Below are 72089 nucleotides of genomic sequence, written 5' to 3'. Positions count from 1 at the left end.
AAAAAAAAATATATATACTGTTTGGAAATAAACAAAGAAATAATGTAAATAAATAAATAGAAGGATATATATAAGGGTAGTTTTTCATCAGTTACACGATAAATTGCTTTTAATTTAGGAATAAACCCAAAATATCTACTTTTAAAATGTTAGATACCTACTACTTTCTCATTATATGGATACTGCAATTGATGTATTGTATAAACAAATAGAAAAGATTATAAAATAGGAAAAAGGTTTTATAGCTGACTATAAAACAAAACATGTAAGGTAAAGGCTTTTGTAACTTAATAATGGTAAACTGGAATGTTGTACTCGTATAAGGGAGAAACAGGAACATAAAGTAACGTGAAAGTGTGACTGGGACAAAATGAAAGTGAAGAGATGCTTATTGTATTCTGTAAGAAAATAATTTAATTTTTTCTACAAATATGTAATATAAAAACCACAAAAGAAGGCTTTACTCAAGGAATTTACTAGGATACGTAAAGATATTTCAAATTGACTGTATACGTAAATGTAGACATTCAGAAATGCGAAACATATTCAAATAGGTTACCAGGAGACGATATTGGCAGTTAATTGCGGTCGCAGAAATAAAATTATTTTTGAAAATAGTTAAAATGATGATGAATTAACTAACTGGATTCTGTAAAAAATAACTGTTGGAAATAGGTAATAAGAGAATAGTTACCAAAGATATTGAAGTGATGATTTGCACAAAGAAAGAGTAGATAAAAATTTTGGGCTGCTAAACGAAAGATGTCATAAAAACAGTTACAAAACGAACAACTGGCTACATCAAGGGAGAAAAAATTAACAATACAAGGGAACCGGAGAGATGATTTTAATATAGTACACAAAATAAAATAGAGGAAGAGAAAAAATAAAGAAAGAAGGAGGCTCTTCAAAAAAAGTTAATATTAGATTCTTTAACAATAATAGATTTGGGGAAGAAGGAATAAACTAACATTTGAAGAAAGAGTATAGGCACTAAAGAAATTATCAATGGAAATTGCAAAGTTTTATATAAAGAAGAAGATACATAAAGTCAGAGTACAGCGTGTGGGGTGCAAGCTGACGTTGTGTAGTCTTATATAGAGGGGATCTGCTAAAATAATGAAACCTTTGTTGAAGCGTGGTGACGTCTAGGGCTAGGGAGGTAGCCCCCATGCCTAGGGTGTTCTGGTTCACCCATATGCAAGAGTGGGGGGCCGGAGCTACCTGATAATGGTATGGGGAACCCTCAAGGTGAGAGGATAGGTCGCGTGGGATAGATATGTGAAATGCATACCTGGTGCTTCGTGGGTTAGGGACGGAAAGGACAGCTCTCCAGCTGAGAATGGGCTGGCTATTCAGAAGTTGAAGTCGGCGTGTCCTGATGACACTAGGGAGACCCCGGTGGGATGCCTTTACAGATGTCTAGACAGGCCCACCCTGTCTAGCCCCCTGTACCGACTGCCTTACGACCCGGACTGATTATTTCACGGGTGTGTAAATCAGAAAAAAAAAAATAAATAAAAAAAAAGAAGAATAAGAAATAAACGTGGGAAATGAAATAATGTGGGAAGAAGAAATAAACGTAATAAGTGGGAGAAAAAAACGGAATAATTACGGTGTTCTATCAAGGCCAGTTATTACTTAATTAAACTTGAGGAAACTTCTTGGGAAATATTACATTTCCGAGTGTAATTCTATACGTACGTGAAACTTGGACAAAAAGAAAAAAACGAGAAAGAGAGGCTAGAGGCACGTGAAATGTAGTATTGTAAAAGGATACAGAAGATTAAATTGATAGAGAGATTGGAATGAAGTAATAAGGAAAGTGAACGAGAATAGAAGCTTAAGCAGAACAATTTAGAATACGACCAGCTAATCGGCTGGTCATATCAAGGAGAAAGATTGATTAAAAAACAGAGGGATTAATGGAAGGTCCAAAAAATAGCCGAAAAAGAGTAAAAATTATAGAATTTCTTTGAAAAAGTTAAAAATTTAGTATATATATATATATATATATAAAAGCTGACAGCTGACAACACAGATGTAGGACTTTCCCATCACGCGAGTATTAAATAAAATATAATTAATATATTAATGACGTATTGAAAAAATCCCACGTTATAATTACAAGATAATAATGTTGGGTTGAGGTAAAAATCGTAAATTTCAAATATGGTATTAATAAAAAAAAGCTTCTATTCGAAAATTTTAAATACAAAAATCGTTTTTAGTACCCTTGAAACTGTATAAATAGTCATGTGATAGAGGTATCACATGACTATTTATACAGTTTCATGGTCGTGTGAGGACACGACCATGTTTTTGTTACTTTTGTGCCAACCCCAAAGTGGAAGTCAAAGTTCAGTTTTAATAAAAAAAAACATTTTTTAAAGTAGTCTTGATTACAATAAAAAAGGAAAAGAAGAAAAATGTTAAGAATTGTATGACTTTTGGTCGGATCCGGCCACTTGGAGAGTATGGTGCTCCCAATTTATTAAAAATTAATTTACATGCGTAAAATTATACGACAATATAAGAAACCAAAATTTGAAACAACTATCATAGCGATCACAACAGAGCTTCAAAGTTTAGAGAATTTTTTTGGGCGGGGTGTGATTTTGCAAATTTTTTTTTAATATAATTATTTTTAATTATTCAAATATATGTCTAAGAAAAATATAACTTTAATCAGGCGAAATCTCGAGATACTAAGGGTGACCTTGCTCTACAGTCTCAACTCTTTGAACGTTTAAGTTGAAAATTGAATGGCATCAATGCCCCACATATAGAAGTAATATGACCAAGTTTGATCAAAATCGGTTCAGTATATCTAGAGATATAAGGTGATTTAGAGGCCAACACACACACACACACACACGTACAATCGAACATTAATATCCGGAAAATTTTCACCAGGTTTTTTGGATTCCTTACGTTTCAAAACGTCCAATTTGGATTGATTACAATAATTTCCCTTCTACTCCTATAATATTAGACGGGAAAGTAATATTCCCCATGCCTTAGATATATATATATGAAACTGGAACGTTTCAGGAATTGTCAGCTAGGAATAGATCGTTCTGTTTTTAAAGTGTAGGTTTTCATAATTTTATGCATTCCGATATTCGAAATAGAATTTCAAAATAATTGCTTGAAATGGTTAAGGTAAAGAATTAATAATAAACATTCCCTTCCACTTCTAAGATATCCTTAGCTAATAGAAGATTATTTAAGGTCATTTTGCTATTTTTTTATTTTAAAAAAAATCTCGGACTCCTCAACTTTGCATTTCTTATGTTTGTTTTTTTTTTATATTATTTTCCTACTTACATTTAAATAGAAATAAAATGAGATTATATAATAAAATAAACATAAAAATAATAACAGCAAAGTTGACTTCAAAATATCCTTTACGTTGTGACTAATATACGTTTTTTGTTGTTATAATTTTTTTAAATTTGAAAATTTTCACTCCACATCGAAGTATGAATTACTATATTGGTATCTGTTAGTTTTTCTATTTATTTCTAATTTATCACTGCTGTGTAAATATCAAAATTTAAAGAATTGAAAAAATATTACCTTTTTTTTAATTGGGTGTATTTATATTATTTTGTTAAAATGAAATATTAAAATAAATGAATCTTTTATTGTTACAAATAGTAATGAGCAGTTATTTATGTTTTTAATGAAGAAAAATAAATGTCAGTGACTCTTCTAAAGTATTAATAATCTCTACCACTTATGGAGTTTGTTTAGATTGCTATACTCTTGTGGTGAGCTATTATTCCTTGTGATCAATACGCCCATAAAAATAACGTACACGATAGAATCTTATCCTAAGATTCAATTTATTCGTAACTATTAACACATTAAACTTAAATAAATAATAAGATACGATAAAAGGTTATTGAAAAATCACAATAAAAATAGATTAGTAAAATGATGCAAACCTGTGCGCATTTCAAATGCTAAACATCAACTTAAATTACAAAGAAAAGAAAAATAAGTATAAATACATAGTTATTTATTTTATTTATGTCTAAATAACCGACTTTATTGTAATTAAAATTCAGCGTCAATATTTAACTGTTCATTACAATTAATTTATAAAATTTAATCTTACCCTACATAAAAATACGAGATTAAAACTAGCTAAATACATATTAAAAATCGTTAAAATAAAACACCATTACTTATTTATATTGTATTCGCTGAATCATAAAACATAACAGAATGAAAAGTAAGCGACGATAAATGTAAAATGAAAAATAAATATATACGTTTATGAAATAATATTACAGTTTCGAAAAAAATAAATAAAGATTATTATAAAACTAAGCATGAGGTGTTATTATATATCGAAGCTATATGCGGTTCGCTCGCTATGAGTTTTCAAGATAGGAGGGGAACAAAATTACAAAATTTCCCAAAAAATCCGTTTATATGTATTTAAATTAACATATATTCTAATGTACAAGAACAAAATTTAGTATTATTATGTAGAGAAGGAATGTCAGCAATAATCTTGTAGGCTGGCTTCAAGCTTATCATTTATGCAAACATGTCTACCAGGTAGATATTATTAACAAAAACCAGTTATATTTAAAATGTAGCCCACATGCTTTCGTAGTACATGTAGTTATTTGTAATCATTACATCTCAAGGATTAGCCTGCTTTTGACTTATAATATAACAAAACAGGAAAAACGTTTCATATTGCTGGTCTTTTGTGGTCCATAACTAAACTTATTTTGATAAAAATTAAAATTTTCCAGAAATAAAGTTTAATATATATACTGTGTTAAATTTTCATAACTGGAAATAAAATAAATAACTGCTTATTTATTTAATACCATGATTTATATTTTATATGTATTTAAAGTGAGATTTATTTCAATAGTTCTTCTAAATGTTTACTTTTCAGGAAAAAAATGAAGTAAAACCGAATGAGAATTCACATACTGAATGAACGAATTTGAAAGTTTGTAAGTCAGGGAGTAAAACAGCCCCCAAGAATGTTGCATACAAATGTCACTTTTCTTATGAAAGCGTCACCTTAAGGAACTAGGAGAAAGAAACAATGTTTCACATTCCATTAAGCGCACAATTGGCCTGCCTTGTGAAATGTGTATGAGGCCAGGTGGGAATTATTCAGGACACCCCACTGCACTTCACGTCTTGTAACTACCTCCTCCATAGTTTTACGGAGCTACTCATGAATCAAAAACAAGTTAGCAAACGCTTGCCTTCCTTTCCTTATTCTTAGTTCCCCGAACCGACACAGTGTGGTGCTGCTATTTGAGACTCCATCGTTATGATGTAAATGGCTTCAATGCTGTTTCGTGGAGTCGTAGAATCATTTTACACGATGTACTGTATCTAAATGTTTTTTTCTCTTCTGCATTAGAAGTAAGGTAATTTGTTTCAAATGGAATATTGTAAGACCATCTTCACTGTTGCAAAAGAAAACAAAATATTCAAAACACCTCATTCCTAGTTTAATATTCGTGCTTAGCACGAACTGTTAAGCAAAATAATATGAATAGTAAAGATCTGAGTGTAGAATATATTTCATACTTATGTAAGAAATTTAAGTTTTTCATATATATATATATATATATATATATATATATATATATATATATTTATTTATTTATATAGATTATATTTGTAAATTAAAAAAAAATATTATTTAAGTTTTTTAGTACTACTTTTCTTTTTTTTTAAATATTAATTTATAAAGCTGGAGTTTGTGGTGGCTTCATCTATTTTCTTAGGAAGGAAATCCTTTATTTAGTGGTTGTGTTTAATGTTTTAGTTCATTTTATTTTATCTATCATAAACATTATTATTTTCTCAGACATAATTGATAAGCAGACAGAAAATTTAAGAAATTTTGTGATAAGACATTATTTTGTAATTTCGTAAAACAACCTCAAATTCGAATGAACAAATTTAAAGTAATTAAAAAATGTTTAAATTCAAGTTTTATAGTAAAATGTATTGGAAATATTTAATAGATAGATCCTATTTTAAATTAATTTGTAGTTGTATTTTCCATTCTGAGTAAATAAAAAAAGAAAGAGAGAGATACACTTCTATGTTTTTGTCGTTTCATACGTTGTTTAATACAGAGAAAAATGGGATAATCTTTGTTTTATTAAACGATTTAGCTAGAAACAGTACCGTTAATTTAATCTAAATGACTCCAGTGTGCTATTTATATGGAGGGTCAAATCCGTTTTAATGTTGCTTTCTTTAACTGAAATTAAACCTAAGTTTTGCAGCATAAAGAAGATTTGCAATAACGTGTCGTTGTAGGATTACGTAGTCATTCTAAATACCCTCATGCACGTAAAGTAGACATATTTCTTTAACATTTATACTGTATTTAGTATAGTAAGTACAGTAGGCTGATGGTAAAATTACTTTCATGATTTGGTGTCTTCAATATCAATCTAATTAATGCTAAGAAAATACCTTTAAAATCTGTTTATTTTTTTCAGCAACATTGTTTATCTTTTAAAACTATATTGAATCCACTTACACTTAGAAAAATTTCCAATTTATAGTAAAGATTAAAAACAAAATTAATTTTATTAAATTACTAACGTCTTCATATTATTTTGTTTTATTATTACATATAAAATCAACACATCTTTATTTTATTCCATATAAAAAAGCAAAAGCTTAAAAGAAAAAAATAACTTAAGAATGGAATGTTGTGAGTAGTTTCGCTTTGTATTAGATAGAGATTGGGAGTAGAGGTATAAGGTAGAAAGGGCTGTAAAGAATGAAGTAAACAGAGCGAAGTTTTATTGGTGAAATGGATAATATTGTTTATCGGAGGGCATAGTAGAAGCAAGCAGGTTAGGAGTAAACAGCAAAGCATTCCAAGTGGATACCAGCTACCTGAATACTTGGACCTTGTATCATCTACCATCCGCTTCTACCATCCAACCACATTCCAGAGATCCCTTCCCAAACCGAATAAACAACCTCACCTACCGATCTTCGAGCTGGACCACATTCTCTTCACTCTTCTGTTAACCAATCCGCTCGTTCTAATATATAATATACATGTACGAATATACATCCACACATGCAAAAAAAAATCGTGTAACTTATACAAGCGTTTCAACATATTGTCTGTTAAAATAGGTTTTCTTATTTGACCACATCTGTTCTCCAACATTTAACAATTAATTAACAACTATTTACAAAGGCAATTTCTCTCTTACAGGCCATCGTATTTTATTAACAAAAAAAAAAAATATATGTATATATATAAATTATACTTATAAAAATGACTAATTTATCTATAAGACAACTAAATGTAAAAGTAACCAGGGGTAAACAACAGGATGTTTAAGGAATCACAATTTAAAAAATGAAATAACGGCAAAACAGTAAATCAAGAAACAAGTCAAAAATTTTGAAATTAATTTGGCTGTGGGAGGATGGCAGAGATGGTTTCACTATTATTATTTAAGTCCCTTTTATTTTATACGCCATTAAGAAAAAAGTAAAATTGCTTGAGCGTATGTTTGTGCTCTTATAAATTTGTAATGACTGTACTCATTACGAATTATGTATCAAACAATTAAATTGAATCAAGCCAATGAAGATTTGAAGGAAATAAAATAGTATAATAATAAAACTATTGTTTTAAATTTTAATACTGGTTCACGGATTAGCGAGTAAATACAAATAAAATATAAATATTTTTATTATGTTTAAAATTAATATTTTATTAATCTCCTGTGAAAATAAAGCATTTTCTATATGCCATTAAATAAATAATCTTAATAAATAAACAGAATTTGCAAAAATTAATAAGTAGGAAAAAAATTAATATATATATATATTATAATAAAGATATTATATAATATCAAAAGGGATTTTTGTAAATTACAGTACTTAAAATACGATGTAGATTAATTTGCACTAGCATGTATATTAATAATAATTAAACACAGGGACGCTGGTAGAATTCAAAATTGTTCATTTACAGTGAATTTAAATGAAATAATAATTTCAACTTGTCGGAATATGTTATTTAAATTAATTTTGTGGATATTAAAAAGATACAAAGGACTATAAGATATAATAGCAAAAGATGTGGCCAAAAAATGAATCCTACACAAATATGATCATCAAACAATAAGCCACATAGATCAATCACATTAAGCAAATGAGTATGAACCAACCCTTATTTAAACAGATGGATGGAGAGATTTTATTGTATAAAAAATAGTCATAAGCAAGAATTGTTAAACTATGTTATAGAAATGTTATTTCTAGTTTTCTTAAATTTTCATTACATTTTCGAACTTTTTGCAAATAAATTTAACAATTTCATTTTTTGCATTACCCAAAAAGATTGGCTAAAACTGATTTCTTCCATCAGGCACGTAGCAAGGAGTTTTTTCGGAGAGGCTAAGGGGGCTGATGATAAAATAATAATAATAATAATGCTGAAAATCATTTTATATCTAAACGGTTTTTTATACTTTATTGCATTTGAAAAATACAAAATATATGCTTAAATTTAACACACCATTCACTATGCAAATAAGATCATAATGATAGTATATAATTTTTTTCATAATCACATTTATACTTCACACTCACACATTTACACTCTAATAAACGTTATGAATTACTTGAATGCTAGTCGTCGATCTTTGTTTCTCGTCGTAATATCTAAAACTTCATCAGGATTAACAGTAATATCTCTACGCACTGACAAACTTAATCCTTCCATCCCCCCGAACTTGTTACAAGCAATCGTTTTGACTCTCTTCATTGTGGAGAACGAGCGCTCGTTAGTACATGTTGTTACCGGGAGAGTCGCTAAAACTTGCAAGAGATAATGAATATTCGGCAAATTCTTCATTGCAGTGGTCCAATACCTATGTAATTTCTTGATCGCATTTTAAATTTAATGATTTTTATCTCCTCGCACCAAATAAGATACTCCGCTTGGATTACTGATTCTGAAAATTTATTATCATAATAAATCGCTAAGATTTTTAGTTCATCCACTTTTCCAGGATTAACTAAACCTTGAAAAAGAACTTGAAAACTTTTTCAAGATTATTAGAATGCCGTCTCGTGCCTACTCATGTGTTTGGATTGCGATAAGCAAATTTTGCATTTCTGGCTTGCGGAAATTCACCAGTAATCAATTATTGTTATAAGTATTGTGTCAAAGTGAGTGTGGCGCTCACATGTCGAGTAAAGGCGTTACTCTTGCATGGTCGAGTAATGGCTTGTTTAGGTATATAGGAGGGGATTAATGAATAGGTATGATCATGCACCGATTTATCTCAAATTTTGTGAAAATACTTTTGAGATTTTACATATTACGAAAATGTAAAATGACTAAAAATGGATTTTTGGACCCAAGTTACTGGCTTTAATCCCTGTATGATAAAGTTTAATTTTTGGGCGATGGGGGCTGCAGCCACCATCGCCCGACAATTTCGGTGGGGCCTATAGCTCCCTTAGCCGCCCGCTAGCTACGTGCGTGCTTCCATTCATACTTTATGTTTCTCAAAAAATGCTAAAATTATTTCGTGCCCTTAATCTAATTAGTAAAGAAAATGATATGAATAATACATATTCATCCTTTAAACAGACACGAATATACAACCATTTGAATAAATTATAACAGCCTTAAAAATGCAAGATTTTTAATATTAGAGAAATTGATAACATTAATTACCTTATTTCATTGCAGAACAACCAACTAATTTACTGTGTCCAAATGTTATGTTTATTTTTATAATTTTATAATCAGTTTTCAATTATGGAGTAGTTTTCCCAGAAATAAATCTGTTTACTTAGAATTAACCTGAAGATGTTTAATATGTTTTCCCAGTTAGAATATCATTCCAACAAAATCGAGTATAGATTAAATTGTAGCAGCTGTAATATTACGTAATATTATTTACTACTTACAAGATATATGTATATTTCATTGTGCGAATATGTATTCGCACAAGCAATAAGCTTGTGCATTGAATTTTTAAGCTCCTTCATTTACATATTTTTTATTCTCTAGCTCATAACACATTTTTTGCTTAAAAAAATCAATACATCTTTTTTATAATTTTCATAAATTGAAATTCTATCTGCAAATATCTTGTGGTAAATTATTGTCATTTAAATGATGAATTTGTATATCATCGTTATTCAGTCTCTGAAGTAATAACTTCCGTGGTTCCGGAGGTTAAACAGAAAAAAGAAAGAAGATGATGAGTTTGTAAAATATTTCCTACAGGTTTTTTTTTTATAGACTCTTTCTTTTTCTTCCTGTTTAGCCTCCGGTAACTACCGTTTAGATAATTCTTCAGAGGATGAATGAGGATGATATGTATGAGTGTAAATGAAGTTTAGTCTTGTACATTCTCAGTTCGACCATTCCTGAGATGTGTGGTTAATTGAAACCCAACCACCAAAGAACACCGGTATCCACGATCTAGTATTCAAATCCGTTTAAAAATAACTGGCTTTACTAGGACTTGAACGCTGTAACTCTCGACTTTCAAATCAGCTGATTTGGGAAGACGCGTTAACCACTAGACCAACCCGGGTTTGTTTATAGACTGGAATTATGAAACCTAATTATGGATCCATTTTTTTCATTAAGTATGGTTTAAAGGAAAATTGCAGACGTTTTCGCAAAAAAATTGAAGTTAGTTTGAGCTAAAATGTTGTTTTTCCCATTCAGTTATTCAAGGAATTAAAGAATCCATACTTCCTCTATTTCTTCAATTAAGATCTAATTAAAAGAGAAGTCCTAGTATTTTCTGATATTGTTGGATTTACTTCATATACAATTCTACCTTCAATAATAATTTGACTGTAAACTATCACGTAAAATGACTGAGAAATTCACTCTTTATTCAGTTTCATCTTTTAGAAAAGATTTAAATCGAAACACTGAAATGTGGTTTTATCGATTTTAGAGTTATAGTTTCTGAGATGAATCTCAAGTTATTATTGTAACAAGTTGAAAAGATAAACGGAGATTATCGTTTACAACATAAATTCCGTTTAACCTTATTAGGAATGTTTAATAAGAAATTCCTAAATTTGAAGTAAATATTGCTAAAATAAGGTTCGTGACAATTTTTTTAATTTCACATCAACTGGAGGGAGATTATGCTGGTTTTTAAAAATTAATTAGTTTGCATCCCTTTGCACTCTTAAAAGGGAGGTGAGTGAGAAAGAAATTTCTTCTTAGCAGTAGATTAATATCTTACAGAAATATGCCTTTCGTAGTCAAATTCTATTTCTTCCGGTCAACGGGTTATTTCCTTTTCAACGAATCTTAATTTATCTATATAGTTGTCTATTATTTTTTTTAATATTAGGGGGAAATTTTTCTAAAATCCTAAATTATTGAAATAAATGAATATATAAAAAAAAAATCATTCTAGGAAAGGTATTTAAGTGAAAAAAAGAGTTAACGTTTATTTACTTTCATTTGAGTGGGTATAGAGTAGCATAATTTGATGATAAATCAATTGCTGCAAACAAAGCAAGTTATTTTCATTCCATATTTATATGGGGATAATTGTCCAGAATTAAATAAAAATAACTTATGATATTTGATTTTAATAAATTAGATTATATTCTATTTTTAATATAAAAGAAATGGAAGCTAAAAGAAAGAGGAGTAAAAAGCAATATATACAAATCTATATATATATATATAAATGTTAAGTTCGTTTGTGTACGGCTTCAAAAACTCAAAATGTTCAGCACCGATTGAGCTCAAATTTTAGCACGATATATAACCCGCATCAAAGATTGTTTTCATCTATTTTTAATAAATCTATCTACCTATTTTTAATTTGTACAATTTTTTAATAAATGAGAGGCTAATAAATCAGATGGAAATGTAAACAAAGGAAAACCAATCAGATCAATGCAAGATGGCCGCTGTGAAACACAACGACCAATCACAAAGAGCCCGTATGGCTGTTGCCAATGTAAACAATATCACAACTGATTAAGTAACAAATTTCTTTGAATTATATTTAACAGCTAAAACATCTGTATTCTATTAAAAAAAAAAAAAAACCAAAACAAAAAGAAACGCCACCAAGAAGGATAACTTACAGTAAATAAATTAAAACACCCAACTTTCTTATAGCCCAGATAGACTTAAGACTATGCAAACAAAAAAGTCGAAATAACCAAACACACAGAAAATAATATCCCTACATAATGACCAAAAAATCCTTTGTTAGGTAATTTTTTTACATATATATTACCAAACAATCGTTTTTTGGTCATTTAGCGTTCTTTGCTATGTAAAAGCAAAGAACAAAATTTACAAATAGTAACACTGAAACCACACAACTAAGTATTGGTTTTTTGTTTTGTTTTTTCTAACCTCCGAAACCAGCGTTATGCATTGCTTCAGATGATATGAATGATTTATAGCGTATGAAAATGCCATGCCTGACCGGGATTCCAACTCGGAACCACCGGATTAAAGTCCGAGACGTTACCACTCGCGCCACGGAGGCCGGCAAACATATTCGTTAGGAGCCGAATAAAACACGACTTACCAATGTGGCGTTGTGTGTCAAACCAATTTTACACGGACTATAATTACTTTTAATACGCGAAACCCTTTGCAATTATTGAACATTAACTTAAACCTCTTCAAAAATTATTCCTTTTGAACTAAGCCACATTTTGATATCATTGTTTTTCTATAACACGGCTGGAATTCTTTTCGTTTAATGATAAGAAGCGTTGTAAAAGACAATAACCGAATTCTCTTCCAAACGACATAATACACCGCTAAACTGTTTATAAATAATTCAAATTCGTGTAATATTTTTACGAATCGCGTTTTTATCAAACTCTCACCTTTTTCTCAATTGACCTGCGGGTTTCGTTTTCTTTGGAGACCGTAATTCATTAGTAGATTCATACTCGAGAATCACGTTGTACACTGAAGCAGCACAACTTCTACATACGTTAGCAGTTTATTAACAACTGAAATCAACGCTGTTTGATTATTCTGTAATATGTAAGCATTACTCTGCTTTTGTAAGCATTTAAAATGACGTGTTTTTTCGCACGACCTAAGGGATTTTTTTGCAGCCCACAAATCTTTATATATAAAAATGTTAAGTTCGTTTGTGTACGCTTCAAAAACTCAAAATGTTCTGCACCGATTGAGCTCAAATTTTAGCACGATATATAACCCGCATCAAAGATTGTTTTATCTATTTTTCGCAACAGTCACATACCCGCGACCGCGAGAAAACAGTTTTTTAACGGTCAGCTGTGTACCAGTGACCGCGCCATCTGCCGGAAGCGAGGGGAACACTCGCCATACTAGCTAACGACAACCGCAGTCACATGTGAAACAATACCTGTTCCCAATTACATTGTTTATTAACAAAAAAAAAAAAAAAAAACGTATCCACTTGCACTTGATTCAGAGTATTATACAATCTGAATTAAATATTCACTTTAATCGAGGTACTTTTGTGTGATCGTGTCGTGATTGAGCTGCGCCTTTCACCAAGCTCCGAATTTATTAGAAAACGACCAACAGTGGGATATATGTATTAATGACGCGTGCAACACTGCACATCCAAACCAAATTCGCGCATTATTCGCAATTATATTGACCGCTTACTTCCCTTCATCTCCCACAGAGTTATGGGAAAGATATTGATCGCATATGGCTGAGGATATTTTGCATAGAGTACGCCTAGAAAATACCAATATGACCATGGAATTTAGAGAAGGCATTTACAACGAAGCATTGATAAATATTGAAGACAAGTGCTTAGCTATTGCAAATAAAGTTCTTAGTCAATTGGGAATGCCAGCACCCACCCGAGCTGCGATTGCTTCATTTGATGTGGATTTACGCCGTGAACAGAGTTACAACATTGGTGATCTTCAGTCATATGTCCAATCAAACATTCCCAAATTAACGCGTGAACAGAAAGGCATTTATGATCGCATAATGCAAATGATAAATGACGGAGTTGAGAGGACCTTCTTCTTGGATGCCCCAGGAGGAACTGGGAAAACATTCCTCATTAGATTGATTCTAGCAACGGTTCGAACAAAAAATGACAATTATCCTGTTGCGGAATATTAATCAGCCAAAACTCTGCAACGGCACGCGACTTGCAGTTAAGAAATTGATGAATAACGTAGTGGAAGCAACGATTTTAACGGGGCCTTTCAAAGGTGAAGATGTCCTCATTCCTCGAATACCCATAATCCCGACCGATATACCATTTTAATTTAAAAGATTGCAATTCCCAATTCGATTGGCATTTGCAATCACAAACAATAAAGCTCATGGTCAATCTTTAGAATTGTATGGTTTAGATTTAGATGCGGATTGCTTCTCACATGGGCAACTGTATGTTGCGTGTTCCCGAGTCGGCAAACCAGATAGCCTTTATATCTATGCAGACAGTGGAAAAACAAAAAAATATTGTATATCCACAAGTATTGCAAAATTAAACTTCTATGAAACGTATGCTTTGTTTTGTTTCTCATTTCTCATCCATGCAACCACAATGTGCCACAGCGAAGCGTGGCGGATAGAGCTAGTATATATATATATATACAGAATAATAATAAGTTACTGAAAAACAGGTTCTTATTTTTTTACAGATTATTTTTTAATTTTGTTATTTTCAAATCCATTAAAAAATATTTAATTCTTTAATTACGACAGGTGACTACAATTGTTGGGTACATCGAACTCAACAATAGTATTAAATATGTTATTTTTTTGTGATCCTCCTAATTCCATTGGTCCCTTATGCACCTTTGTTAATCCACAAATCTATTATCAGGAAAACATTAATGCTAGCGATTAGGAGCTGCTCCAACCAGGCTATGTTCATTGTATTTATATATATATTTTTTTTTATGTAACCAGGTTACATAAAAAAATTCTCAGGACACATTCTGTAGCAGTTTTTAAAATGCATAAGATGATTTTGTAATTATTTTTCAGAAACTCTAACACTATTATCTAATAGAATTTCTCGTGAAGGATGTACTCACTTATTCTATAGTTTCCTTACTTTCCTTCTTTTTCTCAAATTCCACTATGGCATCAACAGTTCATCTGTCTTTATCACATATATACTTATAGGCATAATTCAGGAAATAAATCGAATTAGGTGTTGAGATTGTACTCTCATACAGCAAAACGGTAAGAATAAATTGACTGCAAAATATTGAGAGGAGTAAATTATCACGTGCTGGCAATATAATTGTGTAAATTGGTGCGAAAAGTGAAAGGTGAGAATTTTAAGATGATGAGGCTCGTAGGCCTAGTAAGAAATAGGAGGAGAGAGCTTGGAAAAGAATGAGCTAGTTGGAATTGTTGAGAAAAATCTTCATCTTGTCAAATTTAGGCAGAAGGCCTTTGTTGTCACACGATTTGACCTAATTGCCGCTAATAAGGATGTAGAGTATATTCTAATGGAGGCTACTTCGGTAAGCTTTGTTAATTGCAGCATTTGTCAATTGAAGATGTTTGCTCCCTGCGGAACTGTTGGAAGTAACTTTTTATGAGCAATTAAAAAGAGAACAGATTTGGACTGATGTTAACGTTGTTAATAATTTGACTGAAAAGTTAGGAAATGAAGAAGAAGAAAAGAATCGGTTGTTGGACATGATTAAGTCAAAAACGTTGGTGCGAATAGTCTAGCTTTGCTCATAGAGGATGGATGAAAAAGGCCAGAAATGGATAGTGATTGGTTAAGTATTATCTATCAGAATGTCAGAGGACTTCGTACAAATTTTTTCATCGCTATAAGTTAGTCGGCCCTGAACGATAAGTCTCTGGTAGTGGAATATTTTACCATAGATATAATGTGTACAGAGCTCACAGGCGTTTTGAAACATCTTCTAAAACTACTGTAAACAGAGCTTTGTTGAAAGTTGATGCTTGATTTCAGAGTTTAAGACAGTCAGATTTTGAGTGCTTGAAGAATCTGGTTTAATTCGAGTTGTGGATAAGTAGTGGAATGAATTTCCTTCTTGGTAATCACTTTTTTTTCTGATTTGTTGCCGCAGGTAATGGAAAAGTATGTGAAATCTCGGCATGGGTGTGTTTATGCTGGGTGATTTTTAACATCTAAGATATTGATTGGGAATGAAATGTGATGAAACCTAATGTCTAATTCTTTGCAAAGAAGAGCGAGGAGGTTATTTTTGAATTTTTGATGATCTCGGACTATGCTCTACCTATGTAGAGATGGAGGTGAGAACTTAGATAGACTGTCTTCGTTTCCAAAATTGGCACATGACCCTCTCTATATTTACTAATTTAAATGAAGGAGCTACACTACTGTATAGAACACGCATGGTTCTGAGATTAAGCCCCAGTTGGGGTGAACTGCTCTCTGAAAAACGAAGAAAGCATTACAAGCCTTCTTGGCAGCATATAGAAAGTGTTCCTTGAATCGAAGATACTCAACAAGGATAACACCTAGATATTTCTGCCATGGCACATACCTAATTCGATGAGCTACCATTGATGAACAAGTTAGTCGTGTAACTGCCAATCTCTGTCCATGAACAACATCATCGTTGTTTTCTTTCAGCTAAACACCATCTAATGTTGCAAACTCCTCAACTGAATATTTTACAAGCCTCGGCTGCCCTGAATTCGATATCATTCCTCGAATCTCCTTCAGCCAGCTAAAGCAGATATCCTCATAAGCAATGACGCGGCATCGAGTGGGTAACAGCTGCAGCAGTGCTAGAGCTTGAGCATTATGGAGTACCTTTTTCTCGAACAGAAGAAGGCAAAATTTATCAACGCCCCTTTGGTGGCATGACAACAAATTATGGTAAGGGACAAGCAGCCCAAAGGACTTGTGCTGCAGCAGATCGTACTGGTCATGCAATATTACATACTTTATATCAACAGGCTTTAAAAAATAAAGCCAAATTTTTTATCGAATATTTCACCCTTGATTTATTAATGAATAATGGAGAATGTGTAGGGGGTAGTTGCTTGGAATCTTGATGACGGAACAATTCACTGTTTCCATGCTCACTTAGTGGTATTAGCTACTGGCGGGTATGGTAGAGCTTATTTTTCTGCAACAAGTGCTCATACTTGTACTGGTGATGGAGGTGGCATGGCTGCAAGAAGTTCTATTGCCTTGCAAGATATGGAATTTGTCCAATTCCACCCAACTGGTATATATGGAGCTGGTTGCTTAATTACCGAAGGTGCTAGAGAAGAAGGTGGGTATTTAGTAAATTCTAATGGAGAGCGATTTATGGAACCCGCTGCTAAGGATCTTGCTTCAAGAGATGTAGTATTAAGAGCTATTACCATGGAAATAAGAGATGGTAGGGGGGTAGGGGAGCATAAAGATCATGTATTCATACATTTAAATCATTTATCGCCGGAAATTCTTCACGAACGTTTACCCGGTATTTCAGAGACGGCTAAACTTTTTGCTGGTATTGATGTAACTCTTCAGCCAATACCTGTATTACCAACAGTGCATTATAATATGGGGGGAATACCAACAAATTACCATGGTCAAGTAATTGATAAAGGTCAGGATAATCATAATAAGATTATTCCTGGGTTAATGTCAATCGGTGAAGCTGCTTGCGTTTCAGTACATGGGGCCAATCGGTTAGGATCAAACTCTCTGCTTGATTTAGTAGTATTTGGTAGAGCCGCAGCACAAAAAGCTGCTGAAATTGTTAAAGTAGGGCAAAAGCATAAAAGCTTGCCGGAGTTTATATTGGATAAAATAATTAGCAGATTTGATGGTATACGTCATGCTAAAGGGGACCTACCAGTAGCTGACTTAAGACTTAAAATGCAAAAAATCATGCAAAATCATGCAGCGGTATTTAGGGGGGCTCATTCTAGAGAGGATTACCCAGAGCGTAATGATGAAGAATGGATGAAACATACACTTGATTGATGAGCAAGGTAAGGTGAAGATAGATTACAAACCTGTAACTCTTACAACTTTGACAGATGAAGTAGATAGCATTTCGCCAGCTAAACGAGTTTATTAAGAATATGCTAAATTCACTAAAATTAGGCCAAGCTTTAAATGAAAAAAATATGTCATGATTTTGCAGGATCAATAGGTGTTTTAGATAATGCTATTGGGTTAATAAAAACTATAGAGTATAAAGAGAAAGCTACTAAACTGGTTCAGGATAGTACAAATAGACTCATGAGCTATTTACAGTTTCATCGTTATGTATACTCTCTACCTTCTGAGGGGAACAAAATTGCTATTGCAGAAATTAATAGATTAAGTACTGATATTTTAAAATCAAAAAATCATAATATTGAACTAGTGTTCACAAGGTTAATCAGCACAAATATCGATGACAATATAGCTCAGATTATTATGTGTTTAATTGTTGCGGCATCTAGCAATATGAGATGCTGTTATTATGAGAGATGCTGTTATTAAGATTGAACTAGAGATACAAAATGACAATTTTATTGGTATAAAAATTGTAGTAACATCTCCAAACCTCAGGATTGATCAGGATAGAGCAGATATTTTGCTTGGAAACATAACTATTGATGATGTAAGTATCGAAAACGTTCATGAATATTACACTTACTACTTAATTACGGAATATGGTTATAAATTAGCTATTACTCCATCAACCGATTCTTTTAAATGGATCTATCATTATTTTAATCTAACCTAACTCTCCAAATATTCCCTATTGTATTCTTTATATCAAACTAACGACAGCCGCTAAAAACACACATTCTTAAAAGTATTTATTAAAAAAAGTACATTCGCAGAAATAATCATGATTATTATTTTAGTTTTATTTTAAATTGGTTTGATTAGTTTTACCTCTCTTTAAATCATGTCAGAATATTTAAAACATCTACATTGTTACAGTTTTACGTAATGTATTGCAATCAGTTAAAAAATAAATAATATTGTGAACAGAAATAAAATAATCAAAAGCAAGGAATACGTGGAAAAAGTTAGAAAATAATTAAAAGCTTAGAAAATAATTTAAAAAGAAAACAGTGCAAAAATGTTTGTTGAAAGTAAAGGACATAAATTGCGAAATGGATATAGAATTATATTTTTATATAAAATCATCTCCCGAGTAACTGACGTGCAATCTGGAATCACTCTGTATATGTGTTACTGCAAATTCTTTTTCTATACAAAGGTTTTTCAGGCATGTGTCTGAAAAGCTTTCGATAAACACTTCGGTAAAGCTTTGGTAAAGCCTTTTCGTTAGCTTTTGGTAAACTCGTATCTTCCCACATTCTGTACAATATAATCTTCATAAAAATCATTTTAGCGGTTTAAAGTATTACGTATTTTTCTCCTAAAAAATATAATATTTTTTATAAATAAAAAAACTTTTAAATAAAATATCTTCATAAGGAGTGAATCCATGTTCATTATTTCGTCCGGCGCGGCTAAGATGGTAGTCCCCAAGCAAAATATATTCGCATCCGTCTTCACCGATATACCTCCTGGCGGTTAGGGGCTTTGTACTGGGCTGGGCCAGCTCGGTCTGCTGCTCGGGAGTGTTATCATCTACCGAGAGATCATCTATCTCATGGAAGAATCGGACATCTTCCTTCTTCTAGGTCTTCTCCTAGTGGTGGTCCGAGAGTTTCGTATTTCCGTACAACTTCTAATAAAACACCCGCTTGCGGGTGGCGGTGGGGGATGCGCCAATGTGTTTGGGTGTTGCGATCTCAGCTGGCTTGTTGGAGGAATTTCGTGTTTAGATGCGTTTATGTGAACTTCGACTCCACCTGAAATCTTAAAAGCTAGTGTCACGCTTTCCGATTTGAAGTACAGCATTGAAAAAAATATATACATTTGCTTCATCATGCGTATATTTTACGACATAGGAAAACCTTAAAATCTGGTGTGAAACCTGAAATAATATTTTTTAACATCACACATCAAATACATTCCTATTTATTGAAAACGTAAAGTTATTACCTCTTAGAGAAAGTGAAAGCTCATAAACAACCAAGTAAATGAAGAAAAGCAATTAAAAGCTATTATACCTATTAAAATCGGTGTGTTTTCTCCAACACACTGACTAAAACGATGAAGAAATCTCAAAACGTAAATACAAAGTGAAAATTATTTATATATCTGATGGAGTTAATCGAAAAACATTAACTACTTTATCCTCTTAGATGAGGTATTTTTCAAACGAAATTATTGAATTAACAATTTTAATCTTTTTATTATTACTTTTTATTATTCAGTACTTAGTATGCTAGTTAACAGAATTTGAAATTTTTGATACTTTCTTCTCTCTAATAATTGTTAATTCAATAATTTTTTTTTGTAGAATATCTCATCTGAAATGTTGCGTAGTTACTACCGTTTAAATGTCATAAATGTGCATTTTTAGGAATGTTAAATTAGCTCTAATTTTTATTGTCTTAACTGGAAGGAGTAAAAATACTAAGTTGCTATTATTTCTGGAAACGTGTTGTTGTTGAATTCAGCTACTGTGTTCTTTTCATTTTAATGAAATTTAAACCAAATTAGGTATTGTATATACTAGCCGCTCCGGGTTCGACTTGGTTGCCCTTTTCGTATAGCCATGACGTAGCTGTGTTCATTATCTTCATGGTTACAAGAATAATACTGATAAATAACTATTACAGTATTCAGATTTTAACATATTTTACATATCGCTGAAAAAGAAAGTTACAAAATACAGATTAATTTTAACTATGGTAATTGAAGTACAAATTTTTGTGAAGAGGAAAACTTCTCAAATTTACTCCGAACGGGGCTAATATATTGATATAGCATAGGTTTCAACATTTTATAGGAATAACCTAAATGTATCCTAAATTTTAAATGCAATCAATCGGTTGGTTCTAGGGTGGTGATGTTGGAAACCTTCAGAAGGTCAATACCCGCACAAAACTTTCAATTTTATTTATACATGTGTATATATTATTGTTATTATAGATACACAGGCAATATAATTTTTTTGTCTGATTTCTTTTCTTTATTCAGGAATTATACTAGTATGTATATTTTTCAAACTATACAGTAGTACTATAATTTGTTTCAGGAAAATGAAATGGAAGATTTTATCTTTTAGTGTAACCTTTTTTCTTCTATCTAATGCTGATGCAAAAACCTATTTACAATATAATGCACCATATCCAGAGAACGATGTCAAAGTTATTCCACGATATTATTGGAACTATAATCCACAGTATAATAGACAACATAATCCACAATATAATGACAGTTTTGGTAACCATCGCAACCAGCAAAGAAAACCCATTAAAATAGAGGATAGGAGCAACACATCCCTCATAAACAATCATTCGTCACATTCGAAATATGAATTACAACCATTTTCTTCTACAAACTTTCTTATTCCACAGAAATCGTGTCCAGATTCATTTTCTTCATCTAGTCAGAACAAAATGCAGCCTTGTCTGTTGGAAAATTGCAATGAAAAATATATTCTGATTAGAGATAAATGTACAAAAGCAAATTTAGTAAAAAATCGGTATGTCTATTATTATCATGGTAACAGAAGAATAATAAAAAAAAAAAAAAATTAATGTAAATCTGTGTACTTAGTTTCTATTTCATATTGTATCTTTTTGTGGTGAATAAAAAAATATCATATGAAAGTATATACAGAGTTATAAGTTTTATAACCTCAAGTTTGATAAACGCTCCTATGTAATGTGACGTGATTTATGTATTATTAAAACTTACAACAATATTTATAGTATTTTAATTCACATTTACTTGTACTTAGTTGTAAAATTTATTTGTTATTTAAACAATTTATTTTAAAATGCATGCACAATCAATGTCAGCACAAGAATTATTACTTTTAACGGAGAGTAAATAAGTTATTTTACCTAAATATATTATACGATTGAGCTCGTTTGAACGGGACATTGAACTTCATGGAGAATTTTTTGAGCTGCAGTATCGTTTTCGAAGACGCAGTTTGGTCCCAGATGTTGTGAGGCATATGTGTCGCTGGGTCGATGAGGCGGCAGTCGGGGCCTGGCGTTCAAGAACATCCGGATTTATATTCGTTGATCAGATCAGTAATTAGGCCAACCCTGTGGAAGCTGGTGTATGATGGGGTGCTCCGTCTTTAGCATCCGGGGTGATTCCGATCGCCTTTGCGGATGACTTTGCGTTGCTGACTTCAGCGAGGCAAGTGGACCAGGTAATACCAACGACGCCATTCGTCGTTCGCATGGCTGGTTGAAACCTAGAGGGCTGACAATCTCCCCAGACAAGACATCATTCCCACGTCCGGCAGGTAGACGCTCCTTATTCACACTACGAATTAAGTTTGGTTACATTTTTATATTTCAAGTGCAAGCTGCGAAATATATAGGTGTGTGACTGGATTACAGCCGCATCATCCGGGATTGCATATCCGGGAGGTATCAGAGAAGGCAGGATGCATTCGGATTATATGATTGATTATATCATCATATAATCAACTCCGAGTAGGAGTTCTGATGTTGAGGTCTGGTCGCCGGCACTGAAGAGCGACAGGAATGAACGCTTGCTTGAGAGCGTGCAGTAGAGGATAGCTATCTGCATACTCTTCGGATGTTCCATCCGATCTTGCATCTGGTACAAACTTGGCAGGCTCGTTGAGATCGCTACTTCACGGGTGGTGGACTCACTGCCTGATTCCGCAGGTGAAGCCATGGGTCAACCGTAAGTTTGGCGTGGTCTCCTATTGGTTGATCCAGTTCCTATCTGGCCACGTCGTGTTCCTGGTAGATTTGAGTGCACGACATCAGGCTGATAATCCCTTTGGTTTATCCCGCGGGAAGCTCAACAATGCGGAGCAAGTCGTGATTGCCTGTCGGACGTGTAACAGGTAGCGCTTGCAATAAGAGTTGATTACCGGGCCACTTACGATGGAAAGTATCGCGATCCGTATGTTAGAGAATGAGGTAAAATTCCGTGCTATATCTAATTTTATCACACGGGTCCTTCAACATTCTCTGCCACTTGTCTTCTAGCATCCCAGCTTAATGTTCTTAGCTGCTCGATCTCCTCTGTCCACCAGTAGGCTTGTGGAGTTGATTGTCTTGGACTCTCTTCATTCTTTACACTTGTCGGTAATGACATCCATAATCTGGGTGGGGGATTCTACAGCACACAGCTTCTCAACGATTCTTCGTGAGAATTGCAGACATCCCGCTCTTGAAACAATCGCCTCGGGTAGGGCTCTTGTAATTAAATCAACCTCAAAGAATCTCAATGTGTGATAGAGAGACTCACCTGCTGCAGTACTGACTAGTCCCTGAAGATGACCAGATGGTTTTCGGAGACCAGTTGAAATTTATACACAAGCCATGGCTTCCTCTCTCGTAGGTGTACTCAACTTTGTTAAGCAGGCAAGTCCCAGCGGATTATCCATCTTTGTCAATGTAATGCTTCCGTTATTCCTTCCTTGCCCTGACAATTCCGGCGATTTAGCATTAAAATCGCCGGCAACAACCAACACATTGTTCCAATATGTCTTTATAAAAACCTGTATCGCTTCGATATACACTTCGAATTCCACTAATGTAGTGTTAGGCGGGCGAATGGTAGCATGAGTAAACCACTATGCCACGAACTTCGGCCCAAACATAACCCGATCCATTACGACTAGCCGTTAACAGCCTTCGAAAGTATATGGCCGCTGTTCTGTCAGTGCTCGCCATCGAATGTGTTCGTGCAGTAGCAGCCTTATTGGGATCAGAAAACATCAGATCTAACTTTCACTATGTGTGGAAATTTCTCTTCTCTCTCTCTCTCTCTCTCTCTCTCACTCTCTCTCTCTCTCTCGTACAGAGTAGTCCAGGAAAGACTCTCATGGTGTTTGAACCTGTGACTCGGTCACGTCTCTCTCGCTAACTCTCTCTCTCTCTCTCGTATAGCTTGGCTATTCTCGTCGCCTTCGTGCACTCTTAACTGTGGCAGTATTCCGTCTCCATATCGTCTTGTACTCTGTTGAAAGTGGTTCTGTTACTACAAACCAGCCACGTTTATAGATGCAGTATTCTCTCCAATCGCATTACTACAAATCTGAGACGCCACGTCTTGTTCAACTTCTAAACAACGTTTTACCTCTGTTTTTCTTGATACGCCATTGTAGACTACGCCAAGGATAAACTGTATGTATTTATGTGTACTTCAATTTCACGAGATCATTTTTTACAAATATTTATGTATGGTTAAGGCAAGTTCAAATTATTCAATATTTATTATATTAAACAGTTATGTTACTAGTAAAATCAGTGAAATACTCAATTTATTGTACATTAGGAATTTGAAATTCAAGATTGACTTATACAACCATTTTTTCATTCAAGTATAGTCACGCAAGATGGCTTACATATAGGTTATGTTATTATTTTTCATGTGGAACATATTTTATGTGCTTACTTATTACAAATTTTTTTTAAATATTTACTCTATCATTTAATCTAATGTAATTTGTTAATCGCAGAGATTAGTTATTATCTATTCATGAACTGAATTCATATTACTTTTCATAAATTAATTTAAAGAAAATAACTCCTGATGCGAAGTTATGTTTTTGGACATCGTAATTTCATATTTTCAAGAAAGCTTACTTACTAAAATGAACTCTATTTATATGACTACTCATTTCAATTTGATTACATTGTAATTATCTCTTTTTGTGAAATATTATTGTGGCCTTTTTTTACAACTAACTAGAATTACATGTTTTAATTATTTAATGCTAAGTATGATGATGTTCATAATTCAGAAAAGGCCAGTGCCAATGATAAGAATTACAGTAGTTTATTTTTCTAAGTTCATGACATTTGTTCATTGCTAATTTTCATTATTACAGAATATGTTAGTAATGCAACAGTTTTCCAGTTACATAATGTTTATTGATATTATGTTCATAAGTATGTAATTGTAATAAAAGATGTTTTGTATTCCTTTGGTTTTCAGGCTTTGTTAATTGTAAATTTTCAAAATTATTATTTGAAAACTGTATGTTTATGTATTTTCTCATTTATTATTATTATTCATATGTTGATTCAGCTGATTTTTCTTGTATAAATTCTGTATAGAATTAAGTTATGTTTATTTCATAATTTCATTTAATTTTTTAAGGTTATGATTCAAGACCTCCTATATGAATCATGAGACCTTGCCGTTGGTGAGGGGGCTTGAGTGCTCAGGGAACAGAGTAGCTGGACCGAAGGTGCAACCATATCGGAGAGGTATCTGTTGAGAGCCAGACTAAGGAATGATTCCTGAAAGAGGGCAGCAGGTCTTTCCGTAGTTGTTAGGGGCGTGAGTCAGAATGACTTAAACGGCCATATCAACATCACTCAGGCCTCTGAGTACTGCACAGCTGAAAGCAATGGAAAACTACAGCTGTTTTTTTTTTCCAAGAAAATGTGGCTCTCTGCATTTTCATATGGCAATGATGGGGGCGCCTTCCTTGGTAAAATAATTCGGAGGTAAACTAGTACCCCGTTCGGATCTCCGGGTGGGGACTACTAAGGAAGGGGTCACCAGAAAATTAAAAAATAACATTCTACGAGTCGGAGCGTGGAATGTTAAAAAAAGGTTGATAGGCTAGAAAATTTAAAAAGGGAAATGGATAGGATAAATGTGGATGTAGTAGGAATTAGTGAAATTCGGTGGGAAGAGGAAGGCGACTTTTGGTCAGGTGATTTTAGAGTTATTAACTCAGCTTCAAATAATGGGCAGGCAGGAGTAGGTTTCATAATGAACAAGAAGATAGGGAAGAGAGTAGAGTATTTCAAAACGCATAGCGATAGAATCATTGTAATAAGGATAAAATAAAAACCTAAACCGACAACGATTGTTAACGTCTATATGCCTACAAGCGCCCATGATGATGAGGTAGAGTGTGTATACGAAGAGATTGATGAAGCAGTTAAACACGTAAAAGGAGATGAAAATTTAATAATAGTTGGAGATTGGAATGCAAGCATTGGAAAAGGCAAGGAAGGAAATATAGAAGGTGAATACGGGCTGGGCAAAAGGAATGAAAGAGGGGACCAACTTATAGAGTTTTGCACGAAGTATAATTTAGTAATTGCAAACACTCAATTTAAAAATCATAATAGAAAAATATACACTTGGAAAAAGCCAGGCGATACTGCAAGGTACCACACAGATTATATCATGGTTAAGCAAAGATTTAGAAATCAACTCGTTGACTGCAAAACTTACCCTGGAGCAGACATTGATAGCGACCATAATTTGGTGATAATGAAATGTAGATTGGGGTTTAAAAACCTGCAGAAAAGGTGTCAGATGAATCGGTGGAAATTAGAGAAGCTTGAAGAAAAGAAGGTAAAGAAGATTTTTGAGGAGGACATCGCAAGTGGTCTGAGTAAAAAAGATAAGGTAGAAAATGTAGAAGAAGAATGGGAGAATGTTAAAAAGGAAATTCTTAAATCAGCAGAAGCAAACTTATGCGGAATAAAAAGTACTGGTAGAAAACCTTGGGTTTCAGACGATATATTGCAGCTGATGGATGAACGTAGAAAATATAAGAATGCTAGTGATGAAGAAAGTAAAAGGAACTATCGGCAATTAAGAAATGCTATAAACAGGAAGTGCAAACTGGCGAAAGAAGAGTGGATTAAAGAGAAGTGTTCAGAAGTGGAAAGAGAAATGAATATTGGTAAAATAGACGGAGCATACAGGAAAGTTAAGGAAAATTTTGGGGTACATAAATTAAAATCTAATAATGTGTTAAACAAAGATGGTACACCAACATATAATACGAAAGGTAAAGTCGATAGATGGGTGGAATATATTGAAGAGTTATACGGAGGAAATGAATTAGAAAATGGTGTTATATAGGAAGAAGAGGAAGTTGAGGAGGATGAAATGGGAGAAACAATACTGAGATCTGAATTTAAGAGAGCATTAAAAGATTTTAATGGCAGAAAAGCTCCTGGAATAGACGGAATACCTGCAGAACTATTGCGCAGTGCAGGTGAGGAAATGATTGATAGATTATACAAACTGGTGTGTAATATTTATGAAAAAGGGGAATTTCCGTCAGACTTCAAAAAAAGTGTTAAAGTCATGATACCAAAGAAAGCAGGGGCAGATAAATGTAAAGAATACAGAACAATTAGTTTAACTAGTCATGCATCAAAAATCTTAACTAGAATTCTATACAGAAGAATTGAGAGGAGAGTGGAAGAAGTGTTAGGAGAAGACCAATTTGGTTTCAGGAAAAGTATAGGGGCAATGGAAGCAATTAGGTCTCAGATTAATAGTAGATGGAAGATTAAAGAAAAACAAACCAACATACTTGGCGCTTATAGACCTAGAAAAGGCATTCGATAACGTAGACTGGAATAAAATGTTCAGCATTTTTAAAAAATTAGGGTTCAAATACAGAGATAGAAGAACAATTGCTAACATGTACAGGAACCAAACAGCAACAGTAACAATTGAAGAACATAAGAAAGAAGCCGTAATAAGAAAGGGAGTCCGACAAGGATGTTCCCTATCTTCGTTACTTTTTAATCTTTACATGGAACTAGCAGTTAATGATGTTAAAGAACAATTTAGATTCGGAGTAACAGTACAAGGTGAAAAGATAAAGATGCTACGATTTGCTGATGATATAGTAATTCTAGCCGAGAGTAAAAAGGATTTAGAAGAAACAATGAACGGCATAGATGAAGTCCTACGCTGAACTATCGCATGAAAATAAACAAGAAAAAACAAAAGTAATGAAATGTAGTAGAAATAACAAAGATGGACCACTGAATGTGAAAATAGAAGGAGAAAAGATTATGGAGGTAGAAGAATTTTGTTATTTGGGAAGTAGAATTACTAAAGATGGACGAAGCAGGAGCGATATAAAATGCCGAATAGTACAAGCAAAATGAGCCTTCAGTAAGAAATATAACTTAAAAAAAAATATTAAAGGAAAAATATAGTTAAAAAAAGAGACAGACTTATAGGCCACATAATAAGGCATCCTGGAATAGTCGCTTTAATATTGGAAGGACAAGTAGAAGGAAAAAATTGTGTAGGCAGGCCACGTTTGGAATATGTAAAACAAATTGTTAGCGATGTAGGATGTAGAGGGTATACTGAAATGAAACGACTAGCACTAGATAGGGAATCTTGGAGACCTGCATCAAACCAGTCAAATGACTGAAGACAAAAAAAAAATTATTCAAGATAAGGTTTAGTTGTTTTCTTTCTAATTAAAGTCTAATTTCTTTTGGCAAATACGAGCTGTGTGTTCTTTTATTTTTGTTAACTTTACCCAACAATATCTGTAACAAGTTCAATCGCAAATATCATATTAATACGTTATAGTCCAACATCCAAATAATCTTAATCAGTAAAACCATCCGTAATAACAACAGTAAAACCGTATAAGTTATTGTATCATCGCAGAGCAGAACAAAACATGTCTGATCTTAGTCTTCATTCAACCTTAACTCTGTGCTTTGGTGGTTGGGGCTCAATTGACAACACGTCTCAGGAATAATCGGCCTGATTCTGTACAAGACTACAGTTCATTTACTTGTAATACATATGATCCTCATCTCATTCTGCCAAGGGAGTGAGTTGCTTATTGCTCACTGCTTGAACAATTTGCAAAGTATATATAAGGAAAAAAAATTAGAATTCAAACTTTAGAAAACTAAATACAAAGAAACTATTTAGAGAATAATTTACTCTATAACAATTCGTTATAAAATTTTTAATGCAGTTGTAAATACAGGGAAGAGAGATAAATAGTGGAGGGTGCCTGGATAAAAAAGAAAGTAAAAAGACCGAGATATGGAATCCGGAGCAATCTGTAGGAACTACGCTTGAAGTAAAAGTAAGTATTATTACATGATTTGTTCTACTTTTATTAAAGCTGATTTATAGAAGACTTCTGTTCGATTACTAGTTCTTACCTTATACCAAACAGGAAATTTCATTGAAAGAAATTAACATAGATATTAATTATAAGAAATGTAAGAATGAAGTTAATCTATGGCTAAAAATTGATTCTTAGAAAAAAATGTACTTTGTTGTTTTTTACTTTCCTGATTATTGCGATATATGCTGTTATAAGCGGGAGATTATAGTTGGGCAAAAAAAAAAACCGGCAGTAATTGCATAACTTTCTTCGGCTACGTTGATTTCACTTCTACCTTAAGTAGACTAATGCTCGGAATAAATACTGCCTTTTTTAAATTTAGTAGCTCTTCCATCACGGGATGGGTATGAAGTTATTTTTGCGATTAACATTTGAGCATTAAAATTCCGAAATTGGGAAACATTTTTTTTCATTTGCGGAGAATCCTATACTCGAGGGGAAGCATTCCAGTAAAATTAATTTTTATGAAAATAATCTTTAAATAATGAAAAAAAATTTAAAAATACAACTTTTTTAAATTATCAAAATTCAAAGATAATACCATAATTATAAAGAAACAAACGTGTAATTTTCTACGAAGGGGGTGAAATCTTTGCAAACCTTTTTTCAAGAAATACTAAAAGTAAAGTGTCCAGTTAGTTTTGCAATAGATTAAAAAAACTATATTTAAAAAAAATAAAAACGCTGCTAAAATGTTACTGTTTCCTACAAATAGCACTGTAAATTATTTTTACAGTTAACGTTCCTACACCCAATAATTTTGTTTTTCAACGAACTGAGGTTAATTATAAATATTTTAAATAAATTACTTTCTACCCTTAAGCTAAAGATGGATAAAAATTACTGCCCTGATAATTCTTAATGTAGGATAAGATGATATAAGATATAAAGTCATGAGTTAAAAACACGTTTGAAAACTATCAAAAAATAAGTAATGTTTTCTATTTTAGGTGGGGGAGAGTTAGCATCCATTTACCATTTGATAATATTTGGTTTTACATTAAACCAGATCAATTATCAAGAGGGTAATTTTTTGACATACAGAAATATTTCTGTTCTATTAGATACTGCAATATTTTAAAATAAAATAATACAGTATATTATATATTTTAATATAAAAAAAAATATTCCCGACTTTACTTCAGAAGTAGAATTTTATTTTAAAAAACAACAATCAGTTACTAGGAGCTGTATGATCAAAAGAGGATAGCTTATTAATGAACAGCGACCTACAATTCATTATGTGCCAAAGAAGAGTACAACCTGTTTACAACATTTAAGGTGCTGCATACGTCGGGCTGTAGGGTTGACAGCTCACTAAGGAAACTTATTAAACTATATTAATACAAACAAGTGACATAATTGGTTCAACAGAAACCTATTTTGTAATTAATAATTAAAGACGATTGATACTACGTCAATATCAACATAAATGCAAAGTCTAACCATCTAAATTCTATACATTAACAAGTGAAATAAATAATTAAATACATTTTATTAAATATAGTGTAATTTCTTTAAATTAAATATTAAAATTAGATCAGGTTTACTTTAATTAAGAAGTACATTTCTACACATTTAACATTAAATTAATAAAAGAAAAAACTATATGAGATGTTCAGAAAATGTGTTTTACGATCGTAAAAGTATAATTTTCTTCATTTATTGCAGTTTATTAAAGATTAGAATTAGATCTAATAACTTCAAAGTGGGTAAATTTTTTATGTGAAATATAAAAAGTATAAATATAAATATATTTTTTATATGTTGTAATATAATATTTTGCAATATTTAAAAAAAATTTATTTAGTTTGATTTTTTATACAAAATAAAAAATAGCTTTTCAGTGTCATATAGTCAGTTTTTATAAAAAAAGAAAAAGTAACAAAAATTACTAAATATTCAAAAAACTGAACAATCTAGTACCATGTTGAAAAAATCGATTTCGTAAAGTATCCATATTGATTGATTATAATACAACTAATGTAACTAACTCGCTAGAAAACATGTTGAAAATTTAACTGTTTAGTACTCTTTGCAAAATTAGACAAATAAATAAGGTTTTCAGAAAAAAGTTCACAAATAAAAGGAAGATCGTCATTACAATGTATAATTTAATATTCACCGTCATGAACCAATTCAAATAAAAATACTTTTTACTTATAATTTTTCAAATGTATTGTAAATAGTTTATAACTGCGTATTAAATTGCCGAAAATGACAGCAGCTGAAACTATAGTTCAAATCAGTAAGGCTAGTTCACTGGAAAAAAGCATTCAAAAAAAATTAATACGTGAGTTACGAAGAAAGTTTATATATGGATCTTTGGATAGTTTTTCAGTGATATAGCGTATAGACTACCCTTTTTTACAAAGCCGTTAGTTTAGAAAATATACTTTACTGAAGAAGATAAAAATTAGGTACCTTTTTCATAATAAGTTAAAAAATGAGAGCGACCATTGCACCATTTCTATTTTCCATATCGAGAATACACTTGACTTTCTAGCAAGTTCTAACAGAACGGTAGCTATCGTTGATGAAACATGTACTCAAGAAGAGTATATTAAGTCTTACACTTAAACAAAAAAAAAAATTCAATAACAATTACTTTCAATCCAAATACACTTAACAATGAAACATGCCCTTCGAAAAAAATTTACAATCTTACACGGCTAAACATTTTGGCCTAAACTCTAAGCAACTGATTGTCTGAAAACATATATTAATAATTTACGGATAAAACGTATCTACAAGTTTATTGGCGTTCTGTAAAAAATAAATTATTTCCTGATAAAAAATTATTAGTCTAGAAAGAAATTCTTAACATTAGAACATACTGTCTATACATTTGAGGTACATCAAATTACTGAAACCATGCGATACTTGATCTGGGAGTCAACTGGAAGACTCGTAGAGAAATCGAAGACCAACGTTTTGATTCTTGGGTAGTTAGGTGGAACGAATCTTCTAATAGACGATAAACGAACGGTATATTCCCAGATGTTACAGAATTGCGAGTTAGGTATCCCCCAATCGTAACATAACACAATTTGTCAGGACAAGCTTGCTTTTAGGGACACTTTGGCTAAGTATGGTTTAGTCGATTTGGGCATGTGCCCGGATTGTAGAGTTGACGACACTGTGGACCATGTCTTTTATGTTTGTCCCTGGTACGAGGTTGAACGTACCAATGTTGTCAAGGAACATGAGAGATTAAACTCTTTTCTGTATCTGTGGGTAAATTGGAATACGCGCGGAGACTGGATCATTGTGGTTGGTTTCCCCTCTTCCTCGCAGAGTGTATCTGAGGGGGTCTAAGTAGAGTAGTAACGCGGATGGCTAAGGTAACGCCTGGACAATCTGATTCGCCAGAAGCAGGTACATTGGCACCGAGCCTCGGTTAGTTTGAGGTAAATAAAATAATAAAGTAGCTGTCGACAGAATTGTGACTGCAGTGCTGAGGATATGGTTATCCATGCTGCTGAGAGTTGTAGCACCTCTCAATTGAGGGCGGATATAGAAGAGTAGCAATATCACCGTCGGCGGGATGGTAACTGCACTGCCGAGGGCATGGTTATCTATGTAGCCTTGAGGTATAGCACTATCTTGATGACGGTAATTTTTATGTGGTGAAGTAAGTGTCACGTGGGACTGTGTGATTAAAATGAATAGGAATAGGAGGTCTGTACTCCTGTTCCTGATATACCAAAATGGAATCCATAATTAAAGAAATTGAAGGCTTAGGTTGAGCAAATTAAAAAATTAAGCTAACTAGGACAAAATTCATTGTTTCGATCAATATCGCTGATGGTGTGCATTTTGTTTACCAATTAGACTCGTGTGTTATGAGACATCTATCACTAGTAGCTTATTTAAATGTAGAATTAGTGGCGGGGTTCATGCTTCCGCAAACTTGGTTTGCTAGTTAGAGGGAAACGAAGTAGAACAGTCATGATGTCCGGAAGAAGCCTACGGCGAAGGCAAAGCTTTGAATTATTGCTATAAGATTTAATCAGTTAGAAGGTCTAAAAATGACCTCGTTAAAGTACACCAGAGTTATTAAAGGGGGGGGGGGGGTGACGACCGGTATTGTAACAAAGTGGGTGCCTCTCACTACAAGGTTGGGAGGTGACCCTCCGAGGAGCAGATTATAAGAACACCTCGGCGTTGTTGAGTTAGGTGCCTTCTGCGGTTCCAATTCTTCAAACGGGTCGCCGCAAGAACTCCCTTATTGGGATTCGACAGGTACTCCCTTACTCTTTCGATTGGGCTTTGATGAGGGGGGCAAAGTAAGGTTGTTGTTCAGGTGCGGGATCCCTGTGGGTTCCTTATTTGAGGTGTGGCTGTCAAGACCGGAGTCCCGGTGGGATCTTTACGAGGTCCCCCCATTTGTTTTATAAGAAGCCGACTTTCTAGCTCGAATGGGAATATTCCTTAGCGTATTGTAATTCTAGATCAGCAGCAACATCCCAACAGTTTGGTCTAGTGGTGAACGCATCTTCGCAAATCAGCTGATTTCGAGGTCGAGCGTTCCAAAGGTCAAATCCTGGTAAAGACAGTTACTTTTGTACTGATTTGAATACTAGATCGCATATACCGGTGTTCTTTGGTGGTTGGGTTTAAATTAACCACACATCTTAGAAATGGTCGATCTGAGACTGTACAAGACTTCACAAGACACTTCACTTACACTCATACATCATTTTCTGAAGTAATATTTTACGGTGATTCCCGGAGGCTAAACAGAAAATACAAAGATCACCAGCTAAGAATATGCTGTTAATTGAACTATGTAATGGAAAAGTGACTAAAATATGGTATTAAGAGTACATTGTCGTTAAAATATAAGTCCTAAAGGGGCTTGAACTGTCATAAAAACACGTACTTTACGGGACGTCGTTTAACACTCTGGCTACTCCGAAATTATTAATAATGGTAGCTTAGTTGATGTTTTAGTTACGTAAGCTAAAGTTAAAGTGAAAGTGTAAACTTATTACAAGATATCTTGGCCTGATTTAAGAAAAAACAAATTACGTCGTTTCATAATAGCAAGTATAAGGAACAGCAGAAACAAATATTTAAAAATAAAAAATATCTTATTTAAATAAAAAACATTTCTGTTACAACGTATATATATATATATATATACATTTACATACATGTACATTTATATACATACATTTTTTTTTTGTCACATGAGAGTGGATTATCTGACCTGAAAAGAATGAAATAAAAAGAACTCAAACAAGTTATATTTTATTTAATGATTCTCCTGATAGCCTTAAGTTGATGGTCGGTATATGCTTACGTTGAACAGTAAACTGTAGCTTCTCTGTGTCTTCATAAGAATTACATGTAAGTTTAATTAAGCAAACATAATATATATACATATATATATATATGTAGACGTATTTTAAAAACTATTTTCTCATTTTTTTAATTTTTTATCGCAATAAACAAAAGATTATATAATATAGATAATTATTCAAAGCAACCTATGTGTAAACTGTACCCTTTTTGAGTTTTAGTAGCATGGTTTTAATAAAAACAAAATTATAGTATTTTAATCTATTTATTTATACAATAACAACAGTCTACCAATAATTACAATTACAATAATAATAATAATAATAAAAATAATAATATTACGTTACTATAACTCCAATAATGCCAAGAGAAATGGAATAATTAGGTTGTAAGAAGGTGTTTTAATAATAACTTATATGGAGAGGTAAGTAAATACATAGGGTAATTTATTTATTTAAAAATTTTTTTCCTTTCTAAGGAATTATTCTTATGTATTAAAAACTACGAAGGATTAAAAAAAAATCAGGAAATTCAAAAACATATTTTTATTACTCACAATAATTAAATTTTTAATTTTTGTTTTAAAATATAATAATATAAATGATGAAAATTGTTCCATTACGTCAAACAAAAATAAAAAATGTACAATCAACATAATATATATTATTTAATAATATATACTGTACCGGTTATTTAGAATTTTAATTTTTGTTTAATAAGAATAAAAGTATTTGAGCTTGAACATAAAAAATTAGAACTTTTTTAATTACAATTTAAATTTATTTGACTCATTATTTTTATTTATCCAGTGAATACAACTAGAATAATAATAGTGATATCAGTGACGGAAGTATGTTGATCAAGTAAGAAAAGGTGTATCGGGTTTTATGCAATACTTTACCTTTTAGTATCCGTATGTGTGTACGTTTGTGTGCCACACGGCTTTTTGCCTTACATCTCAGAATTTACCGAACAGATTTTCTTCTAATTTGAATCAAACATTTTTGTACTAATTATGTAATTTTTTCCAAAATTTGTTGTGGACATGAGGTCTATCTAGAAAAATAAGTAGAAAAATTAAGATTTGTTTTTCTTCAGGGCATTTTAGAAAAAAACTTTATTAATGCAATTTTGTTATTTATAATCCATTCATAAATAATAAAAAAATTCAAAAATCAACCCGTTTCATAAAATGTAAATAGATAGTTTTTTTCAATTCTTTTGCCCTTCTTCCCTTTACGCTGAAATATTTTCCAGAATTTTTTTGAAAGTTTATACTTCATATATAGAGCTATCAAGAAATATGTACAATTATTTTAAATTGAAGGTCATGGATCTAAAAGCAGAAACGTTTTTTGAAAATGTTATATTTCATATTTTTTCCTCTATTTTAAAGAAAGAAATGCAAGAAAACTTTATTTAAGCAAATCTGTTAAGCTTAATTTATATATGAATATATTTTAGAAATCGTTTTCTATTATCCCCCACCTCTAAAAAATATATATAGTTTATGATTGTTTTTTTATTTCTAAAATTTTTAATTGTATTATTACATTTTTTTTTGTTTCTTTTTAATAATTTAAAGGGATATTAAAATTAAAGTTATCTTTGGCATCGATATAATGTCCTATATCCAAAATAAGAAGGAATTTTTTCATTGCTTTAATAAAGTTATACTTTATTTTCTCAATATTTTTATCAGTTCCCTTTAACATTATTTTTTTATGAGGGATTACTTTTAACAAATAAATTTATTCTAAATTTTCACCACAGAATAAGGAGGCTCCAAAAATCTTTTAGGCGATTCTTTCTCAAACAGTTTATTCGAAATTTGAAAATTCTATTGTTAAATATTTTTTTCGTAAGCTTAGTATAGTATACTATTTGGTAACTTGTTATAGAATTTTTGTATACAGTCTGTCACTGCTGGAAATTTCTGCAATACTTTACCAGATTTTTTTACTAGCATTAATATTTTTAAATATGATAAAATAAACACAGACATTTGTAGGATAAGTAACATAGGAATAACCTGTGTAAAATAGGCTATTCCTTAGAATACCCTATGATTGATTATGTGTATATATACATATACAAAAAAATAAACCTAAAATTGATTGTATTTATAAAACTTATTTAATAATAAGTAATAATTGGTTATTATATTTAAACTCAATTTTATAGCTTCTACTACTCACAATTTAAGTCCTTCAGAAAAACAAAACTGTTTTACCCTCTTTTCCATGCAATTAATTATTTTATACCTGCACACAATTTTATTTGTTAAATATGTATTTAGGTTGATTGAATGGCATTACATAAAATATATTACTGAAAAAAATTTATAAAACTACATTACAGAATGTGGTTGGTATCAACATCCTTGTAGATGATTTAAATATTCTTGTATAATTTATGCAGAATAACTTACAGATAAAATACATCAAACAATTATAAGAAAATAATCATTCATAACTATCAAAATAATAATTGCTGTTCTGAGCGTACTAGATTTTTTTATGAGTATTGGTAATAGTGTTTATATATATATATATGTTATTATACATTTGTTGCTAGATATCAGATATCTGTTACAGATACATCACCCGAGTAATTGCCGTGCAATGTGGTATTGCAATTCAATGCCGTTCAATGTGGTAAGATTTTTCAGGCATATGGATGCAATCTTTTGGTAAACTCGATACTTCCCACATTCTGTATAATATAATATTCATAAAAATCATTTTAGCGGTATAAATTATTACGAATTTTTCTACTAAAAAAACATAATATTTTTAATAAATAAAAAAATATTTGAAATAAAATTATTTTATAAGAAGTGAATTTATGTTCTTCCATATTTCGTCCAGCGCGGCTGAGATGGTAGTCCCCAAGCAAAACTTGTTCGCATCCGTCTTCACCGATATACGTCCTGGCGCTTGGGGCTTTGTACTGGGCTCGGCCAGCCTGGTCTGCTGCTCCGGCGGGAGTATTGGCATCTATCAAGAGATCTCATGGAAGAATTGGACTTCTTCCTTTTTCTTGGTCTTTTCCTAGTGGTGATCCGAGAGTTTCGCATTTCCGTGTACTGCTAATAAAATTCCCGATTCCACCTGACATCATAAAATCTAGCGTCACGCTTTACGATCTGAAGCCCAACATTTGAAAAAAAAAAAAAAATATATATATATATATATATATTTGCTTCATCATGCAAATATTTCACGACATAGAAAAATGTTAAAATCTCTGTGTGAAACCTGAAATAATATTTTATTACATCAGACATCAAATACAGTCCTATTTATTGAAAACGTAAAGTTATTAACTCTTAGAGATATTGAAAGCTCATACACAACAAAAGTAAATGAATAAAAGCAATTAAAAGTTATTATTCCTATTAAACGCGGTGAGTTAGACAAAACTCAAAAAAATTGTTGAATTAAGAATTTTTTATCTTTTTATTATTACCTTGTATTCAGTACTTAGTACGCTAGTAACTGAATTTGAAATTTTTTATACTTTCTTCTCTCTAATAATTGTTAATTCAATAATTTTGTTTGCAGAATAACTCATCTAAGATGATTGACTAGTGAACTTTCTCATATAAATTATCCCATCAGCTTTATTAATAATTTTCATTATGTCTTTGCGTTTTGAGTTTTTTTCTTCATTTAAAATGCTGTGTGTTGGAAACAACACAACGGTTTAATAGATTTATTTGCTTTTCTTCATTTTCTTTGATTATTTGTGAGCTTTCACTATCTGTAGTCGTTTCTAACTTTCGAAAATGACCTTTTTCAAAATATCTCAGTTGCTTCTCTTCATTTGCCAATTCTATAAAGAGTTCTGATTGAGAAAGCAATTAACGTAAAGTTAGAGTGTTGTGTGTGGAAATAATAATAATAACGATGGTAGATGATGTATTCTTTTCCATTTTTTTTGTCACTGTTGCCTCCAAGAAGTTCAGGGGGTGTGAGAAAGTCTGTAATCAGTTAAAAAGAAACTATTTTTCTTTAAAAACTTTGTTTTCTTTATTTCAATTTATGTGTGTATGGAAAATTATTATATACTATTAGAATTCAATGAAGAAGTAAATTGTAAAAAAAAATTTATCTTATTGTATACTATTACGAAAGAAGAACACAAAATCGATTTTTTGTTAAAAAAAAATGAAAGTAAAAAATAGTTTTTATAAAAGAGAGGAAAATGTACATGTTGTAAACTATAAACGCTAGAAAAATTAGTATTTCCCGAAAATAAAGAAGAATATTAAACTATTAAAAAGAACTAGGGGTAGAAAATATTTAGTACTGAAAGATTCAGACGTACGAGTAGATTGATCTGAATCACAGAGGAAAGATGGATTAAAATGGTAAGCAGGAATAAGAATAAAAGATAAAAAAACTTTTCTTTTTTCATTGGATTCTTTACAGTATGTTTACGAAAAAAAAGAATCTTTATGTAACGTATTTGCTTATTCACATACTTTTGGCTTACTCTGTGGTACATCCAGTTAAGCGTCATAAATGTGCATTTTTATGAATGTTAATTAGCTCTAAATTTTATTGCCTTAACTGGAAGGAGTCAAAACAGTTCATATCTATTATTTCTGGAAAAATATAGTTGATGAATTCTGAAACTAATTTTTTTCATTTTTATTAAATAAATCCAAATTAAGAAATGTATATACTAGCTTCTCCGGGTTTGATTTGGTCGACCTTTTCGTATAGCCGGGACGTAGCTGTGTTCGTTATTCTCATGGTTAGAAGAATAGTACTGATAAATAACTATTACAGTATCAGATTTTACATATCGCTGAAAAAGAAAGTTACAAAATACAGATTAGTTGTAAATGTGGTAATTAAAGTACAAGGTTTTTTGAAGAGGAAAACTTCTCAAATTTACTCCTAAGGGGGCTAATACCTTTATATAGCATATGTTTCAAAAATAGGGATAACCAAAATGTATACTAAATTTAAAATGCAATCAATCGGTTGGTTCTAGGATGGTTATGTTGCAAACGGTCAATACCCGCAAAACAATTAATTTTTTTTATACATTTTTGAGTATTATTCTGATTAAAAATTCAAAAGCATACAATTTCATAATTAATATTATTTTTGTTAGAATTTTTTTTTTTTCATAAAGGAATTATACTTATATACGAGTATATATATATATATATATATATATATATATATATATATATATTTATTTTTTTTCAAACTATACAGTAGGATAATTTGTTTCAGGCAATGAGGTGGACAATTTTATCTATCAGTGTAACCTTTACTCTTCTATCGAATACAGATGCAACAACATTTTCGCAATATAATGCACCATATCCAGAGTACCGTGTTCAGTATCCACAATATAATGATGAAAATGATGCACAATATTATGGACAATATAATCTCCAATATGATTCACAATTTTATGGCCAAGTTATTCCACAATATTATTGGAACTATAATCCACAATATAATGGACAACATAACCTACAATATAATGACTGTTTAAGTTACCAACGATATCAAGAAAGCTATCCCAGTCTACAAGAATACAGCACACCAAAGTCAGTCCCTGTGGTATCTCCTTATTCGGCTTATGCCGGTACCGACTTTCTCATTCAACGAAAATCGTGTCCCGATTCATTTCCTCCATCTAGTCAGAATAAAATTCAACGTTGTTTGTTGGAAAATTGTAAAGACAAATATATTTTGAATAGCGGTGTATGTACAAAGAAAAATTTAGTAAAAGACCGGTACGTCATTGTCTATCTTGGTAACAGAAGAAAAATACTACGTAAAACAAATCAATAAAATTATTATACTTTATTATACAAATATCATAAAGTAACTATATACGGTGAATAAAAAATATGTATAAACTTGTACAGTGGTTCTAATTTTTATAACCTCATTTTTAAAAAAATACGTTTCGAATTGTATGAATGTGACTTTATTAAGTACTAAACGTAAAAGACAATATTTTCGTATCCTATTAATATTTATTTGGTCTTAGTTTTAATGCGATATGTAAAAAGTCTATTTTAAAATGCATTCACTTTCAATTGCCACGCATCTAAAATTATTATTTGTAACTGAATGTAAATAAGTTATTTTAAAATTAATATATTATAATCTTAAATTGTTATTGTTGTTAAATAATAATTATGACGTGATATTCCAGATTACAGATATTTTAATTATTTCGTTCTTACTAGGTTGTAGAAAATTCCTTTTTAGAAAAAGTTTACTATAAATCTCATTATTCTAAATACCACAGTTTAAAGTTTTAATTCCTAGAATTTTGTATAGAATCAAAAATTGTAATGTATTTAGATAACATTAATATCTTTTTCGTATAGTTAATTCTATTTACGTATGAGTATTTCAGTATTGATATTTAATCACTTTCTTCAATGTCCAAACAGTACACACAGTAGAGAAACTGTTCATTTTTTAAAATGTCTGTGAATAACTGCATGAAATTATAAATTATTCTCATGATAAAACTCGACAAATGCTGGAGAATAGAACTGAACCAAGAATGTAGCGTATTTGATGCGATGTAACATTACTTAATTTCAAAAGTTATGCCATTTTGAGAATATGAGTAGTATTATAGGTCCAGGTATAATCGTCATGTTAAATTTTGCCCCTTAAGTCCAAGTTAAGGCAGAACCTCAACGTATGTTTTCCAAGATTACCCCCTATTTGTAGTTAAATTTACAGGCTGAAAAAGTGGATTTACTGCAATGATATAGCAAGATAAGGGTTTGAGATATGTCCAAAATTACAACAAACAACCAACAAAGAAATTGACGATTAAACCTGGACGTCTTTTTTCACGGTTTAATTCGAATACAATAAAGAACGGCAACTTTCAATGATGATTGTGTTTACGTTAAATTTTACATGTTGGAACAGTTGATTTACTAAAAAATTCAGGTTAAAACTAACGTTTTAACTGCAAACAGCATGATTAATTTTATGTTTATGATGATGATATAAATCATCATTACTTTCAGCGATATGGGTCATATCATTGATATCATTGATCATTATTTAAAGTATACGATGATCATTATTTACGGTTCAAACTTCAAAATCGTTGATGGTTTTTATAATCTAACAGCTACTCAATAAACGATTTAAAGTTATAATGATGTTCTGCATTAACCAGTCATCATTACTTTCAGCGAAAGCGGGTGTTGTGCGGGCATATGTCACCTTATGATCATTGTGATAATCCCAAAAAGGGCTTTTTGGGATTTAACAGTTGTGGCCCTGAAAAGCGCCGATTGTGAGTATCATGATGTACTGCTGAAGAGGGCTGGTTGGTCCGGTCGCAGAGTTGTAGCTCCAAGAACTTCGTAGTTTTTCCGGCTTTGTCTTCTGCCGGCGTGGCCGAGGCGAATCTTCCCGAGTTGTAATCGTCCGGGATATTCTTCACTGCTTCGCCACAGGTGACAGCGGGCTTCGTGTCGCTAGCCACATCATGCCGGGCCAGCCAGGACTGCTGCCCCGGCGTGGATGTTTGCATATTTCCTGAGAGATCCCACATTGGCCCGTCAGAAGTCTTCTTCATCGTTTCACTTCTTGGCCTTCTCCCGCTGGTGGTCCGAGAGTAAAAGCTTTCGCTTTTCTGTGCTGCTAATTATAAAGCCACCAGTTTGTTTTAAGGGGGCTGCGCCTTACGGTAGCGTGTTTCGCGCAAAAAGGTTGCTTGGTGGTGGGAGCGCGTGGTCTGATGCCCTCTGATCACTTATCGTCTAGTGTCGCGCTTAATGATATAACGCACAGAATGCGGCCACACAATATATGTATATCTTTATTCATCGTATATTTATTTCCGTTCAAAGGAAAAAACCTTTAAAATCACTATTTGAAAGCTGTAATAATTTTTTTTTTTTAACATTATCCATCATCAATAACAATGAAATTTATTGAAAAATTAAAGTTACCAATATTAGTGATAGAAGAAGCTCACAATCAATGTAGAAAAAATATTGGGTCCAACACTTCGCATTTTACACAATTTAAAAGATTCAAAACGTAAAGACACGTTGAAAATTATTAACAAAAGATATGAATTAAAAAAAAAGAAAGGTGAATAACCATATGCTATAATGAAATTTGAATGTTCTTTTGTTTGAATGTTCAGTTGAAGCTTAAAACGTCTGGCGGAGGTATAGATCGATACATACAATGCTGTTCATGATACTACTGGATGTTCAGAAAAGAGTACCTGGGATTTAATTTGTTATAATGTCTCGTGGATGAGGTGAATAATAATTTTAGACCTGAATAAAAGAATAAAAATGAAAATTGTACCTGGGCGTATGGCGGTACATAGGTGTTTCTGCTCCACTAGCAAAGATTGCGTCTCAAGACAGGTTTCTATGTTTTTTTCGGTTTGTTTAAATAAGAATCTGTTGATAGAGTTCAACGTTCCGTAGAAAGTTTAATTGTGATCTTCAAAGTAGTAACATTTATTTTATAATCAGTTTGAAGTGACCAAAGTCTGTGAAATGGGAAGACGATGAGATGACATAGGGTGACTAAAGAAAATGCAGAACGTGAAAGGGAAATCTTTCTTCTTCAAAGCTTTTCCAAGGGCCTGGTAAGGCTAAGATGCAAGATCGGATGTTCCATCCAATCTTGCATCTGGAACAAACTAGTCAGGCACGTTGCGATCGCTAATTTACTGGGCGGTGGACTCACCGACTGATTCCGCAGGTGAAGCCATCGGTCAACCGTAAGCTTGGCGTAGTCTCCGAACCCTTTCTGTAAGTACCCTTTCTGAGTTTTAGTAGCATGGTTTTAATAAAAACAAAATTATAGTATTTTAATCTATTTATTTATACAATAACAACAGTCTACCAATAATTACAATTACAATATTAATAATAATAATAATAATATTGCCCTGAGGTAGATAATCCCCGCGTCCGGAACACAACATCTACGTTCCACGTCCAGGGCGGCAACAGCTGTACTCAAGTACATTAGATATAGCTGGCTAACGGGGTTCCGAGTGTTGTTTCTCGGATATGATTTTTTCGGTCGATTTACATCTATAGGCCGAATTACAGGACTGGACTTTACGGCCACCTGCAGATACGACATTATTAACGATTACGGAAATGGATTAATACCGCCTTTAGAGCTGGCGATGTGGCGGCCACGGTCAAAGTTATTTGCAGGTGTAACGGAGATCTTTCGTCGTTCACATGCCCCCCGCGATGGCAAGCATGTAGTTAAGGTGCCCATGTTTGGATGATGGGAGCCCTGAAAGCTTCGGTGAGTAGGGGCCTGGAGTCAGTGCAGAGACTGCGCATCCGCTCTCTGCCAGGACATATGCCGGTTCCACCGGAGTACCGGAACGGACCTCCAGGGTTGGTAGCCCTGGAGTGGGGGTGTACCCCGGCGGCTAGCCTTACTACAGAAGGGATTATTTGTTCATGGAAACTGAACAATTAAACGTGGCAGAAGGTTCACGCAAACACCCTCGACTAGAACCGGCCGTTTCGCCTGAGGCAAAACGGAGAAAGAACGCAGAATCTCGTAAAATTGAAGTTGAGGCTAGGAAAAGCTTACAAAAAGTTTTTTTAAGAGTAGTAATGTACCGAAACCTAAATATTTGGTCATTACCAAGGTAATGCCCGCAGGCCTAGAGCAACGACAACCTATGCTCAGGCTGCGGCTGCTGTTCCTGCTCCAGTTGCTGTTGATGAGAGTGCAATCATCAACAAACTTGCAACTACCTTGGCTGGCTTAATTGAGAGGATAATTGAAAATATAATGAAGCCTCTCAGGCTTCATTTAATTACTAAAGAACCTTTATTTACTAACCTAAGATCCTTTTATTACTAAAGAACCTGTTAAGCCAAAAATAATTGTACAGCCTCCAGAAGACACATCTCAAAAACAGAAAGTCGCTCCAGTACAGACGAAAACGGACACTAAACCTGAAATCCATGTCCGTCTTAGTGAGATTTTAATTGATGAAAAGAAAGTGACAGCTACGAAGTCTGTTATCGAAGCTCCCAAGCCTCCTGTAACTGAAGTGGCCTCTAAGCCTCAGAGGCCACAAAAAAATTCGCAGGGGGGACGAGTGTCCCCCCTTCCACAGGCGGTGACCGGTGAGACCCCCGTGTCTGGGGTCGGCCAAGTTGCCGCCCCACAATCGGCGCCTGTAACTGGTGCCGATCCATGCCAGTCGTCGTCAGCGGCCTCAGTGGTCTCCGATTCGGAGATCGGAAGCTTCACGGGCGACGACATTCTCCTCGAACACGATGCTGTTCGTAAGATGGAGAAAAAAAAACAATAGGGCGGCCGAAAGGCAAACCCAGACGATAATGTAATTTAAAAGCAGCGAGTCGATAGTACAATGGAACATCAATGGAAGATTTTCAAACATCCATGAGCTCCAACGGTTGGTACATGATGTAGACCCGATTTGCATATGTCTGCAAGAAACACATTTCCGCCGAAATTAAAATTTTAAATTAAAAGGATTCGATATATTTCGGCGAGATCAACCGCCAAATGTAAGAGTTAGAGGTGGAGTAGCTATATTAATATCGACCAGAGCTACCACCGAAGCGGTTGTTCTAAACAGAAACCTACAAGCGGTCGCCGTTAGAATGAAGCGTCCGCTTCAGGTTACTGTCTGCAACATATACTTGCCGTATTTTGATTGTAATAAGGATGACATAGCAAGACTAATTTCTGAGCTTCCCGCACGTGTTTTACTGGTGGGTGACTTTAAACCTCATAATACTCTATGGGGATCAGATCGAGTAGATCCCCGCGGAAGAGAACTGGAAAGGTTCCTGATGAATTTAGAACTTATTATTTTAAACGATGGTTTAGGAACCTTTTTCAATGCCAGAGAGGGATCGACGTCCTGTATAGATCTTGCACATATAAGCGGATCGATAGCACCGAGGTACAGCTTCTATGTCTTAGACGATTTGCATGGAAGCGATCATTTCCCGGTGCAAATTGTAACTGATGTTACAAGAAAAACATTTCTCATCTCTAAAAGATGGTTATTTGATATGGCAGACTGGACGAGCTTCAAACATCTGGGAAACTTACGAAGAAACCCGTTCCATGGTGGAACGATGAAATTAGTGAATCTATTAAAAGAAAGAAAAGAGCGTATAACGCCTTTAAGAAACGTCCTACCCTACAAAATTTTATTGCCTTTAAAAAATACAGTGCGTATGCAAAACGTCTTATGATTGACTCGAAAAAACGATCCTGGCACTAATACGTGTCATCCATCGACAGAACCACTACTGCGTCAGATGTTTGGAGGAAAGTGAAGGCGATTTGTGGGCGTAAAAATTTTGCGCCCATAACTAGCCTTCAAGATGAAGATGGAATAAAGGACACTCCAAACGAAATCGCACAGCTATTGTCCAATCACTTCGAGAAGGCCAGCAAAACGCCCAATAACGAGGAAGGTTTTCGAACCAAAAAAGAAGAACTCGAAGGTCTACTTAATTTTAGAACCGAGTATAATTACTCATATAATGTACCATTTAAAATGGAAGAAATCGTGAAAGCGTTGGAAAAAGCAGGCAACACAGCTGCTGGTCCGGATGAAATCTATTATAATATGATCAGGCAGCTGAATACCACTACAAAACGCAGATTATTAGAATTGTATAATCAAATATGGCGGGATGGAATGTACCCGCAGCAGTGGAAAAAAGCTCATGTTGTTCCAGTACCAAAGAAAAAGAAAAATTTAACAGATCCCAATAGCTATCGTCCTATCTCCTTGACGTGCGCTATGGGAAAAATATTCGAAAAAATGTTTAATAATCGACTCGTTTGGGTTTTGGAAAATGAAAACCTGATATCACCATATCAAGCAGGTTTTCGACAGTACCATTCCACCACTGATCAAATGATCAGCTTAGAGGACATTATATATAACAGCTTTATTACAAGGAAACATTGTGTCGGAGTCTTCTTTGATCTTCAGAAGGGTTTCGATATGACCTGGCGTTATGGAGTAATGCTCCAAATTTATGACTGGGGCATTCGTGGCAATCTGGCTGTACTGCTCAGGAACTATATGAATGACCGTACCTTCCAAGTACGCGTCAACAATGAATACTCATCTAAAAGAATCTTGGAAAATGGCATACCGCAGGGTTCGCCGTTGAGCGGTACCTTGTTTACCATCGCCATTAATAAATCGATATTAGACATTCCAGCAGAAATCAGCAAAAGCGTCTATGTTGATGATCTGGCAATTGTGTATGCCAGCAACAAGACTGCTATGGTGAGGTACAAATTGCAACGAGCGATCAATGCTCTGAATGAAGTTGCAAGGAATAACGGATTCCAATTTTTACCAGAAAAAAAAGTGCTGTGTACACTTTTGTAGGAAGAGAATTCCTCATCAAAGTCCTGCGTTGACAATTGATGATAATCCAATACAATATAAAGACAGCGTAATACATTTAGGACTAGTATTAGATAAATCCCTTACATGGGGATTACATATACAGGATTTGAGTGATAGATGCAAAAGAGCCCTAAACATTATAAAATGTTTATCGAACTTAAATTGGGGCTCAGACAAAGAGACATTATTGAGATTGTTTAAGGCACTGGTTCAATCGAAACTAGACAACGGAAGTATTGTATATTCATCCGCTAGGAAGTCGCATTTAAGAAAGTTAGACGTTATTCATAATAGGGGAATAAGATATGCAACAGGCGGTTTCCGCACAAGTCCGGCAACTAGCCTTATGTCCGAAGCCGGAATAATGCCTATACATTATAGAAGAGAGATATTTTTGCTACTATATGCAGCAAATATATGGGCTTTTCCTGCCCATATAAATAACCAACTTTTTAACAATCATCCTATGGCTGCATTATACGAACATCGTGCTACCTATTGCAGACCAGCCGAAATTAGGTACCACGAATTAAGAAGAAAATACTAAATTGCTATTCCGAAATTAGTAGCAATTTCCACAAGAGAAATTCCGCCATGGCTCTTGCCAGCGGTAAGTACAAGGTTTGATCTGTCTCAGGAAGAAATAAAAAAGAAGCCAGCATTGATCATCCAACAGGAATTTTTAGCAACCGGCGGTAACTACGAAGAACATATTAGAATTAACACTGACGGTTCTAAAACCGAACATGGTGTTGGATGCTCCATATATGTAAATGGAGAAGCCCATTTTTGGAAACTGCCAGATATGGCCAGTGTCTACACGGCAGAACTTACTGCCTTTCAGAAAGCTCTTCGCTTCACAGAACACTATTGCGAAGAGAGAGTGCTAATATGTTCCGATTCTTTAAGTGCACTTATTGCAATTCGGAACAAGAACATTAAGGATGTCCTAATTTCAAACATCCTGTCCATTTTATACATTATAAGTCAACGAGGACAGTGATGGGTATTTGTATGGACTCCAGGGCATGCTGGTATTACAAGTAATGAAAGGGCAGACGAAGTTGCCAGAAAGGCAACAGTCTGCGATGATTTGGAAGCATTTCCTGTAAGATTTCCTGTTGATGTTAAAAACTGTCTAACTAATATAGTAAGAAACAAGTGGAATACTGATTGGAGGAGCTTAAATACAAAATTAAACTCAGTGAAAACTTCTCCGGTAAAACTCTTCGGTAAAGCTTTTGTAAAGCTTTTGGTTAGCTTTTGGTAAACTGTTATCTTCCCACATTCTGTGCAATATAATCTTTATAAAAATCACTTTAGCGGTTTAAAGTATTACGTATTTTTCTACTAAAAAATATAATATTTTTAATAAATAAAAAAAAAATTTAAATAAAATATCTTCATAAGGAGGGAATCCATGTTCATTATTTCGTCCGGCGCGGCTAAGATGGTAGTCCCCAAGCAAAACATGTTCGCATCCGCCTCCACCGATATTCCTCCTGGCGGTTAGGGGCTTTGTACTGGGCTGGGCTAGGTCGGTCTGCTGCTCGGGAATGTTATCATCTACCGAGAGATCTCATGGAAGAATTGGACATCTTCCTTCTTCTTGGTCTTCTCCTAGTTGTGGTCCGAGAGTTTCGCTTTTCCATACAACTTCTAATAAAACACCCGCTTGCGAGTGGCGGTGGGGGCTGCGCCAATGTGTTTACGTGTTCGATCTCAGCTGGCTTGGGAGGAATTTCGTGTTTAGATGCGTTTATGTGAACTTCGACTCCACCTGAAATCTTAAAAGCTAGTGTCACGCTTTCCGATTTGAAGTACAGCATTGAAAAAAATATATACATTTGCTTCATCATGCGTATATTTTACGACATAGGAAAACCTTATAATCTGGTGTGAAACCTGAATAATATTTTTTAACATCATACATAAAATACAGTATTTATTGAAAACGTAAAGTTATTACCTCTTAGAGAAAGTGAAAGCTCATAAACAACCAAGTAAATGAAGAAAAGCAATTAAAAGCTATTATACCTATTAAAATCGGTGTGTTGTGTCCAACACACTGACTGAAACGATGTAGAAATCTCAAAAAGTAAATACAAAGTGAAAATTATTTATATATCTGATGGAGTTAATCGAAAAAGTTAACTACGCAATCCACTTGAGGTATTTTTTTCAAACAAATTTATTGAATTAAAAATTTTATATGTTTTTATTATTACCTTATATTCAGTATTTAGTATGCTAGTTAAAAGAATTTGAAATTATTGATACTTTCTTCTCTCTAATAATTGTTAATTCAATGATTTTTTTTTTTGTAGAATATTTCATCTGAGATGTCGCGTAGTTACTACCATTTAAATGTCATAAATGTGCATTTTTAGGAACGTTAAATTAGCTCTAATTTTTATTGTCTTAACTGGAAGGAGTAAAAATACTACGTTGCTATTATTTCTGGAAACGTGTAATTGATGAATTCAGCTACTGTGTTCTTTTCATTTTTATGAAATTTAAACCAGATTAGGTAATGTATATACTAGCCGCTCCGGATTCGACTTGGTTGTCCTTTTCGTATAGCCAGGACCTAGCCGTGTTCATTATCTTCATGGTTACAAGAATAATACTGATAAATAACTATTACAGTATTCAGATTTTACATATCGCTGAAAAAGAAAGTTACAAAATACAGATTAATTTTAACTATGGTAATTGAAGTACATATTTTTGTGAAGAGGAAAACTTCTCAAATTTACTCCGAACAGGGCTAATATATTGATATAGCATAGGTTTCAACATTTTATAGGAATAACCTAAATGTATCCTAAATTTTAAATGCAATCAATCGGTTGGTTCTAGGTGGTGATGTTAGAGACGTTCAGAAGGTCAATACCCGCACAAAACTTTCAATTTTATTTATACATATGTGTATATTATTGTTATTATAAATACACAGGCAATATAATTTTTTGTCTGATTTCTTTTCTTTATTCAGGAATTATACTAGTATGTATATTTTTCAAATTATACAGTAGTACTATAATTTGTTTCAGGAAATTGAATGGAAGATTTTATCTTTTAGTGTTACCTTTTTTCTTCTAACTAATGCTGATGCAACAACCTATTTACAATATAATGCACCATATCCAGGGAACGATTTCAAAGTTATTCTACGATATTATTGGAACTATAATCCACAGTATAATGAACAACATAATCCACAATATAATGACAGTTTTGGTAACCATCGCAACCAGCAAAGAAAACCCATTAAAATAGTGGATAGGAGCAGCACATCCCTCATAAACAATCATTCGTCACATTCGAAATATGAATTACAACCGTTTTCTTCTACAAACTTTCTTATTCCACGGAAATCGTGTCCAGATTCATTTTCTTCATCTAGTCAGAACAAAATGCAGCCTTGTTTGGTGGAAAATTGCAATGAAAAATATATTCTGATTAGAGATAAATGTACAAAACCAAATTTAGTAAAAATCGGTATGTCTATTATTATCTTGGTAAGAGACGATTAATAAAAAAAAAATTAATGTAAATCTGTGTACTTAGTTTCTATTTCATGTTGTATCTGTTTATGGTGAATAAAATAATATCATATGTAGGTATATACAGGGTTATAAGTTTTATAACCTCAAGTTTGATAAACGCTCCTATGTAATGTGACAAAATTTATGTATTTTTAAAACTTAAAACAATATTTATAATATTTTAATTCACATTTATTTGTACTTAGTTGTAAAAAGATATTTAAACAATTTATTTTAAAATGCACACACAATCAATGTCAGCACAGGAATTATTACTTTTAACGGAGAGTAAATAAGTTATTTTACCTGAATATATTATATGATGATCTAAATATATTATATGATTGAGCTCGTTTGAACGGGACATTGAACTTCATGGAGAATTTTTTGAGCTGCAGTGTCGTTTTCGAAGAGGCAGTTTGGTCCCAGATGCTGTGAGGCGTATGTGTCGCTGGGTCGAAGAGGCGGCAATCGGGGCCTGGCGAACAAGAACATCCGGATTTGTATTCGTTGATCAGATCAGTAACCCTGTGGAAGCTGGTGTATGATGGGGTGTTCCGTCTTTAGTATCCGGGGTGATTCCGATCGCCTTTGCGGATGACTTTGCGTTGCTGACTTCAGCGAGGCAAGTGGACCAGGTAATACCAACGACGCTAGTCGTCGTGCGCATGGCTGGTTGAAGGATAGAGGGCTTTTTATCTCCCCAGACAAGACATCAATCCTATGTCCGGCAGGTAGGCGCCCCTTACCGACACTACGAATTAAGTTTGGTGACTTTTTATATTTCAAGTGCAAGCTGCGAAATATATAGGTGTGTGAGTGGATTACAGCCGCTCCATCATCCTGCATGTCCGGGAGGTATGAAAGAAGGCAGGATGCATTCGGATTATATGGTTGATTATATCATCATATAATCAACTCCGGGTTGATTAAATAATGTTGAGGTCTGGTCGCCGGCACTGAAGAGCGACAGGAATGAAAGCTTGCTTGAGAGCGTGCAGTAGAGGATAGCTATCTGCATACTCTTCGGATGTTCCATCCGATCTTGCATCTAGTACAAACTTGGCAGGCTCGTTGAGATCGCTACTTCACGGGCGGTGGACTCACTGCCTGACTCCGCAAGTGAAGCCATGGGTCAACCGTAAGTTTGGCGTGGTTTCCTATTGGTTGATCCGTTTCCTGTCTGGCCACGACGTGTTCCTGGTAGATTTGAGTCCACGACAGCAGGCTGATAATCCCTTTGGTTTATCCTGCGGGAAGCTCAACAATGCGGAGCAAGTCGTGATTGCCTGTCGGACCTGTAACAGGTAGCGCTTGCAATAATAGTTGATTACTGGGCCACTTACGATGGAGAGTATCGCGACCCGTACGTTAGAGAGTGAGGTAAAATTCCGTGCTACATCTAATTTTATCATACGGGTCCTTAAACATAAAAAAAGGGCTACTGGGGCAACGAGGGTGTGAGGGACAGCATCCTGCTTAGCTGCTAATCGTTTGTGCGTGCACAGATGGATGACAGTAATGAGGCACGGAGGCTCTCTCATCCTGTTGTAGAAAAGACAGTAGTCCCGGTGAGAATGCTGTTTTGGATGTACTCGTTTGAGGCAAACAAGGCATAAATCAATCGAAGAATTTTGTATTGAATAAATGATTCCATTGCATTTTGTTAACATCAACTCTTTAGTATGATTAATTTCGATTTTCATGTGAATAATTAAACATTGAGAGTTAATTACTTTCTTCAATAACCAACACATTTCTTAGACTGCAGTATCGAAATAGTTCACTGCAAAATGTGTTGGAATAACCACAAAAAAATATAAAACATGTTAATGGCAAGAACTCGACGATTACTGGAGAATAGTACTGAACCAAAAACGTAGCTTATCGACGTGACACTATTTAAATTAACAAAAAATATGCCCTAGTCGTATTGGGTGTAGGTCTTATCTTGAAGAAAGTATAGTTTTTTTTACTGAATTTTTTTCAAAATACTGATCACTATACAATATTTCATAATATTATTTAAATAGTAACCATAATTCGTTTTAATTAATTTGTTTATAAAATTCATAAAATGTGTAATGTGCAAATTAGTGAAGACGAACTACCAATCCATTTTTAAATAAAAAGTAATGAAAATAATTCTTTTCATAAATTGTTAATACATAATTTTCTAACTACACATTACATAATTATCTTCTTCAAAATATTTATAATATTAATTATAATTAAGATACTGAACTAAGAAAAAGCGGAAGGAAAATATATGATATAATGATGAATTATTGTGGTGCAATTCTTCTTTCACTGATGTCCTACATTAAATTTGGTCATAATCTCTTATAAGTATTAGTTTCAACTCGCAGATAACACACACACACACACACACAATTATACTCACAATTTACATATATATATATATATATATATGTAGATGTATATACTAGCGTTCCCCATCGCGGCTTCACCCGCTATATCAATAAGGATTCACCCACAATATTTTTTTTAATAGCAAACTTAGTTATTCATGAATAAAAATTATTTAATCAAGTATATTGTCTTTAGATTTTCTATAATTCCCCTTCGCGACATTAATGAAAAATAACAAATAGTCAGGTTTCAAAAAAATCCAAAATCCATTTAAACCTCTTAAACTAAGAATTAAAAAAAAGAAAAGATAAATTAATTGTTAGATATTTAAATTTACCAAAACTCAAGGTGATACCTCCTTTTGTTACAGAAAAATTAAAAAAAAACAAAATGGTTTATTTCACTGTTACTCCATTTAGCCGTTTTAACCCTTTAAACTGAAAATTTCCAAAAATCGTTTCTTATGCATTTACACCATAAGATTTACATGTAAACAAATTTTCATTAATTTGGATACAATAGTTTTGCTGGGCGTTGATGAATCAGTCAGGACAAATTTCGTTATAGGAACACACACACACGCACACACACACACACACACACACACACACACAGATATATATATATATATATATATATATATATATATATATATAACTCCATTGAATTATTTTTGTTTGATGAAAAAAGTTAAGTTTATTTGGGGTTGTTTTGTTTGGAATGAGAAGAGTCGTGAAGAAAATGTGGAATAGCAAGGGAATGAGAAAAAGGATCACGTGATTCAAGACTTGAAGTCTACTAGATATAGTAGTATTCCGAACACTTGTTCTGTTCTTGATTTTTGCGCCGTTAAAAGAAAGGAAGTGATCTTTGTCTTGGACCGCAGTATACATTAAGTTGTAACAAGAAGTACAAACAAAAGGACATGTCAAAGGAGTAGCGCTCCAACAAGTAGCAGCGTGCGGTTCGTTAGAGCTTCTTCGTCCTTACAAGCTATCTATCTGTTCCTTAAACCTACCGTTCTATAACCTCCCTCACTCATGGCGAGAGAGGGTTACTACTCCAACTAAGCGCGTTACTTCGCTGATTGGTCTGGCTGATCAAACAGACCACAAAAAACTGAGCAGTTCGTTTGTTCGTCCACTTTAACTTTAACTGGGTAATATCTGTCGTTTTCATTGCTGGAATTAAGGTAGAAGTTACCAAAAAGTTTAGCGAAAGCTATACTAATTTATTTAGTAAAAACCTTTGCTATTTGTGATTTATTACTAGTAGAAATATAAATCACCTGTAAAAGTATAATTAATTTCTCATTCTCTGTTATCGTATTAAAGCATTTTAGAAAAAAGGTATTTACAGTTATATAAAAAAAATTGAAATAATAAAGTAATATTTAGCTGCTGAAATGCAGTAGTAAATGTGTATATTTTTAACTGATGGTTAAAACATGGTAATTTTATAGGTTATTTTTACTCAAAAATAAACAGAATAAAAATATACTAATGAAAATAATGATTTACTACTATTTATTTACTGCTATAAAATTATACGGCAACGGTCTAGTGGTTAACTCGTCGTTGAAGGAAATAGTCTGACTTAAATAAGCCGGCAAAGCATTGTGCCACTGCCAGGAATCGTTTGAAAAAACTGATACGGAAAATATTTGACTCCGCTGGCCGGCGTGTGAAGATTGAACTCACCAAAAACACTCTCACTCCGATAATTAGAGCCGGATTCTCCTAAGAGAGGCATACGCGTACTCGCGAACGGGTCTCCTCTTCACGAGTCTTTTTGTTCGTCATGCTCCAGGAAACCCGGCGCAAACTAATAGATTTGTTTGTGTACTAAACATAAAAGGGTACTCTTGGTGGCTATCTTGAACAGCTCGTGGAGTCTACGTCCCACGAGCGCCATTACCGCCACCACCCGCGCCTGTGCGGACAGATAACGGTTCCGCTATCAGGCTGATCTCACCCCCGGGTCCATTGGCCTACGACGCCATTCTTCATTACCCGGAGCTTTACAAGTCATCACGAATTCTTTATGATAATCAGGATATTCTACGGAAGGTTCAGCCTTCTGGCCTCTTCATCCATATTCCTGACGATGTCAGTAACATAAGCTAAGATTATGTTATAATCTCGTTCTGAACATAGCATTTTACTAATGATATTATCAACACCAAGCTCTCCGACCAAAAGGGTAACTGTTCTGCGATACCCACCTCGATTACTGAAATTCAGCATGAGCTGGTGTATCTATGTTCTCGCAATACACAGAGTTTCTAGGACAAGTTTCTAGGACAGAACACTGGGGAACCTTATCCATAACATGAAAAGAGATGCTATAATTACTCATAATGTACTCCATAGAAAGATCTTTTTCATGTAACGTTGTATAATTCTCCGTAAATAGAGTGCTACTTCTCTTCCCCTCTGGCTGAAATATGACGCCGGCCCATCATTGGTCCCAGCATTAGTCATTACAAGCGTCCAATTGAAGTACGATTGGATTCTGACGCGTTCTCCAAATTCCCTACCTCATCAACCAAGTTCATTATTCTGTTGGCAGCATCAACAGCGGATCTACCAATCCTAAATCCATACTGCCCATCATGTATTCCGCCCGTTCTCTCAATTTCCGCCAAATAAATAAATTAAAATAAATTAAAAATTCCACTTTTTAAAATCATCAAAATTCAAAGATAATAATTATAAATTTATAATTATAAATAAACAAACCTCTAATGTTTTACGAATGGGGTGAAAATCTTTGGAAACTCTTTTTCAAGAAATACTAAACAGTAAGGTTTCCAGTTACTTTTGCAATAGATTAAAAAAACTATAATTTAAAAAAATAAAAACCCTGCTAAAATTTTACTCTTCTTACAATTAGCACTGTAAATTATTTTTACAGTTAACGTTCCGACGTCCAATAATTTTGTTTTTCAATGAACTGATGTTAATTATAAATACATTTAATAAACCTATTGAAAGTACTTCAAATTACTTTCCACCCTTATGCTAAACATGAATAAAAATTACAGCCCTGATAATTGTTAATGTAGGATAAAATGATATAAGATATAAAGTCATGAGTTAAAAACACATTTGAAAATTATCAAAAAATAAGTAATGTTTTCTATTTTAGTTGGTGGAGAGTTATCATCCATTTACCATTTGATAATATTTGATATTACTTTAAATCTTGAAATTAATGATCAAGAGGGTAATTTTGTGACATACAGAAATATTTCTGTTCTATTAGATACTGCAATATTTTAAAATAAAATAACACAGTATTTTAAATATTTTAATATAAAAAAAAATATTCCCGAATTTACTTCAGAAGTAGAATTTTATTTTAAAAGGCAACAATCTGTTACTAGAAGCTGTATGATCAAAAAAGGGGATAGCTTACTAATGAACAGCGATCTATAATTCATTATGTGCCGAAGAAGAGTACAACCTGTTTACAACAATTAAGGTGCTGCATACGTCGGACTGTAGGGTTGACAGCTCACTAAGTAAACTTATTAGACTATATTAACACAAACAAGTGACATAATTGGTTCAACAGAAACCTATTTTGTAATTAATAATTAAAGACGATTGATACTACGTCATTATCAACATAATTGCAACGACGAACCACCTACATTGTATTCATTAACAAGTCAAAGAAATAATTTAATTTGTTTTAATGAATATAGTGTAATTTCTTTACGTTAAATATCAAAATTAGATCAGGTTTACTTTAATTACGTAGTACATTTCTACACATTTAACACTTAACATCAAATTAATAAAAGAAAAAACCTATATGAGATGTTCAAAAAAAGTGTTTGATAGTCAAAGTATAATTTTCTCCATTTATTGTAGTTTATTAAAGATTAGAATGAGCTCTAATAACTTCTAAAGTGAGTAATGTTTTAATGTGAAATAAAAATATATTTGTTATATGTTGTAATATAATATATTCCAATATTTAAAAAAAATATATTTATAGTTTAATTTTTTATACAAAATGAAAAATAGCTTTTAAAGTCATATAGTCAGTTTTTATAAAAAAAATTAATAAAAATTACTAAATATTAAAATTAGTTGAACTTTCTAGTAACATGTTGAAAAAATCGATTTCGTACAGTATCCATATTGATTGATTATAATACAACTAATGTAAATAACTCGCTAGAAAACATGTTGAAAATTTAACTGTTTAGTACTCTTTGTAAAATTAGACAAATAAATAAGGATTTCAGAAAAAGAAGTTCCCAAAAAAAAGGACGATCGTCATTACAATGTATAATTTAATATTCACCGTCATGAACCAATTCAAATAAAAATACTTTTTACTTATAATTTTTCAAATGTATTGTAAATAGTTTATAACTGCGTATTAAATTGCCGAAAATGACAGCAGTTAAAACCGCAGTTCAATCCAGTAACGCTAGTTTCATTGGAAAAAAGCAATCAAAAACGTTAATACATCAGTTATAAAGAAAGTTTATATATGTCTATTTGGTTAGTTTCTCAGTTATATAGCATGTAAACTATCCTTTTTTACAAAACTGTTAGTTTAGAATATATACTTTACTGAAGAAGAAAAAAATAAAGATACTTTTTTCCTAATAATTTAAAAAATGAGAGCGACCATTGGACCATTTCTATTTTCCATATCTAGAATAAACTTGACTTTCCAGCTACCTCTAAAAGAACGGCAGCTTTCGTTGATGAAACACCTACTCAAGAAAAGTATATAAAGGTTCTTACACGTCACCAAAACAATTTCAATAACAATTACTTACAATTCAAATACACTTAACAATGAAACATGCCCTTGAAAAAAAAATTAACAATCTTACACGGCTAAACATTTTGGCCTAAACTCTAAGCAACTGATTTCTCTGAAAGCATACATCAATCATTTATGAATAAAAAGTATCTACAAGTTTATTGGCATTTCAGTAAAAAATATATTATTTCCTAATAAAAAATTAGTAGTATAGAAAGAAATTCTTAACTTTTGAACATACTGTATATACATTTGGGGTACATCAAATTACGGAAACCATGAGATACTTGATCTGCGATTCAACTGGAAGACTCGTAGAGAATGAGCTCTCGTGGCTTCTTCCTCCGTTTCCTCGCCCTGAGCAGAACAGCTGAAGGGTTGTAGTAGAGTAGCAACCCGTGTGGCTAGGGGCCGGCTGGGCCGTTGATTGGCCGGAGGTAGGCATGTTGGCTTCGAGCCACGATTAGTTAGTAAAGTAATGGTGATTATAGTAGAAATGTTAGCTGTAGGCGGAACGACGACTGTACTGCGGCTGTATGCAGCCGTTAGAATAAGCAAGCAAGTATCACTCTCAGCGGGATGGCGACTACACTGGCGAGGACATGGATTTTCAGTACAGAGTTCCCACTAACAGCATTGGGAGAATTGTGATAGAATACTTTGGTTGGCAGGAATTTGTCCGATTCTGATTAGTGTTGATGCGACTGCCAAATTGCCTCTTTGGGACAGTGGTATCGCGGATGACGGCGGTGAATTAGTCGAAGGTTTCATCGTGCTGCATTACATTGATGTTTTTAACGTTGCAAGCGAGTTGGCTACCTATGCCAGCAAGTTTGATGGACGGAAGGCCTTCCATCGTAACAAAATTGATGTTACATTTGGTAAGGATCTCCATGGTAGGGTTCAGAGCTGGTCTGTAGTTGATGATTACGCGAGTGATCATTGGCCAATAGTTTTTGATCTGGTAGGTGGGCTGCGCGCTGTCTATGGTGGGATACGTTCCTATCAACAGGGACGCATCCTGTACAGAAGGGCGGATTGGCCCAAGGTTTCAAACCTTGTTGCGGTTAGGCTTCTGGTTCTCACTCAAAGCCTGGTCAAGATCCCGGTAAAGGACCTGGCAGAGAGTTTTTCTTCGGCGGTTGTTGAAGCTACTGATCATTCTATTCCCCGAGAGACAGGTAGAGAGAAAGTGTATGGTGGGTAGACTCAGATCTTGACAGCGATGAAGCAGGCAGTTGACCGGCTCAGGAGAGCCGCACAACATGAGGATGATACTGATCGGCGTGTAGATCTTCTTGTGGACTGCGTTCTGGCAAGGACCCAGTATTTTCACAAAGTTAGGTCTTCTAAATGTGATTCCTGGCGTTTTTTTTTCAAGTAAAATAAGGACTAGTGGGGTGTTTTTTACAGAGTCTTAAGACATAAGAAGAAAAGAGACGTTCTTCTGTCTGCTCTCTAGACCAAGACCGAGTTGTGGTAAATAATGATCTTATTCTCAATCTTCAGATGAACATACTGAGTTGGAGAAATCTCATATCATCGACGTGTTCGAAGGGAAGTCGCAGGTTTTTGGTCTGAGATTCAGTCTTCTGAGATGGCTGAGGCGCAGGTCTGTTAAGTAATGTCTAGCTTATCTAGGAAGAAGACTAGCAACAAGTTATAATTGTATCATAATGGAGCTGCTTGTTCGCACGTTAAAAGAGATTCTCGGTCCCCTATCTTGGATTTTTAATAGAAAAAGTTTAACCAGAAGCAGGTGGCACCGAGCCTCGGTTAGTTTGAGATATAGTGGAAATAAAATAATAAAATAGCTGTCGGCAGCATTGTGACTGCACTGCCGAGGACATGGTTATCTATGTAGCCATGAAGTATAGCACCATCTTGATGACGGTAATTTTTATATGGTGAAGTAAGTGTCACGCGGGACTGTGTGATTGAAATGAATAGGAATAGGAGGTCTGTACTCCTGTCCCTGATAGACCAGAATGGAATCCATAATTAAAGAAATTGAAGGCTTAGGTTGAGCAAATTAAAATATTAAGTGAACTAGGACAAAATTCGTTGTTACGATCAATATCGCTGGTGGTGTGCATTTTATTTACCAATTAGACTCGTGTATTATGAGATATCTATAGTCAGTAGTAGCTTATTTAAATGTAGAACTAGTGGCGAGGTTCGCGCTTCCACGAACTCGGTTAGCTAGTTCAGAGAGAAACGAAGTAGAACAGTCATGATGTCCGGAAGAAACCTACAGCGAAGGCGAAGGCTAAGTTAAAAAATCACGGAGTTAAATGTCTACCAAGGCATTTACATCGGTAGCATTCCAACCGAGGCTTGGCTTATTGCTATAAGATTTAATCATTTAGAGGGTTTAAAAACGACTTCGTTAAAGCACATCAGGGCTGTTAAAGCACATCAGGGCAATTAACACTGCGGGGGGGGGGGGGATGTGATGACAGGAATCGTAACATAGTGGGTGTCTTTCACTACGGGGTTGGGATGGTCGACCGCATGAGGGGCAGATTATTAGAACACCTCGGCGTTCTTGAGTTAGGTGCCTTCTGCGGTTCCGATTCTTCGAACGGGCACATGGCTGGTCGCCGCAAGAACTCCCTTACTGGGATTCGACAGGTACTCCCTTACTTTTTCGATTGGGCTGTGATGAGGGAGGCAAAGTATTGTTGTTGTCCCGGTGCGGGATACCTGTGGGCTCCTCATTTGAGGTGTGGCCGCCAAGACCGGAGTCCCGGTGGGAACTCTACGAGGTCCCCCCATTTGTTTTATAGGAAGCCATCTTTCTTGCTCGAATGGGAATATTCCTTAGTGTATTATATTTCTAGATCACCAGCAAAAACCCACCAGGTTGGCCTAGTGGTGAACGCATCTTCGCAAATCAGCTGATTTCGAGGTCGAGAGTTACAACGGTCAAATCCTGGTAAAGGCAGTTACTTTTGTACTGATTTGAATAGTAGAGCGTATATACCGGTGTATTTTGGTGGTTGGGTTTAAATTAACCACACATCTTAGAAATGGTCGATCTGAGACTGTACAAGACTTCACAAGACACTTCACATACACTCATACATCATTTTCTGAAGTAATATTTTACGGTGATTCCCGGAGGCTAAACAGAAAATACAATGATCACCAGCTAAGAATATGCTGTTAATTGAACTATGTAATAGAATAGTGACTAAAATACGGGATTGAGAGTACATTATCGTTAAAATATAAGTCCTAAAGGGGCTTGAACTGTCATAAAAACACGTACTTTATGGCACGTAGTTTAAACCCTGGCTACTTCGAAATTATTAATAATGGTAGCTTAGTTGATTGTTTTAGTTACGTAAGCTAAAGTTAAGGTGAAAGTGTAAACTTATTACAAGATATCTCGGCCTGATTTAAGAAAAAACAAATTATGTCGTTTCATAATAGCAAGTATAAGGAACAGCAGAACAAATATTTAAAAATAAAAAATATCCAATTTAAATAAAAACATTTCTGTAACTACGTATATATACAAATACATTTTTTTCACATGAGAGTCTGTGCAGAAGTTAATATCCTTGACTACTAGTATCTGTATACGTAATAGCATATATACATGTCTAATCTGTCACAGTGGACTATATCAAACAGTGGATTATGTGACCTTAAAAAAATGAAATAAAAAGAACTCAAACAATTTACAGTTTATTAATGATTCTCCTCATAGTCTTTTGTTGATGTTCGGTATACGCTTACGTTAAATAGTCAACTATAGCTTCTCTGTGTCTTCATAAGAATTACATGTAAGTTTAATTAAGCAAACATAATATATAAACATATATATATATATATATATATATGTATTTTAAAAACTATTTTCTCATTTTTATGTTTTTTATCGCAATAAACAGAAGATTATATAATATACACATTTTTAAAAGCAAGCTTTGTATAAACATAGCTTTCTTAGTATAAACAACCTATCTGAGTTTTAGTAGCATGGTTTTAATAAAAACAAAATAATAGTATTTTTATCTATTTATTTATACAATAACAACAGTCTACTAATAATTTTACATTTACAATAATAATAATAATAATAATAATAATCATAATAATAATAATACGTTACAATAACTCTAATCATGCCAAGATAAATGGAATTATTAGGTTGTTGGAAGGTGTTTTAATAATAACTTAAATGGAGAGGTAATTAAATACATTAGGTCATTCATTTATTTTTCAAATTTTTCTCATTTCTAAGGAATTATTCTTATGTAGTACAAATACGAAGGTTTAAAAAAAAATCAGGAAATTCAAAAACATATTTTTATTTCTCAACAATTATCAAATTTTAAATTTTTGTTTTAAAATATAATAATATATATGATGAAAATTGTTCCATTACGTCAAACAAAAATTAAAAATGTAAAATCAACATAATATATATTATTTAATAATATATACCGTACCGGTTGTTTAGATTTTTTAATTTTTGTTTAATAAGAATGAAAGTATTTGAGCTTAAACATAAAAAATTAGAACTTTTTTAATTACAATTTAAAGTTATTTGACTCATTATTTTTATTTATCCAGTGAATACAACTAGAATAGTTATATCAGTGGCGGAAGTATGGTGATCAAGTAAGAAAAGGTGTATCGGGTTTTATGCAAAACTTTACCTTTTAGTGTCCGTATGTGTGTACGTTTGTGTGGTACACGGCTTTTTGCCATACATCTCAGAATTTACCGAACAGATTTTCTCCTAATTTGAATCAAACATTTTTGTACTAATTATCTAATTTTATCCAAAGTTTGTTGTGGACGTGAGGTATATCTAGAAAAAAACAAGTAGAAAAATTAAGATTTGTTTTTCTTCAGGGCATTTTAGAAAAAAACTTTATTAATGCAAATTTGTTATTTATAATGTATTCATAAATAAATTAAAAAATTAAAAAATCAACACGTTTCTTAAAATGTAAATATATAGTTTTTATTCTATTCTTTTGCCCTACTTCCCTTTATGCTGAAATATTTTCCAGAATTTTTTTGAAAGTTTAGTAGAAATATGTAAAATTATTTTAAATTGAAGGTCATGGATCTAAAAGCAGAAACATATTTCATATTTTTCCCTCTATTTTAAAGAAAGAAATGCAAGAAAACTTTATTTAAGCAAATCTGTTAAGCTTAATTTATATATGAATATATTTTAGAAATCGTTTTCTATTATCCCCCACCTCTAAAAAATATATATAGTTTATGATTTTTTTTTTTATTTCTAAAACTTTCAAATTGTATTATTACATTTTTATTGTTTCTTTTTAATAATTTAAAGGGATATTAAAATTAAAGTTATCTTTGGCATCGATATAATGTCCCATATCCAAAATAAGAAGGAATTTTTTCATTGCTTTAATATAGTTATACTTTATTTTCTCAATATTTTTATCAGTTCCTTTTAAAATTATTTTTTTTATGACCGATTACTTTTAACAAATAAATTTATTCTAAATTTTCACCACAGAATAAGGAGGTTCCAAAAATCTTTTAGACGATTCTTTCTCAAACAGTTTATTCGAAATTCGAAAATTTTATTCTTAAATATTATTTTCATAAGCTTAGTATAGTATACTATTTGGTAACTTGTTATAGAATTTTTGTATACGGTCTGTGACTGCTGGGAATTTCTGCAATACTTTACCAGATTTTTTTACTAGCATTAATATTTTTATATATGATAAAATAAACACAGACATTTGTAAGATAAGTAACATAGGAATAACCTATGTAACATAGGCTATTCCTTAGAATACCCTATGATAGTTTATTTGTATCTATACATATATAAAAAGAAACCTAAAATAGATTGCATTTATGAAACTTACTATGAGTAACAATTGGTTATTATATTTAAACTCAATTTTATACCTTCTTCTACTCACAATTTAAGTCTTTCACAAAAAAAAAAAAAACTCTTTTACCCTCTTTTCCATACTTTTAATTATTTTATACCTGAACACAATTTCATTTGTTAAATATATATTTAGGTTGATTGAATGGCATTACATAAAATATATTACTGAAATAAATTTGTAAAACTACATTACAGAATGTGGTTGGTATCGACATCCTTGTATTTAAATATTCTTGTATAATTTATGCAGAATAACTTACAGATAAAATACATCAAACAATTATAAGAAAATAATCATTCATAACTATCAAAATAATAATTGCTGTTCTGAGCGTACTAGATTTTTTTATGAGTATTGGTAATAGTGTTTATATATGTATATATATATATATATGTTATTATACATTTGTTGCTAGATATCAGATATCTGTTACAGATACATCACCCGAGTAATTGCCGTGCAATGTGGTATTGCAATTCAATGTCGTTCAATGTGGTAAGATTTTTCAGGCATACGGATCAATCTTTTGGTAAACTCGATACTTCCCACATTCTGTATAATATAATATTCATAAAAAACATTTTAACGGTTTAAAGTATTACGAATTTTTCTACTAAAAAAACATAATATTTTTAATAAATAAAAATTATTTGAAATAAAATTATTTTATAAGAAGTGAATTTATGTTCTTCCATATTTCGTCCAGCGCGGCTGAGATGGTAGTCCCCAAGCAAAACTTGTTCGCATCCGTCTTCACCAATATACGTCCTGGCGCTTGGGGCTTTCTACTGGGCTCGGCCAGCCTGGTCTGCTGCTCCGGCGGGAGTATTGGCATCTATCAAGAGATCTCATGGAAGAATTGGACTTCTTCCTTTTTCTTGGTCTTTTCCTAGAGGTGATCCGAGAGTTTCACATTTCCGTGTACTGCTAATAAAATTCCCGATTCCAGCTGACATCATAAAATCTAGCGTCACGCTTTACGATCTGAAGCCCAACATTTGAAAAAATATATATATATTTGCTTCATCATGCAAATATTTCACGACATAGAAAAATGTTAAAATCTCTGTGTGAAACCTGAAATAATATTTTTTGACATCATACATCAAATACAGTCCTATTTATTGAAAACGTATAGTTATTAACTCTTAGAGATATTGAAAGCTCATAAACAACAAAAGTAAATGAATAAAACCAATTAAAAGTTATTATTCCTATTAAACGCTTAAATTGTATAATTTTACAGAATATCATACAGATAAAAAAAATCAAACAAATATAAGAAAATAATCATTCATAACTATATATACTGCAACAAATATATATATATATATATATATGTTAGTATACATTTGTTGCTAGATATCAGATATCTGTTTTTCTGGCTTGCGGTAGAGGGCTTTTGATTACCTTCATACTTCCTCCATTCTTTACATTATAACCTTCTTAATAACCAGTTTGGCGATTTAAAGTATTATGCATGTACTCTTCTACTCAAATATTTAACTTCTCATTGTACACATTTTTCACAGTTTTTTTTAGTCATTAAATTAATTTATCATAGGAGCCTTGGAGAACTTGATTGCATTGGATTTTTTATACTATTACCTAATTTCAAACCAAATTTCTTCATAAAGTGAATCCATGTTATTCATTATTTCTTCTAACAAATTCCAACTTAGTGAAATTAACGTTTCCATCTTTCCAGGAGAACGTATACTTCGCCGTTTCCATTCATTCATTCTTTGATCAATATGAAAATGCAAAAGTAAAAGGGACATGGACATCCTTGTCTCACTTTATTCTACAGTTTTGTTGTAATAATTTTCATCTCTTCTTCTTGTTGATTATTGCAAAAATTACAAATATTCTTCTCTTTCTTATTTCAATTATGTTTTTCTTAATATCTATATCTATACTATTTATACATAAAAATATCTGTTATATTTCTCATTACACAATTTTTTTTAATAATTGCTTCCTTACATTTTTTAATAATTGTTTCCTTATTTCATAAATTCTCCATTCCTTTCGTAATATTTTCTTTCTTGAATTTATCCAAACGTTTTGCATTAGATTTTTCTTGTAACTACTTCCTGTTCCAATGTGTTTCATGTTTAATATTAATTTTTTTTTTGACTCTCTGCATTCCGTGTTTTCATAGTGAAATCCTACACTTAAGCAGTTCTAAATTGTGGTTATAGTAATCTGCAATTAGAAACATTTTACCCTTCTTAACGATATTTCTGCTTTACAATTATATATCCATTTGGTATCTATACACAACATCCTGGTTCTTAAATGTGTATTTTCATAGTTATCGTTTTTAAAATTGACGAGTTGTTAAAAATCATTTTAGCGGCTTAAAGTATTAAGAATTTTTCTACTCAAAAAAGGTAATATTTTTATTAAATAAAAAAATATTTGAAATAAAATTTCTTTATAAGGAGTGAATTTATGTTCTTCCATATTTCGCCCAGCGCGGCTGAGATGGTAGTCCCCAAGCAACACTTGTTCGCATCCGTCTTCACCGATATACGTCCTGGCGCTTGGGGCTTTGTACTGGGCTCGGCCAGCCTAGTCTGCTGCTACGGCGGGAGTATTTGCATCTATCAAGAGATCTCATGGAAGAATTGGACTTCTTCCTTTTTCTTGGTCTTCTCCTAGTGGTGATCCAAGAGTTTCGCATTTCCGTGTACTGCTAATAAAATTCCCGGTTTCACCTGACATCATAAAATCTAGCGTCACGCTTTACGAGTTGAAACCCAACATTTGAAAAAAAAAAATATATATGCTTCATCATGCAAATATTTCACGACATAGAAAAATGTTAAAATCTCTGTGTGAAACCTGAAATAATATTTTTTGACATCATACATCAAATACAGTCCTATTTATTGAAAACGTAAAGTTATTAACTCTTAGAGATATTGAAAGCTCATAAACAACAAAAGTAAATTAATAAAAGCAATTAAAAGTTATTATACCTATTAAAAGCGGTGTGTTGTGTCTAACACACTGACTGAAACGATTTAGAAAGCTTAAAAAGTAAATACGAAGTGAAAATTATTAATAGATCTGATGGAGTTAATCGAAAAAAGTAACTACGCAATCCTCTTAGATGAGGTATTTTTAAAAAAAATTGTTGAATTAAGAATTTTTTATCTTCTTATTATTACCTTGTATTCAGTATTTAGTAAGCTAGTTAACTGAATTTGAAATTTTTTATACTTTCTTCTCTCTAATAATTGTTAATTCAATAATTTTGTTTGCTGAATATCTCATCTAAGATGATTGACTAGTTATCTTTCTTTTAGCAATTATCTCCATCAGTTGTATTAACAATTTTTATTATGCCTTTTAATAGATTTTAATGGCTTTTCTTCATTTTCTTTGATTGATTGCTAGCTTTCACCATCTCTACTCATTTTTAACTTTCGAAAATGATCTTTTTCATAATATCTCAGTTGCTTCTCTTCATTTGCCAATTTTATAAAAAGTTCTGATTGAGAAAGCAATTAACGTAAAGATAGAGTGTGGTGTGTGGAAATAATAATAATGATGGTAGATGATGTCTTCTTTTCCACTTATTTTGTCAGTGTTGTCTCCAAGAACTTCGGGAAGTTTGAGAACGTCTGTAATCATTTAAAAAGAAACTATTCTTTGTTTTCTTTATTTCAATTTATGTGTGTATGTCAAAATTATTATATACCATTAGAATTCAATGAAGAAGTAAATTGTAAAAAAATAGAAAATTATATCGTATTGTACACTGTTATGAAAGAACAAAATCTATTTTTGTTAAAAAAAATGAAAGTAAAAAATAGTTTTTATAAAAGAGTTGAAAATATACATGTTGCAAACAAAAACGCTACAAAAATTAGTAATTCCCGAAAGTAAAGAAGAATATTTAACTATTAAAAAAACTAGGGGAAGAAAATATTTACTACTGAAAAATTAAGACGTACTAGTTGATTGATCTGAATCACATAGGAAAGATGGATTATCCTGGTAAGCAGGAATAAGAATAAAATGTAAAAAAACTTTTTCTTTTTCACTGGATTATTTACAGTATGTTTATGAAAAAAAAGAATCTACATGTAATGTATTTGGTTATTCACACTTTATTATACTTTTGGCTTACTCTGTGGTACATCCAGTTAAGCGTCATAAATGTGCATTGTTAAAAATGATAAATTAGTTCTAATTTTTATTGCCTTAACTGGAAGGAATCAAAACAATAAATAGCTTCTATTTCTGGAAACATATAGTTGACGAATACTGCAACTGTATTTTTTTTCATTTTTATTAAATTTAAACCAAATTAAGTAATGTATATACTAGCATCTCCGGGTTCGATTTGGTCATCCTTTTCGTATAGCCGCAACGTAGCTGTGTTCGTTATCCTCATGGTTACAAGAATAATACTGATAAATAACTATTACAGTATCAGATGTTACAAATCGCTGAAAAAGAAAGTTACAAAATACAGATTAGTTGTAAATGTGGTAATTAAAGTACAAAGTTTTTTGAAGAGGAAAACTTCTCAAATTTACCCCAAAGGGGTCTAATACCTTGATATAGCATACGTTTCAAAACTTTATAGGGATAACCAAAATGTATACTAAATTTTAAATGCAATCAATCGATTGGTTCTAGGATGTTGCAAACGGTCAATACCCGCAAAATAATTAATTTTATTTATACATTTGTATGTATTATTCTGATTATAAATTCAGAAGCATACAATTTCATAATTAATATTATTTTTGTTTGAATTTTTTTTTTAAATTAAGGAATTATATTTATATACTTTATTTTTATATTTATTTATATATATATTTTTTTTTTCAAACTATACAGTAGGATAATTTGTTTCAGGAAATGAGGGGGACGATTTTATCTATCAGTGTAACCTTTACTCTTCTATCGAATACAGATGCAACAATATTTTTGCAATATAATGCACTATATCCAGAGTACAATGCCCAGTTTCCACAATATAATGGGTATCTACTATATAATGATGAAAATAATGCACAATATTATGGACAATATAATCTCCAATATGATTCACAATATTATGGCCAAGTTATTCCACAATATTATTGGAGGTATAATCCGCAATATAATGGACATCATAACCCACAATATTATGACTGTTTGAGTATTCAACGCTATCAAGAAAGCTACCCCAGTCTACAAGACTACATCACAACAAAGCCAACAAAGGACAACGAAGGGGTTTATCCTTATTTTGCAAGTTCCGACTTTCTCATTCGACAAAATTCGTGTCCCGAGTCATTTCGTCCATCTAGTAAGAACAAAATTCAACCTTGTTTGTTGGAAAATTGTAATAACAAATATATTTTTATTAATGATGTATGTATAAAGAAAGATTTAGTAAAAGATTGGTACGTAATTGATTATGATGGTGGCAGGAGAAAAGAACTAGGAAGAATAGTTAAAATTTAATTTAAATTTTTGTTCTTTATTAAACGAATATTATAAAGTGCTATATACAGTAAATAAAATATTATATATAAACCTGTACAGTGGTTTTAATTTTTATGACCTCATTTTTGAAAAACCTTTCCTATTGTAATAATGTGACTTTATTAATTACTAAACGTAAACGATTTCGTATCCTATTCATATTTATTTGGTCTTAGTTTTACTGTGATATGTAAAACGTCTATTTTAAAATGTATACATTTTCAATTGCCAAGCATCAAAAATTATTATTTGTAACTGAATATAAATAAGTTATTTTAACCTTTTCAGATCATTTAGTCTTGGAACTGGTTATGTACTGGATATGGGATCTAAGTCAACTATTTTGTTTTATATTCACAAAGGAATCAGTTTCATTACACAATTTGAACTACGTTTACACGATGTAATATAGTACAGTCAATTTGTATTTTTAGTTGAAAATCCTTACCTACCGATTGATGTTTTTTTCCATATGTTAGGGGAAGCTTAACATAGATTTTTAATATCCTCCCACACATAGATTTTTTAAAAACTCAAAAAGAAATGCGTTTTCTCTGAATCTATGCATTTTAGAGAAATGTTTACCAAACCAAAAATGTAGAGGACATTTTCCTCTACAATTAATGTTGTTAAAGTTATGCAGTATAATTTGAAATTGAAATACTAGGTGGCGCTGAATTTGTAAAACGTTTCTGTAAAATGCATAGATTTAGAGAAAAACGCATTTCGAAAACGTTTTGAGTTTTTCGAGTTTTTCAACAATCTATTTTTAAAAATAAAGGAATTTGTGTTCATAAATACGTCACTTTTACTTGAAGTCTATAAATATCTTTTCTGACAAATGGTATTGGTAAACATGTAACGCATAACGATTCGTATTGAATAACAGTATACAGTAAAAATTGTTTTTTTTTAAATCTGAATAGCCTTTTGAATGGTGGGGATGTTTATAAAACATAGTTTTCTGAATCTACTTTCACTTATAAAACATATGTTCCTAATCTGTGATTTATTACACGGGTTTTTTCATCATATTTTGGCTAATTTTCAATCGACTTGCTTGAAAATATTATTTATAAAATCAGCAAACTATGTTTCATAAACACAAAGCAAAAAAAAAAAAAAAATTCGCTAATAAAAACGCGGTAGAAATGCGCAAAATATTTTCTGCAATTAAATTATCGTAATTTTTGTACTGCTACAATTTTTTTGTTGTTACAGGCATAAAAAATATCCAATCGTAACGTTTTTTTTTGTCAGAATCTGTTAAATCTCTTAAATAAACTGTAATTTTTTGAAATTTTTTTCACAAGAGGGAAGCATAAAATTATGAAGGGAGGCGATCAGATACCAACATATTTTCGCGGAGCGATAATCAAGAGCAGATCATTGTGATGGGAGAAGGTTAAAAGAAATATGTTATAATCTTAAATTGTTAATGTTGTTAAATAATAATTACAACGTGATATTCCAGTTTACAGATATTTTTATTATTTAATTCTTTCTAGGTTGTAGAAAATTCTTTTTTAGCAAGGTTTACTATAAATCTCATTATTCTTAATACCACAGTTTAAAGTTCTAATTCCAAGCATTTTGTATTGAATCAAAAATTGTAATATTTCGATAACATTAACATCTCTTTCGTATAGTTAATTCTATTTACATATGAGTATTTCAGTATTGAGATTTAATCACTTTCTTCAATGTTCAACAGTACATACAGTAGAGAAACTGTTTATTTTTTTAAATGTCTGAGAATAACTGCTTGAAATTATAAATTATTCTCATGATTAAACTTTGGAAGATTGTAATGACAAATACATTCTGACTAGAGATGAATGTACAAACGCAAAATTTGTAAAAAACCGGTGCGTCATTGATTATCTTGGTAACAGAAGATTAATACTACATCTAAAAAATTAGAAAATCTAATTGCCTTAAAAATATAGGGCAATGCAAAAATACTTATGGTAGATTATAAAAAACGATTCTGGCAGCAATACGTGTCATCTGTTAACAGAAACATGACTTCGTCAGACGTCTGGAAGAAAGCGAAGGCTTTTTGGGGTGTACGAACTTTACTCGCATAACGTGCCTTCAATATGAAGATTAAGTTAGAGATACTCCAAATGAAATTGCAGAGTTGTAGTCAATCATTTCAAAGATGCCAGCAAACCGTTTGCCTATAACTTTTTTAGAACGCAAAAAACATCACTCTAGAGTCGGCTAAATTTCAGAACCGAAATGAATTATTCATACAATATACCTCTCAATATAGAACATGTGAAAACGTTGTACAACTTCGACGAAATTCGGACGAAATTGCTAAGTGAAGTAATTTTATTCAATCAATACAAATATATTTTTATAATGTTACTATTGTCAAGATTCGTTTTTCATTTTGTTTTTGTATTGTAGTTATTGTTTCATTTTACTATCACGGATCTTTACACCCTGTAAGTGTTATAAGTTTACTAATATATATACGTGTTTAAATGGTCTGTGTTGATAGTTTGGTGTTTTTAAATAAAATGTTACCCTTTACATAGCTTTTATGTAGCCCTTACATACGACGAACCTGGTGGTGATTTGAACACAAGCATAAGCATGTGACGATTACCGCCGAAGCCGATGCTCATATAACAAAAAATAAAAAAATGCCCTGAGGTAGATAATATCCGGCACACATCTCCTACGTTCCACGTACAGAGAGGATCATTGTACTGGTAATTATTTCAAAAGTATTTGCAAAACTTTTAATGCTTTATACATCGAAACTGTAAACGACAATCAAAGCGTAAAAATTCAAGATTTAAAGAATATTCTTTAAATATAAATATTCAGAGTTCTCGGTGTCTGTTCAACCACCCACTAGGCTGACCTCATCCAAAGGAATTGTTGTTTGTCGTGATCTTAATCGCACCAAAGAATTAATTTCAAGTCAAGGAGTGATTCAATGCCGGAGGTTAACCACGAGGAAAATGGTGAGGTTCTTCCTTCACCATCGTATATGTTGACCTTCAATAGTCCTAATCTGCCTGAAAAAGTAAGTGCTGCTAAACATCGTATAAATGACGCACATTTATCCCGCAACCTATGCGATGTTTCGGAAATAATTCGGTCAGATGTGAAAGGCAAGAAATCTGCGTTTGTGCGTTTGTGGAATGAAAACACATGAAGGCAATCCGAGTAGAGATGTCTCCAATTAGCATTAATTGCAAACCCAACTGCCTGATCAAGAAACTCCCCG

This window comes from Lycorma delicatula, chromosome 2 (assembly GCF_047948215.1).
Source record: "Lycorma delicatula isolate Av1 chromosome 2, ASM4794821v1, whole genome shotgun sequence".
Taxonomy (NCBI): Eukaryota; Metazoa; Arthropoda; class Insecta; order Hemiptera; family Fulgoridae; genus Lycorma; species Lycorma delicatula.
This window is presented reverse-complemented; position numbering follows the sequence as displayed.